General features: G+C 39.6%; 1 protein-coding gene across 1 annotated transcript; it reads right to left on the reverse strand.

Annotated features, from left to right (window-relative positions):
* Positions 1 to 31,848: 31,848 nt before the first annotated feature.
* On the reverse strand, positions 31,849 to 43,871 carry eva1b.L (eva-1 homolog B L homeolog). The gene is made up of 3 exons (XM_018246730.2): positions 43,600 to 43,871; positions 35,818 to 35,901; positions 31,849 to 34,635 (listed from the first exon to the last, which is right to left on the reverse strand). Exons 2-3 carry the CDS (start codon positions 35,882 to 35,884, stop codon positions 34,208 to 34,210), a joined length of 495 nt encoding a protein of 164 aa, XP_018102219.1. The 5' UTR covers positions 35,885 to 35,901; positions 43,600 to 43,871; the 3' UTR covers positions 31,849 to 34,207.
* Positions 43,872 to 72,089: the final 28,218 nt, after the last annotated feature.

Consider the following 72,089-nt stretch of genomic DNA (forward strand, 5'->3'; position numbering starts at 1 on the left):
GTACAAAACAGGAGGTGGAGCTGATGGAAAGCCTATTTAATCAAAATGAAAAAAGAAACAAATAATGATGATGAATTTAAGACACTGCAGTGCACACAGACTGTAGAAAACCATGATTCTGAATGCTGTGAACATTCCAATGCATGTTTATGAAACCTGGGAACACTGCAGTATCTTGCTTTGCTGGACTTGCTTGATTTTGGTGAGCACCAATTACTGCATTGCACCTATGAGAAATAAATAAGATATTACTGGAGGTTTGCTTACCCCTTCTCAAATGCTTTATTCGTTTAACCTCTTTATAACACAGGTTTTTTATGAACACATTTTGGCCACCATCTTGAAACAGCTGCTGTGCCTAAAATTTGCACTTAGAAGACCTCTGACCCAACACATATCACCATCCCATGTTGTACAGAGACTCCTTCGCTGACCGAATCACATGGTGGGAATGGTGGGCTTTACATGATTGTTGACCATTTATGAATAGCATGAATGCATGCAGCTAATGCGTAAGTTTTACTGCTACCGCTATTGCACCTGTGATTGTAAATGAGTTGTAAGGTGATGGAAAAAAATATATATAAGGAAATGAGAAATACATTGTTCAAAAAAGCTGCACGAAATATCTGAATGGCTTGATATTATTTAACAAGGTTCAAAGGAGTTGATAAGGAAAAATGAATATCCATTTTTGGATTTTTAGAAACTGAGTCCATGTTACTATAAGAACTAAATAAAAGACTGAAAATCAGAACATTTATATTAAATACAATATTAGTACATTTTTACTTTTTGATCTCAGATGGTATCTTGCCTAGGTTTTTTTCTTTTTCACTTCTTTCCTCTTCTCTCTTTTACTATTAAGTCATATTAATTAGTAGATTTATTGGTAGGGCCAAGTAAAAAGTTATTTTATATAAAGTTAGAGCTTTATATATTGAGAATGACTATATTGAATGTGCTAGATGAATTCATTTATGAATGTATAAGAGTTAGATCCTGACTAACAGACGCCACCATGTCATAAAGGATTTTTTGACAACAGAGGTAGCCTGATAACAAATGTTCATTAGCAACAAAGAGAAAGCCAGTACTCACATAGTGCCAAGGAATAAATATAAGGTAGTATCGTAATAGCAATATTCATGAGCAGAGCTAACTAACACCGCATTGGAGACATCCATCCTGTTCAGCAGGTGGAGGTCAAAGGGAAATGGTCAATCACTCCCTCCCACTATATCAAATCTTACAGCAAACAGTAGTAACCTCCTTGGGCCAAGAGGGGAAACTATCTCACCAAGGTAATCTACCTTACAGGGTCTTGGCAAATAGAGGGAAAATCAGATTGTAGGGAATGTCTCAGAGACAGTACAGGATTTAGAAGAGAACTAAAGTTTAACGAAGAAATATGGTAGAAGTGCTATACATTATGTTTTGGGGTTCTGTACCAGCTCAAGGTATCCCCAGCCCTTTAGCAGATCTGTGCCTTCAAATATTCACCTAGTAGCTACCCATCTTCTTTTCTGCTAATTCACTGTATATGCTCAGTGCTGCTGTCAGTTACCCAAGCTTAGGGCAGACTCACCATATACAGTATATATATATATATATATATATATATATATATATATATATATATATATATATACATACAGTATATATATATAAATCACAATACAAGGCAGATTTATTCAGATTCTCATTATATTATTATATGGCCGGTCACGCACCTTCACAATTTGCATCAGATTATCAGTAACATTAGCTTCTATGACATGTGAACCTAATTTTTTGGTTGATGATTTGTTGAGAAGCTTACCTTAGCTTCTCAACAACTGCTCAAAGTACACTGAGCATGTGACTGTTACTGACAAGGTAGTAACAGTTCACTATAACAAGAGAGTGAACACCAGTGAAAACTTTGAAGGCCTGGATTATCACTACCATAGATATGCTGAAGCTTCAGACTGGTGCATTAGGTTTAGTACAAGTATTGGATCTGTTATCCGGAATTACGGGAAGGCTCCCATACACTTCATTTTAATCTAATAAATTACATTTTTAAAAATGATTTCCTTTTTCCCTCCAACAATAAACCAGTACCTTGTACAAGATCCAAACTGAGATAAAATTAGGGATGCACCGAATCCAGGATTCGGTTCGTGATTCGGCCAGGATTCACCCTTTTTCACCAGGATTCGGCGAATCCTTCTGCCTGGCTGAACCGAATCCTAATTTGCACATGCAAATTAGAGGTGGGGAGGGAAATTGAGTGACTTTTTGTCACAAAACAAGGAAGTAAAAGATGTTTTCCCCTTCCCACCCCTAATTTGCATATGCAAATTAGGATTCCGGTTCGGTATTCGGCTGAATCTTTCACAAAGGATTCAGGGGTTTGGCCGAATCCAAAATAGTGGATTCGGTGCATCCCTAGAAAAAATTAATCCTTATTTTAGGCAAAAAGTTTTATTGAGTTTAACTAATGTTTAAATTCATTTTTTGGAAGACTTCAGAAAGGCTGTTTATCCAGAAAGCATTCTGCATAACAGGACTTATTCCTGTATATAAAATATGTGGAATTTAACCCTAGGGGTCCCTACACAAGGATGTGTAACCTGTAGGAACCTCCAACAGCAACATTTTATTCACAAAAAATTTGATTTTTAACTACACACTAAGGGGAAGATTTATCAAGTAAATAGTAAATTTGAATTCAAATTTGAATTTTCAAGTTTCAAAATTCCCACATTAGAATTTAAACCCCTATTCGAATGTAAATTTGAATGTGAGATTTATCACATCTCGAATATGGAAACAGTCCTAATTCCAATATTGGCCACCTAAAACCTGCTGATTTCATGTACAAGTCAATGGCAGAGGTCTGTTGAGCCATTTGGAGATATTAATAGCCTTCCTGGCATTCAAGTTGTTGTTTTTTCGGGAGAAAAACTTGATTCATACAAATGAAATACAATTAGATTTTTCGGTCAGAACCATTCGATCGAATATTAGACATTCAAATTTTTGCTTAAATCACCTCCCATTCGAATTATGAGTATATTCAAATAAAAAAAAAAATTCACATGAATATGAAATTAGACCTTTGAAAAATGGGCCTACCTGTGGATACTGACAAATTCATGTCTTAAAGCGGTTGTTCACTTTAAACCTACCGAGATTCAATGTTAGCCTATGGGAACCTTCCCCAGCACTTTTTTAAGGTTTTTGTGGTTGAATAAAAATTCTTCTATCGGTCGCTTAAAATCGTTCGAATCGTTCGATCGAACGATTTTTGTTTGATCATTCGATCTAAGTATTTGCGGTAAATCCTTCAAATTGGATATTCGAATTTGAAGGATTTTACTTCGAGGGTCGAATTCGAGGGTTTTTTAAACCTGGAAATTTGACCCTTGATAAATCTGCCCCTTAGTATGATGTAGAGAGTGAAATTCTGAGACAGTTTGCAATTTGTTTTCGTTTTTTATTATTGAAGGTTTTTGAGTCATTTAGCTTTTTATTCAGCAGCTCTCCAATTTGCATCTTAACCAATCGGGTAACTAGGGTCCAAATTACCCTAGCAACCATGCATTGATTTGACTTTTAGAAGGGAGTCAGCGATTTATAAGCTGCAAAGAATGTGAAGAAAAAGGCAAATAACTATAAAACTTGAAAAAATAAATAATTAAAACCAATTGAAAAGTTGCTTAGAAATGGCCATTCTATAACTGAATAAAAGTTACCTTAAAGATGAACCACCCCTTTAACCAGCAAAGGTGGATGACTAACTTTTCTGTTATATGCTGTTATAGCTACTTTTATGTTTTCTCTACATACAGAAAATCTAGATATTACTTTGAATATCATTCCTGTATTAACAATGGCACTAGACATTTACATTTGTGAATAAAAAAATGTAAATAAACTTTAGCCGGAGCTCGTAGAGTGTTTGTCGATTAGCAAACAGGAAAAAGCGGTTGTTCTCTATTATCTCTCCTTAACCGACCAAGTATTCACATGCTATGTGGAGCTGCCAGTTTATTCCCGTAACTTCATTGCCTGCCTCATGAATATTGATGTAACATCTGGATAAAAGAAAGGAGATATGCTGTAATTCTATCAGCTTGTCAGAAGACTCCCCTGGGGTCCCTGGCAGAATTTTCTGGCATCAATGTAAGTTGGTGTCAGAAGGCATCTTTTGTAAGGTACACTCCTGTAATACAATTATGCTTTCACTGGGAGAATTTGTGGCTTATGAATTATCATGCAGATGTAAGCGCTCAGCTGTTAGTGGATGACAAACGCATGTCTGTCAGCCATCCAACCTATTGTTAGAATAGAGATACTGTTCTGCACCAGGATAATTCCTTTGTACTGTAACAAGATAAATCGAGGGGGCAACATAATTCATACCACCTTGTCATATGCTTTTATACCTGCTCTCAAGTCATGTAACTTTCTCATTCTTGTGATTATAAAGCAACATTTACTGGGGGATGTCCAAGAATATATAGAGAGGGCCTGTGGGGCTAATGTCTAATATTCACAACCTTCTTCTCCAGCATTTAAGATTTTGCTGTGGAGCTTATAATAGAATGTTGGCATCTTGCCTAAAAATTAATATGGTTAAAAATGTCTTATTTTATATACTGAACTTATTGCACCAGCCTAAAGTTTCAGCTTGTCAATAGCAGCAATGATCCAGGACTTCAAACTTGTCACAGGTGGTCACCATTTTGGAAAGTGTCTGACACTCACATGTTCTGTGGGCTCTGAGCAGCTGTTGAGAAGCTAAGCTTAGGGGAAGTCACAAATGATCAAGCAGAAAATGAGGTTGGCCTGTAATATAAGCTGATGCTACAGGGCTGATTAAATTCTGATGCTAATTGCATTGGTTTCTGTGTTGCCATGTAGTAATTACCTGTATTAATTATTAATCAATCATATATTGTGACATTTATATCATATGGGGGTTATTTAACAAAGTCCGAATTATTCTCAATATTTCCGGCTAAAAACTACGATCAAATCCGCTCGGGTTTTTTACTCTTATTTATTATCACATTTTCCCGAAAATTTTCTTTGCAGGAAAAAAATCAGATTTTCAAGATTTTTTTCCGATTTTTTTAACCGATTTTTACGATTTTTCACCAGAAAACTCAGATTTTTGCATGAAAACTCTAAAAACTTCGGAGTATTGCACGAAATCCAAAGCACATCAAAAAATCATTGGGACTTCTCCCATTGAATTATATGCAAACTCGACAGGTCTGAGATGCCGGATTTTCTGATTCAGACTTTTCCATCATCAGGGTTTAATACATTTCAAAAAATTGGTGATTTTTTTAAGTCTGATTTTATTAAAAAAATCACAAATTTTTGTGATTTTTGCATTCAGAGTTTAATAAATAACCCCCTAAATGTACTGTATATTGTGAGTCGGTCCCTAAGCTCAGTAAGTGACAGCAGCACAGAGCATGTAGCATGCAGTTTGCTGATGTGCGCTCACGTCTCCACTCTCGGATCGCTCTCCTTTAAATCTTCATTGTTCGTGTATGGTCTGGCGTTGGGAGCGTTCGCTACAGGAGAGTGAGTACTCTGCCGTGTCTACAATATAACATTGTTTCAAAAGATTTTTGGTACATTGTACATTCTGCATTGACTGTTATACTGTGTATATAATGGAAAGTGGAACCGTTACTTTGAATGCGGGCAGGGATGAATTTTTGGGTGCTAGTGCTAGCAGTTTTAGCACACGGGAGAGACAAGCAGCAGATATTTTTTCAGATGTCGGCTATGATGATATATTCCCATTTTAAAATACTGACGATACTACAGATTTATGCCGACGTCTGGAATAAAATATAATCAAAGAGATGCAACTCTGGTGGGATATATCTACCCTTGAAAATTACCTCAAGGTGGGACGCATACCTAGAGGGCTACGCATCAGGAAGTTTCCAGCTTTCTCAGATATATCTAGGGACTTTGTAGAAGCTTGGAACAATACTCTCTCTGCCTGTTCCTCCAAATTAATGGAATTGATTATTGATTTCCATACTAAAAAACACAGTCTAATTCAATCTGATATAAAGGAGGTACAGCTGGAATTACTTAAGTATGAAGCTAAAGTCGATACTGCTGAACTTCTGAGTGAGATTAAACAACGTGTTAACAAATGTGAAACAGAGGTGAAACGTACTAAGAGGGAGAAATTTCTCAGAGATAAGAGGGACTATGAATTGAATCGTGTTTACGATTGGAACATCAAAAGTAGTTTTGCCCCTTATCGTTCCAAATCTTTTGTCCGCAAGCATAACAAGGGGGCGCCGGCACAGGAAAAGAAGGTACACTTCAGGAATGACGATGAGTACCTGTCAGAAGGAGCAGCGTCTTCATCTTCTTTTTTATACACCGAAGGGGAGTTCTCAATGAGCGATTCGGAAGAAGACAACAGACGTACCGACAGACGCGAATATGGGGGGATTCCCATAGACAGGGACAGGGTGAAAACAAGGAGCCAACCGGGTCCAATAGATCCAAGAGGTCTGGAACCATACAAAAAGAAGAGCCAATCGGGTCCAGCAGATCCAAGAGGACTGGAACTACACAAAAAGAATAATGGCAACAAACGCAACTAACCTCGGACTCAAACTTTAATATTTCCGAAAGTAATGTGATTAATTTGTCCAGTTATAGCCTTACTAGGGATGAAATTAAAGTTTTGAATTATGGCTTGAATTTCGTTCCAGATTATGATCAACAGATTTTTGATATGATTCTGGAAATTAATAATTTCATTCGTAAATTAACATTAATCAGACATTTCAATGTTGAGTCCGTCCCCCATGATGATCATATTGTGGATGTTTCGTCCTCTTCTGATAATGATAACAGCCTTTCCCATAATATTTCTGGTAGTGACAATAATATTAGTAATATCCAGGAGACACGCACATTCGAGGAAGTATGTACTTTGAATATTATGGAAGATCTTTTGCGTGAATCAGGGAATGTGCTACATGTAGATGGTTCCGTTATACATACTAGTCTTAGTAATAAATCCAAGTTTTATCCGATTCAGAGCAGAGGATTTTATATTGACACTTTTCAAAAATTGGTAACCAAGGATCTGTGTAAGCTCAAAGGTAGCTTTGAATCTGATAATTTGAGTAAAGGCGAAATTTTGGCCATTTCCAGACTTAAGCGAAATAAAACTATCGTAGTTAAAAACGCGGATAAGGGCGGCTCAGTAGTGGTTCTGGATGTGGAACACTACAAAATTGAGGCATGTAGACAACTTGGAGATAGGGATACCTATGAGCCTTTGGATGGGGATCCAACCAGAGAGTTTAAGACTATATTACATCATTTGTTGGAGGGAGCGAAGTACGATTGTATTTTGAGTGATAAAGAATTTGATTATCTTAATTGTGATTCCCCCCGTATAGCTATCTTTCACTGGTTGCCCAAGGTCCACAAGTCGTGAATGTACAGGGTAGACCCATTGTTTCTGGTATAGGTTCTTTGAATGAACACTTATCTGAATATGTTGACTGCCTTCTCTTACCTATGGTTCTTGGTTTACCGAGTTATCTCCGGGACAGTACAGACTGTATTAACAAAATTCAGCAGATACACTGGGACCCCTCTTATCTGTGGGTCACCATGGATGTCACCTCACTTTACTCCTCAATTGAACACACCCGTGGGTTATCGGCTATTCGGTTTTGGTTGTCGCATTTGAAACGGTACCCAGAGGTTCAGAATGATTTTTTGTTACGAGCATTACAATATCTTCTTACTTCAAATTACTTCATGTTTAATGGGGCATTTTTTCTTCAAAGGAGAGGAGCGGCTATGGGGGCGCGATTTGCTAATTTGTTTATGGGATTTTGGGAGCGATGTTTCATCTATGGAGAACAGAATCCATTCCGGTCCCATATAGTTTCTTTTTTCAGGTATATCGATGATTTGATTATGATATGGAGGGGAGACGAGACATCCGTAAGAGAATTCGTTAGGTATTTTAATGACTCAAACTGGGGCATTTCGTTCACCAGCGAGTGCAATTCCGCCACTATGTCTTATTTAGATATCAAGTTTTATGTTGAAGGCGATACAATACTTACTGATCTGTACCGCAAACCGATAACTCGCAATACTTTATTACATGCGGCCAGTTGTCACCCCAAAAGTGTATTACGCGGTGTCCCAGTAGGTCAGTTCCTGCGTTTACGTAGGATCTGTACCACTTGGGACTCTTTTAATGAACAAGCCATGCTCCTATGGGATAGGTTTATACAACGGGGTTATGACTTCTGGGATGTTAAATTGGCCTATGATAGGGCTATAGGCACGAGTCGGAGTGACCTATTGGCTTCTCAATCCAAGAAGAGTGTACAGGTTGGTTCTAACAAGAATTCTAAACGTCATGGTTGTAACCGTAATGCATGTCCTAGAATTATCACTTCATATTCCCGCAATAGTGCACGATTACGGGGCATTGTACAAAAATACTGGAATGTTTTGGGCCAGGATCCCAGATTAAGAGATTTTTTGCCATCACAACCTAATTTCGCCTTTAAAAGGGGCCCCTGTCTGGGGTCGATCCTGTCACCTAGCCTTTTCTCTGAGTCCGATTCATCTGGACCCACACATTGGTTAACAGTTAAAGGGTGTTACAGGTGTGGTGTCAGTCGCTGCGGCACATGCCGATATATGAAACCTTCGAAAACCTTTAGGGGTAGACTGGATCGGAGAATCTATAATATCAACTTTTACGCAAACTGTGGCACTTGCAACATTGTATACCTCATTACTTGTCACTGCGGACTACAGTACGTAGGTAAGACCATTCGTCCACTTAGGAAGCGTGTATCCGAACATCTGGGCAGTGTCACACGTGGTGATTGTAGTTCTGCGGTCTCTAAAGATTTGATCGAAAGACATGGTAGTAAAGCTTGCATTATAGTTCAGGTAATTGATAGAGTTGTAGCAGATATACGCAAGGGTGATATTGATAATTCCCTCTTAAGGAAAGAAGCCCACTGGATTCATAAGTTAAATACGGTGACCCCACACGGGCTGAATAGAGAATGGGAATTGACATGCTGCATTGATCGTTAATTTAGTTTATTATTCATTTATTATTCATTTCATTTCCATACACCTCTTTCCCTGCGTATATCATTTTTCAGCTGCCTGTTTACCCGCTGTGTTTTCCAATTATTATTTTTCCAATTATCTTATTTTTCCAATCATCTTTTGTTTAAAAATAATTTAGTAATTTTTAGATTTTTTGACTTTTTGGTTTTTCAACTTTATATGATGGGTGCTGCTAGTATACCCTCACTTAATATTCATATTATATTATAGAGATTTTTTCAGATTTTTGTTATATATATTTTTGTTATATATGTTTATTACTATCTAAACACAGAGAATACTCGTTACGTGACTTTTAACATATGTTTTCAATGTTCTTAATTGTGAATGTTATTTCAGTGAGGTTCCAGCAGGGGGCATTCATGCTTCTGATGAAGTGACCTTGTCGTCACGAAACGCGTCAAGCCTGTTTTTCCCCTGCCTGCTATTTTTAATACGTTCAATAAAGATGGATTTGTTTTATACTACTTCGGTTCGCACGTGTTGATGTCATTTGGAGGTGTCCGCAACCCCTATTTCCTTGGACATGTGCAGTGAATCAGCAGAAAAGAAGATGGGGAGCTAATAGGGCATCTTTGGAGATACAGGTCTTTACTGCTAAAGGGCTGTGGTTGCCTTGGGCTGGCACAGAAGCCTAAAACATAATGTGCATCATTTCTAGCTACTTCTTTAGTTAAGTGTAATTCTCCTTTAAGGACCTGTATTCTTCACTGAGAAAGAACAACAACAATTAAAGATGCAGTAGAAACAAAACATGAAAAGGTTTTATTTGCCTTTTAAATCAAATGCACTGTACCCTAACATTTTATTGACATTATGTTATATTTAGGGTGTTACTTACTAAAATCTGAAATTTATCTCATAATATTAATAAAAAAAAGCTTGACCAAACTCCCATGCCTGATTTTAGCTTATTTATTAATAAAAAAAAACTCGATTTAATCAGAACGTGAAAAAACTAGGAACCCATATAAATATTTCTGGCTTTTTTCTCAAATAGATTTTTTTGCGTTTTTGTCCAAAAGTTGGATTTTTTGGCTAAACCCAGCACAGACCACAATAACTTCAAATTGAGATGGGTGCCTCTCCCATTGACTTACAGGACCGGTCTGAGATAACGGATTTTCGGATTCACGTTTTTTGCAGCATCTGGGTATAATAAATCTCAATAAAAATTTTTAGTTTTTGGCAAAAAAAAGCTCAGTCAGAAAATGTTAGGTTTAGTAAATAACCCCATTTATGTTTGCTTTAAAAGTTCTACTTACATGTGTATAAATGTAGCAGTATCAGCAGCTATGTGGGGTCTTCTAGGACACCCTTTGTGGAATAGTAACATTAAAAAAAAGTATGAAAATATAATGTATTGTTGTCTTACACTGTTAAAACTGGTGTGTTTGCTTCAGAAACAGTACTATAGTTTAAATTAACAAGCTGCTGTGTAGCCATGGGGGGCAGCCATTCAAGCACAAGATACACAGTAGATAATAGGTATCTGATAATAATAGATAAGCTGATGAATCCCATTGTATATTACAGAGTTCATCTGTTATCTGCTATGTAACCTGTGCCTTTTCTACTTTTTCAAATTTGGCTGCCCCCATAGCTACTAGGGTTGCCACACTCTCCCATTTTGGCCACCTTTTATAAAAAATTTTACCGGCTGCTGGGGGCGGGGCCTCAAATGGGCAGGGCGTGACATCAAAAGGGGTGGGCGTGATGTCAAAAGGGCCCAGCCCCGGCCTTGGCAGGTATTTTACCGACTGGGTGGCAACCCTAATGGCTACACAGCATGACAGATAATCTATATACAGTATATTGTCAGTCCCTATGCTCAGGCAACTGACAACAGCCCAGAACATGTGCAGTGGATCAACAGAAAAAAATATAGGGAGATACTGGGGGCATATTTGGAGGTACAGATCTTTACTGCTAATGGGCTGCGGTTGCCCTGGGCTGGATTTCATAACATAATGTGTAGCATTCTACCCTACTTCTGTGCTAAGCTTTAGTTAGCTTTAAGAAACCTTTAAATGCACCTCCCATGTATTGATTATAAGAATAGCTGTGTGTTTATTACAGCATACCGCCCAACTGTCTTTCACAGGACAGTCCTGATTTTGACAACTCAGCCCGCAATCCTGGATTATCATTGAATAGTGATGAGCAAAATTTTTCATCAAGTGTTGCCTTAAAAATGATACCCATTGATTCTAATGGGTGAATTTGTCGCAAGTCAAAAATTTGTCGCACAATTTCTCATGTGTCAAAAAAAATTGTTGTCCCCCATAGACTTCAATGTATTTTGCAGAATTTCACAGTTTTGGCAAAGCAAAACAGGCCAGATTTGCCAATCACTATAACTGAAATTTCCAGAGTTTCTGCTGCACTGATGCCAGAAAAAGATACGTTTCTAAAACGTAATTAAATAAGAGGCTTTTTGGCAGAGAGCCCGGGAACACAGTGGCTGTACTTAGATACATTTGTAACAATTTAAGATAAGCAAAGATAGAAATGTAACTATTTCAGATAAGCAAGTCTCTTGGGAGAACTGAGACATACAGCTTAAAGGGCAATTCATCTTTATTAGCAAATCGGCATTACCACATAAAACATGTACCTAAAATCCCCAGAAATGTGTTCAAGGTTTCATAACCTGCCTCATTTTGTAAAATGTACATGGTATTTAGGGGGTGTTGTCCCAAAATGGGCGTGGTGAAAAATGTTCACAGCAGAACTTTTTGTCCCTCTTTCTGATTTTCAAATGTTGGGAGGTATGGTTACAGGGCCAGAAGAGGCATATGCCTAGGGCATGATGGAGGGCACTAGGCATGTACCTCTTCTGTACCCCAAGTCCATTTCTTTTAGCTTCCAACCTCCTGCACCTCAATTTACCACACCCCCACCAGCCATCAGTAGAAGATGCCAGCTAGGTTGTCTAGGGCTTGGCATGGTGCTCTTGTCTTGTGTGAGGGTCACATGGCAGGACAGTCTCTTCCTTGGGATACAATGCAGCCAATGTGCATCCATCTCCAATCACAGTAGTTCAGCTGCAGTGATTGCAATATTAGACCAGGGACTGAACTGAAGTAGAATATTTGGTCAGATAAGAACCTCTTCAGACTGTTTCAGAAAAGCAGTCAAGCTATCAGACCATTTATTTCAATGCACACAAACTATTAGACTATCTTTTCCAAATATGCCACATTGCACATATTTCACCTCTTCATGTGCCACCTTCTGTTACCCATAGCAACAGCAAAACACACTTCACGTGTATTCCACCACTAGTGCCATCAAGTTGACCCCCGCGTGAGTCAGTCCACTTAGTTTGGTGCAATCTCACTGTCTGTGTGGCCTTTTTATTGTGGTGTGGGGTGGAGAGGATCTGAGATGGGGCTTGGGGGCTGGACTGGGGTGGGCAGGGAGCAGGGGTCCCAGAAAATTTTGTTGTACAAGGCCTTGTGATTTCTGATGGTGGCCCTGGGTAAGAGAATTTGGCACATGTGAAGGAGAAATTAGTGTGACTTAGCGTGTTATGGTAAATCTTGACCAAACAAAGTGGACTGACTCAGGTGGTGGTCAACTTCATGGCACTCTTGATGGAATGCATGGGAAATGTGTTTTGCTGTTGCTATGGGGGACATCATTTGGCACATAATGAGGAGAAATATGTGTAATTTGCAATATTTGGCGAAGTGTTACGGTAAATTTCAACAGTGAAATGCACCAAACTAAGTGGACTAACTCAGGTGTGGGTCAACTTCATGGCACTAGTGGCAAAATGCACAGGAAATTTGTTTTGCTGTTGCTATAGGTAACAGAATATGGCACATGAGCAGGAGAAATTAGTGTGACTTGCAATATTTGGCGCTAGTGATGTGCAGATCGGCACAATACCTCCAACCTCCAGTTGCGGGTGATGGGCAGGTCTGGGTTTAGCTCTTCTTCCTGCTCACCCTGCCCGCCACCTTGCACTGCCGGCTTCCAATTTTTTCATAGACGCACGTCTTTTAGACCGTGCTTTTATGTGGAAGTCGCAGGTGGGCAAAGGTTGAGGGAGGGCAGGTTAGGGTCGGGTGCTAAACCGCACATCACTATTTGGCGCAGTGTTATGGTAAATTTCGAAAGTGAAATTGCACCAAACTAAGAGGACTGAGTCAGGTGGTTGACAAATTCATGGCACTAGTGGTGGAATACACGGGAAGTTGCTATTGGTAACAGAAGTAGGTACATGAAGAGGTAAAATACGTGAAATATGCGGCATATTTGGCTCAGTGTTATGGTAAATTTAGACTTAAAAAAAAGTGAAATTGCACTAAACTAAGTGGGTTGACTCAACTGGTGGTCAACTTGATTGCACTAGTGGTAGAATGCACAGGAAAAGGAAAGTCTGATTGTTTGACTTTGTGCATTAAAATAAATGGTCTGATAGCTTTACTCCAGTCAAAGTGCCCTCTGTGTAGGGTGCGGAAGGAGTGGGAGTCCTTGTAAGGGCTCTGAAGAAATTGCCACAAAGCAGCTCAGAGACCAACCAATTTGCATTATATGAAGTATGTAAGCAAGTTATTTAAAGGTACAGTGTCCTGCAAATCAACCTTTCCTCTTTGTGTGATTGTGGATCAGCATACCTCCCAACATTTGTAAAATGGAAAAAGGGACAAAGATATATGCTCTTATTTAATTACATTTTAGAAATATTTTATCTTTTTCTGGCATCAGTGCAGGAGATCAAACAGAAACTCAGGACATTTCAGTAAGAAATGGGACTGCAGGCTCAGCTGTCAAAATTGGGACTGACCCCACAGAAAACAGGACTGTTGGGAGATATGGATCAGAGATGTTCCCATGCAGGGGTATTACAACCTGGGTATGCCTATATATAGTGTACCTGCTCTCCCCTGTAGCAGAGACACAGGATGCCTGTAGCACCAAAAGTAGAGAAATCAGTGCAGGATTTCCTTTAGTAGCAGAACAGGGCTATATACTACTACAATATATTGTACTGCACAGTAAATATTGTATCATAAATATGCAATGATGACAATAAGGAAGCTTAAAAGGAGTGCACATACAACTTATCCTTTATTTTTTTTAACACCAAAAAGAGGGTCATTTAAATCAGGAGCCAATTACCCTTTACTGGAGTGTGGGAGAAGACCCAAGTAGAATATACAGATAGTGCCCTAGTAAAACTTATATCTGAGTCGCTTATATTAAAGCTGGAAACTCTTTGGCTTGTTACAAGTGTAATACAATTATCCTTTACTTATACATTACCAACATAGTGCTTTACAAAGGAAGCTTTATTCTTTACATTAGCAAAGCTTACACTCTAATTTCAATAACATTTGCACATAGAGGCAGCATGCACTAGGGTTCAGCAGTCACTATAAGCATATTAGTTTTGGAATGAAAAGAGATCCACAAATGCACAGGGAGAAGAGACTTACTCCACTCACAGAGTTCCCTGACCGGAATCAAAAGTAACCCGAGGTGCAAGGCAACCATTGTACCACACTGTATAAAAATGAATAGAATTATTTCAACAAAATAATATGATAACATACTTGCTACTTGCCAATGACCATCTATTGCCATTCCATTCATGTTTTCTGCTTCTCTGGTTATAAATATCAGCATTCCCTTTAAAGAAGGAAACTTGATAGCTGAGAGCAATAAGATCCACGTTTCTACTGGAAAATGCACCTACAGCACTACAATACATTTAAAGAAGACCATTTTTGTGATTTTATCTGGAAAAAAGTCAAAGCTAACATAACAGGTGCATCAATCCCTTTTATTATATACTCAATTTCTAGTTTGGTTTTCTTTTAAACTCGACCATATTTTCGATTACTCCAAAAGATAAACAGAGACACTTTCTAGCCTATCCTCCAGATTACCAAACGCTGATTGTCCTTAAGAAGCTTCATTTAATTTGCAAGCAGTACATGAATGACTGGAGTATAAACCAAAGCATTATGCTCTGAAACGTTAAAAGACATAATAAGCACAGTGTCAGCCATGCAGGGAGATGAGGCTGTTGTACTCCCAGAGAATAATTTCCTACTATTGCTTGGAAGAAGTACTATTAAATCAATTGCTTCTAAATCATCCTCTGCAGCACAATGTACCCACAATGCTTCAGGGTTTCACTGGCAGGCCAGTCAATGAGGTTTTGTAATGGAGGGGCATTGTGAGTTTTATTGCTGGTTTACAAAGACCCAAACTTAGCTGAAAAAAAGATAATGGTGTCATAAGAGCCATAACAAGCAGACGTGTGCCATCTGTTGAGACGGTGACTAGAATCCCTGCTTTGCTGTTTAACGTAGGAGAAAATTAAACTAATGACTGTGATACGTTTAATGGAATAAATCTTTCTAATTGTTGCATTGTTTAAAAATAATTACAAAGTTTACGTTTTAAATCATTCTTAATTTGTTTTGCGGATTTCAGTATTCACTGTAATGCTCTCTCAAATGAGTTTGAATTTACCAAAATGAGTTCATAAAGCAGCCTGGATGTCTGCAATTTTCCTTTCATAAAGAAAATAAAAACCTTCTACAGTACCTTTAAAGTAATGTTTTTTAGCTTCCACATTTTTTTTTCCAAATGTGTGGAAACCATAAGTTATTCATACACAGTTTAACTATAAATCCCAGAATCCTCCATCATAGGGAAAAGACCCTTAAAAGATAATACAGAATGGGAGCTTGGAATATGAAAGTATATTTGTAAATTGTGCAGTCAAGAATTAATTAGATATAAAACACTGAGAGCAGAGAATTAGGAGATCTCAATGAGGCTAATTTAATCCTGATCACTGTTCTGAGCTGAGCATCACAAAATGTGCATCCCTCATCAGGGGAACTGATATTCCATCACTTATCCAGTGAAAATGTCACCCAGAACCCCTTTCACGCGATGGCCATTTATTATAACTGAACAAAGTCAATAACATATAGCAACCAGAGAATACCTTTCAATATAATACCTCCAGTAGATTAATCAAGATGACAGGCTGTTGTCAAGGTGCTAAAGTGTTTACTGGAGATGTAGAATCTTCGTCTCTTTCTCATCAGCAGACTCAATATTAATGGAAGACTGTCCTACAAGACTTGTGTGGTGTTTATACAAATGGCCTGTGCACATGAGTTGTGCTGTTCATGCACAGTACTTTCTATACAGCTTGGGGTGTTAGAGTTGATGTTTAATAGCTGCATGAACATGCTAATAAAGCGCTGTTATACTCTACTCATCCTCGGCTATCAAAACACAACAACTTGGGCACTTACATGACTTTATCATAGACCAGTTGAGCCTCCAAAAAGGGGAAGAAGTAAGGGCAGTTTGAGCAACAGCTCCTGCTCACTATGCTTCTCTTGTTAATGCTCTCCACAAGCAACTGGTGCTGTTTCAGATCCCACCCCTGCTTAGCGGCCTATTTCTCCACCTAGAAGACACACTGCTTCACAATAGAAGTTTTCCTGTTCCAGGTCCAGTGACATCCCTCCACCCAAAAGTAACCAATCTTACTGCACTGACCTAGCTGACAATCAATCCAGCGGAACCAAGTTCCAGGGTCCACTAATCCACAATATGCCCAGTGCTATTTGTAAGTCTATGAAACTCCAGCCAGACTCCAACTGATTCCATCTTGCCCCACATCCACAAACCACAAGTCGTGAACTGGTGGTTCTAACTGCAGAGAGAGAGAGAGATAGAGAGAGAGAGGTAAAATACTCCCATCACATTAATTGAACCAACTATACAACAGCTACCTGGGTACAGTATGGAATTTTACACCATCAACAGTTAGAATCAATTCCAAAACATGGCACTTCCAAAAGCTGTATCCAATTCTGAAGCAGGCCTATCTGACCACATCAGAAGGCTTAGCACCCCCCTATACAATTTGCTTCTAAAGGAAGTCACTGGAACTTCAGTTCATAAAGCTGACGTCACATTCCATTTCAAAATAATGGGCAAGCCCAGTTGATACCTTCAGTTTATTTTTAACGCCACCTTTACAAGCAGTGTACTGGTTTCCACATCAATAACTTTACCACTCTAGGGTAACTCAGATGTGGATGTTCATTTCTCTGTTTCATCCATTACATTCAATACAGACTGATTTTAAAATACTGAAAAGAAAAGGTAAACAATTTTAGCGCTTCTGTTGATTGTCTCTTATTGGTCCACTCCTCATATACCCAGAATGGTAGTTACCTTTCCAGGCACAAAATTCAATTAATATTCTACTTACCTCCATACAGGTATGGGATCTGTTATCTAGAAACCCATTATCCATAAAGCTCCAAATTACAGAAAGGCCGTCTCCCATAGACTCCATTATATCCAAATAATCCAAATTTTTAAAGATGATTTTCTTTTTCTCAGAAATAATAAAACAGTACCTTGTATGTAATCCACCACACTAAGGTAAAATTAATCGTTAGTGAAAGCAAAACCAGCCTATTGGGTTCTATTTAATGTTTAAATGATTTGCGAGCAAACTTAAGGTTTGAAGATCCAAATTAAAGAAAGATTTGGAAAACCCCAGGTCCTGACATTCTGGATAAGAGGTCCCATATCAGTATCTAATAAGTTTACCACCCATAGCATATGGCACACAATCCTTTCATATAAGCACAGCCAGCAAAGCCATGTGACTAAGCCAGCCACTGAATAAGGTATAATGATGAGCAATTTTTTTTTGCCAGGCATGGATTTGTGGTGAAATTATGCACTTTGCTGTTTTCGTAAAACTGCTGCAAAAATCTGGCGCAAAAAATGTAGCCGCGACAAAAAATTTGTCATAAGAAAAAACGGCCTTCGACTTTGGATGCATTTGGAGGCGGAAAAGTCACTGAAACAAAAAAATCGCCACAAGAAAAACAGCCATCGACTTTAATGCATATGGAGTGAGAAAAAATTGTCACGCACGGAAAAATTGTCGCATGAAAAAAAACTTTTGAAGCCTATTAATTTTAGAGCTTAGAGAATTTTTCAACTTTTCACAATTTTTTTCACAAATCTTTTCACATATTCTTTCACAGATACACCACATTTTCGGCGAAGCGGGACTGATTCGTTCATCACTAATAAGATAAAATAAATCAAAAAGTGGTACTCCACCCAATTCAGGAGTTATGTCCTCCCTCATCTTCTTTTCTAACCCCCCCATCACCATCAAAACCCCAAAGGGTTGTATGCACATTGGACTGTGGTACAATGTATTAAAAATAAAAAGGTCAAGATTTTAAGGGTGTGCCGGTTTGAAGATGTTTGTACATAGGTTGTAACTGTGCACCCTGTGGTACATTATGAATATACACATGCATACATACATACAGGTATGGGATCCGTTATCCGGAAACCCGTTATCCAGAAAGCTCCAAATTACAGAAAGGCCATCTCCTATAAACTCCAAAATTTTAAAAATGATTTAATTATTTTTCTCTGTAGTAATAAAACAGTACATTTTACTTCATCCAAACTAAGATATAATTCATCCTTATTGGAAGCAAAATCAGCCTATTGGGTTTATTTAATGATTTCATAGTAGACTTAGGGTATGAAGATCCAAATTACAGAAAGATCCATTATCTGGAAAACCCCAGGTCCCAAGCATTCTGGATAACAGGTCCCAAAACTTTATAATAATTAAGTTTAATTAGGTGGTGTAATTTTTAAAATATACACTAGAGGGCAATATTCATCTATCAATCATACATTTATTTAATTTTATTCCAGGGATGTCACCCTGGACTGAATAATAAGGATTTGCATTTGGCTCCGTTGTTTCAACACTTCAAGTAACTCACAGACTTCCTACCAAGTCTGTTTATCACAACTTTGTACACTAGTCATGTATTAAATTGGACCATAGCAAAGGATGTTTTTAAACAACGACATTTTCCTAATGACAACCACTTCTAATTCATGCGATAATTCAGGCTTGTCATTGTGGAGTTTGAATGATTTTCTCTGGGTAGTCCAGTCTCAATCAGCTCAATGTGCTCATTAGCTCCCCAAATAATAATATAAATCGTAGATTATGCCGCTGCAATCATTTTTCTACATATAATCAATTAAAAAGTGTGACTTTTTAACAATATAATGGATACATTTTGCATACTGCACCAGCAACCATGCTGCTATCTTCTTTCTGTGCCCACATAAAAAGACCTCAGTGCTGTAGATTCTATTATTCTGTTGGTTCTTCGGCATATGCCATGTGCTAGTTTACATGGCAATGTGTAGTATGGATCAAAGTGAAAACTGTCAGCAAGGAAAGGGCTAATGGTTCAATGCATAAATAGAGAACAATGACTGGGGTATACACAACAGGTAGAACTTCCATTGGTAGATGCTCTTGCATTCATGGAGAGCTGGGGAACATATTTAAGTTAACTGTTAGTATGTTATAGAATGGCCAATTCTAAGAAACTTAGTTTTTGAATTATTTATCTACTTCTGACACTTTCTAGCTTTCAAATGGGGTCACTGCCCATCTAAAAAAACAGATGTGCTGTAAAGCTACAAATGTATTGTTATATGGCTACTTTTCATTATTCATTTTTCTACTCAGGTGCTCTTTTATTCATATTCCAGTCTTGTATTTGAATCACTGCATGGTTGGTAGGGTAATGTGGGTACTAGCAACCAGATTGCTGAAATTGCAAACTGGAGAGGTGCCAAATAAAAAGCTAAATAACTAAAAAAACACTAATAATGAAAAAATGCCCTGGCGATTTTTTTTATGTGTACAAATTGTAGCCACATTTTGCATATAGCTGCCATTCAGCCTTTAAAACAGGGAATTATTTATAGATGTACCTTAGAGTTCTCCTATGGTCCATTAGTGTATGTAATCTTGTCTGAGTCTTTAGATCCAGTAAAATAAAGTAATTAAAACAGAGTTGCTGTTATTCACAAAAGTTCACCAGCTAAGGTGCCTGGAAGGAGCGAACTTATTCATTTACCATTGACCTGTCATTCAACACTGGCTCATTTCCCATACATTCATTGCTGCTACTCTAAATAATCCTCTAGTACAATCAACTGTTTTTTTATCGTCTATTTTTCCCCTTTTCCCATTCTGAAACTAGAAAGCCTGATTCATTTCCTTCCCTCTGTTTCTGCTTTTCACTCACAGCGGCTCGCTGATACATACTGTACATAATAATGGTAAATGCATTGGCATAAATACCAGAGGTGGATCACACCCAGCCCCACAACCCCTTGGGGCCCGCCGGAGCCACAAAAAAAGCTTATTGTGCGTGACGGCGCAGGGGAAGTTTTTGGCACGGGCACAATTTAAGGGGGGGGGGGCACTGGGGGGGGCAGGAACATCCATCATCTGGGCCCTTTAGTTGATAATTATGCCATTGGGTAAATGGCACAGTGGGTTGCCTTTGTCCAGTTTTGTATTTTGTACTATAAATGATATCACTCAATGCAATAAAGGGCCCCTGGAGAAGCAAGACTGACAGAGGGAGCAACATGGGCATAACTAGGGGATGGGTTGCCAAACTTGCCACCTGTCTAGTTTTTACCTGGACAGCCCAGTTTTTGGTTTTATTTCCTCAGATCAGACAACAGAAAGGTGGATATAGTGCTGTTTAATGGTTTCTTAATGGTTCTTTCACTTCAATAAAGAACACAGGGAGACAAAGTCATCTAGAGCAAGTAAGTTTCTCACTGGCAATTCTTACACAAAAAGTGGAGCTCTGAAGAAAGGTTTCAGAATAGAGCTTTGATGGTGCTAGAGTACAACCTCCACCCTGCTTTAACCCTTTAAAATATTTTGAAGTATACTAAGAGTCCAAGAACATTTGGTTGAGAACAATCCATTGGCTTCGATCTGTTCAAATGGGAAGGGCCAGATCTTGGATTCTGTGCACCCCAGGTACAAAGAAATCAGGTCTCATTATTTATTTCATTTATTAATTAAAATGGCTCAATTGCACACATTTTAAATGCGTTCCTGAATGAGGATGAAAAGGTGGATGCCTAGAACTACATGTGTATCTGTAACTGGACTGTGATCATAACGTTGGGTTTCCGATGCATATATTCTATTGGCAAAAAAAGCATCCAGCAGATGGGAATGAGATCATGGAGCGAACAGAAAGGAAAACATGAATAAGCAGGGACATCTTTCATTAGCTATTCCCTTTTCTGTATAAGACTCATATTTCCACCTCCTCTGTCTAATACAAAACACGTATTGAAAAAAGGGTCCTATTCATTCCTATACACTAACTCCAGCCTATTCAGAGCTGTGCTCATTGTGCAGCATGTAGATACTGACCTCACAGACTCATGTTTTGGGCCTTTCTGAGTTGTCATGGAAACAAATGTAAACAAGTCTCATGATTATTTAAACTGGACTAACATCTTTGAATTTTCTGTTCGGGAGGAGGTGCCAGTAGCTCCCTATTTCTTAGCTCCTATTGTATAATACACACCAAACCTTGGTAATTTGTATGCATCCAGTGTGGAGTTCATTGTGTCTCTCTTTGAATTCAGTGTTGTGAGGCCTAGGAGAAATACAGGGGATAAGTTGCTGCTGTAGATACACAGTCCTGCCAAGTGTCATACATCACATATTTATCAACATTGGAGACAAACATTACCATTGATGTTGCCCATAGCAGCTAAGCAGACAACAAACTACAACATTTGGGTTTATTTGCTACCACTGAGCAAATTTGCACCCATGTAACCCATGGCAATCAGTAATTAAGTTTATTCAGCCAGCTGCAAGTAAAACAATGAAAGTAAAAATGTAATTCTTTTCCATCTGTAACAGTGCTGGTACAACAAATGTCTACCACATGTCATGCAAATTTGGGGGGTCACCTATTTGGCTTCTTGAAAGTTCTGTATACATTGGCAGGCCTGAAATGGGATGCAAAATAGGCCCTGGCATTTCAAATACATAGAGACCCAAACAGCCTCCATAGACCCAATAAATAGAAATTGTCTATGCAGGGGCGTAACTACAGAGGAAGCAGACCCTGCGGTTGCAGGGGGGCCCAGGAGTGTAGAGGGCCCAGTGAGTCCCTAATTGATATACAATTTCAATATGTCTTGGTAAAATAGGTCAACTTACCAATGGTTTGGGGCCCTAAATTAAATTTGCTGTGGGGCCCAGTAACATCTCATTACGCCACTGTGTCTATGTCAACTTAAAGCAGCTCCTATAGCATTTGCCGGAACCCATAGATTGCCAGTCTGGGCCTGTACATTGGTACAGTAAAAGTAGCCAGAGAAATTCAAATTGCTGCAAGATGGGCAACAATTTGATGAATCGCTTAAACAGATTTTCAATTAGTAAAATAAAGCATTAAACTTGTGGCCTGTGCTTGCACTTTGCAACTTAAATGAACCCTTTCACCTGCACTTCTGATGTCTGAATAAAATGTAATATCAGTAAGCAAGGACATATTGGCACCTTATGTTCAACAGCAGTGAACACCTAATTATGTTTTCATTAGCTTCAACATTTGCATATGTTCATTTCTTACATTAGTCACTTTCCAAGTGGAGCCAGTAAAGTTGTCTGAGTGAGGCTGGAAGCTTACAGAGACAACACACAAACTGCTACCACATGTTGCTGTGATTGAAATTGAGCTCAGAACCCTGGTGCTGCAAATGAGCTGTGTCAACCACTGAGTCAGTGGTCAGGGATACTGTCATTGGAAAAACATGTTTTTTTTCAAAATGCATCAGTTAATAGTGCTGCTCCAGTAGACTTCTGCACTGAAATCAGTTTCTCAAAAGAGCAAACAGATTTATTTTTTTATATTTAATTTTGAAATCTGACATGTGGCTAGAAATATTGTCAGTTTCCCAGCTTCCCCCAGTCACGTGACCTGTGCTTTCATAAACTTGAGTCACTCTTTACTGCTGTAATGCAAGTTGGAGTGATATAAACCCCTCCCCCCCCCAGCAGCCTACAGAACAATGGGAAGGTAACCAGATAACAGCTTCCTAACACAAGATAACAGCTGTCTGGTAGATGTTAAAACAGCACTCAATAGTAAAAATCCAGGAGAAACAACAGCCTGTCAGAAAGCAGTTCCATCCTAAAGTGCTGGCTTTTTCTGAAAGCACATGACCAGGCAAAATGACATGAGATGGCTGCCTACACAACAATATTATAAATTTAAAAGAAAATACACTTGCTGGTTCAGGAATGACATTTTATATTGTAGAGTGAATTATTTGCAGTGTAAAAAGTGTAATTTAGAAATAAAAACTACACCATAAAAATCATGACAGAATCCCTATAAATACATTCTGCTTGCATAAATAAAATCCACTTACCTTTGGATATACCCTATGCAGCCAATGTACCTGCATTTGTGTGTAAAAATAGAATATGATGGTCTCCCTATGTTTTCACCCAGAAAAGTGTGTATATTTTCAGATAACAATGTTCATAATACATCATTCATTCCCCATTCATTACCTTTTAATAGAATAGTAGAGTTACAGCAAATGTTCTCAGATATTTTTTGGTCAGATCCTCATTTGATGTCAGGACATAACTGTCACTCTGCTATACAGTAGTTCTTTATATCCAAGACCATAAACACATGTGCACCCTAAAATGTCACTTTACAACACCTTGAAGGGGTGGTCCACCTTTAGGCTTACTTTTACTATGTTATAAAATGGCTAATTCTAAGTAACTTTTCAACAGGACTTAATTTTTTCTTTATTGTAGATTTTTTAATTATTTGCCTTTTTCTTCTCCCTTTATTCAGCTTTCAAATGGGGGTCACTGACCGCACCTAAAAAAACAAATACTCTATAAGGCTACAAATGTATTGTTGTAGCTACTTTTTATTATATCTTTCTATTCAGGCCTCTCCTATTCATATTCCAGTTTTTTATTCAAATCAATGCATGGTTGCTAGGGAAACTTGGAACCTAGCAAACAGATTGCAACAGGGGGACAAGGGGACTATGACATGTCAGTAGTGGTACATGCTTGCCTCCCCACCATTACGACCTAGGCAGGTACCTCTTCTTTCTTCCTCTAGTTCCAGCCCTGCTAAGAAGTAAGTGCCAGAGTGCTAAAAGAGTGCAACATTCCGAGTAAAGTGCAGCTCTTTGTTTACCATTCTCTGAGCTAAAGCTATGCACCTACAATGTAAGAGCTCAACCAACAGGACAAAACAGTTTCAAAGTTAACACATTTCATAGCCAGCCCTGAAAGTCTCCCATTCTCTACTAATCACTATGCTTCTACAAAGCATCGTCCTGCTTTTGTCCTGCATCCTGTTTCAAAAGCCCCACAGAGATTGGTGAAGAAAAGATCTGGAAGACACTGGAACATACATACAGATTGTTTGTATCCTTTTTATCTGTTGCAGATAGAAGCTACTGCTGAAAGATGGCATTGGACGCAACTTATATTCAGTTGGGGGACTTCTGACCAAGCTGGCCATACACGGGCTCATAAAAGTTGCTGACAGACCTAGTCGGCAGCTTATCTGGCCAAAAGTCGGGCAGGGTCTGTTCGTTGATGTGTTCCTGCAATCCGACTGCCCTTAATGGCTGCATTATGATCCTATCGTTGGGCCCTAGAGTGGGCAAAACAGGGAGAGATCCGCTCGTTTAGCAAAATCTCCAAACGAGCAGATCTTTACGTGTATGGGCACCTTTAGTCCATTACCCCATTACTCTCAGCCATTCCCTCTTTTGGATATCCCTGCCCTTATCAGGGCCACACCTGGAACTCTCGCACTCTCTCACAAGCATAATTGGGAGATATTTGCACAATGTTACTTTGTTACCAATATCTCAGATCATTTTTGGAGGCAAAAGTGTTATTTTCCATGAAAGAGAGCTGATTTTGTCATCTGATAAACTAAAGTGGACATCACTTAACACTTCTTTTTTTTAGCAGGGTTTACTCTGCTATTGAAATGGTAATTGCATTTTCTCTTCACCACAGCCGTGGGTGCCAGGGAAGTGCGAGTTGTAGTTCAAATCAGCAGCTGGATTGCTGAAAATAATTAGCCGAAAAGTATCCCCTGCAAGATAAACAGTTAAATGTGCAGACAGGCAGAATGTCCTCTTGGCAGCTGCTAAGGTGTGATATACTATTGTGCTGCCAGGTAGTGACATATCCCAGAAGCCAATAATTTTTCCAAATACTTCAGACACTTCCCAGATGCCTCTTTTTAGACCTTCAGACAAGGTACTACTTAATAATTGAGCTCTTCTGTGCGTGGGTTAAATACCTTGTCCTCTTTGCAAAAACCCTCAGTAGCAATAACCTAAGAAAACAATGTAGTAATAAAACACAAGACTTGGCTACGTCCCAGTAATAAGGCCACTATTACACACCAAAATAAATCCTGAATAGTCTGGCTCTGCTCCCATGTACATATATCATGGTGGGGTATGCTACCTTTATTACTTCAGCCAGAAGTTATTTGGTTAAGTTTTGTTTTTACCTGAAATATATGGATTTATTGATTTATTCAAGGGGTATGAAACAGGTGTTGCTGTGCAAATATTACTGATTGTGATTTCCAGCACACTGCAACAAATTAAAGTCAGAGTTATAAAACAACAACATCAAGGATAAATTCATAAAGCAACATACAATACTCACTCTGCATGCCACTGCCCACGCTATAAGTCCTACCTATGATCTGATATAAATTCTACCTGCTCTGACTCTTTATTTTTTTTATTATAATTATAGTTATTAAACACATTTTTGTACTATTGAACACATAAACACACTAAAAGAGCCATATTGTTAGTATAGTAAAATATTCACAATTGATGTCCAGGAGCTGGACACCCTGTGTCAAAATGGCTACCAATACAGCCCATAACAAATAAAGGTTAGTTTAATTGTTACTTAATTATTATGGAATTCTGAGAAATTCAAGACCACCTTTAATAATAAAGCAGGTACATGTGTTTCAACCAGCTTTATAGGTACGATTTGGTATTGCTTTTAAAATTTTAATAGTAAAATAAAATGTACAAGATAGAGTCGAGTGGTAATGTACCTTTAAGTAATCCCCCTGGATCCTTGAGGGTAGGGGTTCCTATAAAGTTGCAAATTGTGAATGTTGGGGCACATTCACTAATATCGAATATCGTGGGTTAATTAACCCTCGATATTCGACCATCCAAGTAAAATCCTTCGACTTCGAATATCAAAGTCGATGGATTTACCACAAATACTTTGATCGAACGATCAAAGGAAAAATCATTCGATCGAACTATTAAATCCTTTGAATCAAACGATTCAAAGGATTTTAATCCATTGATCGAAGGACTTTCAAATCAAAAAAAGCTTATAAAGCTTATGGGGAAGGTCCCCATAGGCTAACATTGATGCTCGGTAGGTTTAAAGTGGCAAAGTAGGTAGTCGAAGTTTTTTTTAAAGAGACAGTACTTCGACTATCAAATGGTCGAATAGTCGAACGATTGTTAGTTCGAATCATTTGAGTTGAAGGTCGTAGTAGCCTATTCGATGGTCGAAGTACCCAAAAAAATACTTCAGAATTCTACGTTTTTTTTACTTCGAATCCTTCACTCGAGCTTAGTAAATGTGCCCCGTTGTGTCATTATCTGAGGAAGAAATTGGACATTGGGCAAATGTGTCAGTAGTTGTTTATTGCATTGAGCCAATGCTGACAGCTTTTCATGTATTGAAATAATGAAAATAAAAAAGGATTTCAATATGATCCTTGAGAGAACGTGTTGTAAATGAAGTCCTTTTTTGCAAGGGTTTACTTTTATTCCTTTTAGGGCACAGGGCTGCTGTTGAGGATCAATGCACATATCCTGACAACAGGTTTACTGGTAATTTTTTGCAGCTGCTGTTTCCACTTCCTGTGACTTGCAGTCCTATGCCATATTTGACAGACATCTGATTTTAACAGACCCAGAAAGGCTTCTTTTTCTTCTCCAGACAGTCAGTGATATGACAAGATCACAGACCAGCCTGTCTCCTATGCAGCCCACATTGTAGCTGAATGATATCCCATTATTATTTCAACATTGACAACAAGTCGCAAATACAGAAACTTCTTTTTTGTGCAATTAACTGCATAACATCTCAGCTGATGTTGACTTCATTCATTATATAATGCTTCTACACAGATAATCAATAAAAATTAATGGGGCATAAGACTGAAAGACATTTACAATTAAATAATTCGCTCAAATGTAAAAATGTGAGCTAGAAAAATAAAGATTTAAAACTTCCCCTTTTCAATGTATAGGGCAAATGATTAACGAGGGCCAATGTTAGGCCAATAGTTGTGCCTGGAGCTAAGACATACAATCATTTGATTATCTTGTGACTTCCAACATTCCTTATAAAGATTCAGGTTAAAGGCCACAGCAATCAGCAACACACCACTAGGCATATCCCCTACAGGCGTAATGTGACTTAGTGCAAGAAGGTAAAGATACATTTAAGGTCTCACATGAAAAGAAGTCAAACTGTGCCAAAATCACAGATAATGGAAGAACAGTATCAAATATACAGCCTGAACTATTTGGGTAAATAGTGCTACAGAGCAATGTGAAGCCTAAAGGTTTTTAAACCCTAAATTAATTAAATTCTAAATACAAAAACTAAGAAACAACTTTGCCAAAAAGGTGATTTTAAAGAGGCACCAGAGGTATTTTTAGGCGCTATGTAGGGAGCACAACCAAATGACTCTCTAACACTACCCTAAACCTAGTTTTCATACCCAAGACCTACTATAGTCTAGTTATAACTTATAGCCAGGACTGCAATAATGCAATATTGAAATATTTGCAAAAGAGAAGTTGGAGATTTATATAAACTGAGGCAATAGTAAATTAAGGGGCATATTTATCAAGGGTCGAATATCGAGATTATAAAAACTCCCATAAACTTCCATAAACTCGAAATTTGAAGAAAAAAAACGAACAATTGAAATTTATTTAAAAAATCTAATTTTTTAAATTGAGGTGAATAGGATCGACACGCATACTCGATTCAAAAATCGAATTTGATTCAACGTTTTTCCAAAAAGTACAAAGTTGCTACGTATCAGGTTGGGCCTCTATGGAGTCAATAAGTTCTTCCAATGTCTATAGAGTTTATGTTCATTATTTAATGTTAGCAACTTAAACACTACAGTTATTTAGTTGTTGTAAAACATCTGAATTGAATTGCATTGTAATTATTATTGGTTGATAAAAATAATGTCCATATTTTTAATTAAGTAAGATCCAGGAGCCTTAACAACAGAACAAGAAACGTGACAGCTTTGCTTTAGGGAAGACTAACACAGTCATTTACTGTACTCAAAAGGCTTCAGTAGCAATGTAATGGTCATGTGACCACAGTGCTCATTTGGCAGAGCTATAGAGGATCCATTTCCGAGCTTTACCATGACTACCTAAGGTGGGGTAAGGGGGCTTACTTAAGGTTTTCCATGACAGCTTGCATGCAACATATCATCCCTGATACTAAATCAACTGTGGGTTGAGCAGTAAACCTCCAAAAATTGCATATTTAAACATTATTCCCAAACATGGTTCAGCATATGAACTCTTTTGCATAGTGCATAATAATGGCAGCATGGACTCAAGGAAACCCTGGAATAATTAATTAGCGGTTACCTCCAGCGTCCCATTAAACTGTTGTGTGAGTCATAAATCTTAGTTTGCATGGTGTGCCTGGTGATTTGCACATGGGTTCATAAATGAGCTATCTGATATATCATAATTGCTTGTGTATGTTAGGCATTGCCATAGCAACAGAGATATTTATGAGTACATTTTCTACATGGCCCCAATGCTGAACCTCTTGTACCACCGCCATACTCTCAAAAAAAGTTTTTGTCTGTAAACCATTTTAAATCCTGCTGCTGGCAAGGTATAGGACATAGTAGAAATGAGTAGAGTTGGAGGAATAGGGGAAGATCAGTTGCATGGCTAAAAATGCAGCTTCCACCTCCAATAAAATGAACGATTTGATTTGTATCACATTAATGCTTTATAAAGCACAAACATAGAATAACAAGTTTTCATAGAAGTTTTAATAGAATTGTTTTGAAAGTTTTAATAGAATTTCAAATATATATATATATATATAAAAAAAACTATGGCATAAAATTCAGAATCAGTCCATACAAAATACTATTGTTTTTCATTGTTGTTGTTGAACATGGAATACTATTTACCCAACAATAAACTTTGTTACAATATACGGACAGAATAGGATATCTATTGCTTCATGTGAAACACATCCAGGGGGAAAAAATGAAGTGGGGTTAGTGAATGGTCTCTACTGCATTTGTGATGATTTGCAGCCGAATTCCCCTATGGGTAAGGCCTTCATTTAACAGCTGGATTTCGGTGCCTCCAGGTGTTTTCAGTTACTTACAGTCAATGTTATAAATTGTTTTTGTAGACTCTGATTGAGACTATCCATCTCGCCAATGGTAACCTGCAGTCCTCCAGATGTTCTCATGCCTAATCTATAATTTGTGACACTGCTTATAGCATATAGATGTAAATAATAAACAAGCACAAACTTTGCTTGAGTTCTAGTACAAAAGGCATTGCTGATATAAAATGTAGAACAACTAAAAATGCATTTGTTTTCTAATGCAAACATTTGTTCTGCTAACATTATTTCATATGATTTCCCAATAGTCTAACAGTTATTAAATCATGGATGTAAATCCCGAAGCACCTGGCAACCCCTTTACTACATGTGCTGCAAAGCATCAGAACAATCCTGTTAATGCAAAACAACAATACATACAACTCCGGCAACCGTACAGGCAGTAGAACATACAATGCTGTCACATCAACTCACATACATGTGCTTCGCATATGCAGACATCAGGTACACCCCCCTACCACATTACATTTTTCTCATCTCCTGCTGACATACACATCAGAACAATAGGTCTTGTAAAACTGTGATGTGCAACTGTTCTATTGTACAGGTATGGGATCTGTTATCCAGAATGCTCAGGACCTGGGGGTTTCCGGATAAGAGGTCTTTCCATAATTTGGATCTTCATGTCTTAAGTCTACTAAAAAATCATGTAAACATGATTTAGGCTGGGTTTGCTTCCAATAGGGATTAATTATATCTTAGTTTGCATCAAGTACAAAGTGCTATTTTATTATTACAGAGAAAAAGGAAATCATTTTAAACATTTTGGATTATTTGATTATAGTGGAGTCTATGACCTTTTCGTAATTCGGAGCTTTCTGGATAACAGGTTTCCGGATAACTGATCCCATACCTGTACCTCTCATTTGCCCATTACACTGACATCAGGCACATGGTTCTCATCAGGATATATACTATATACACTTGTATAGATTATCAGTCAGTTAATAAGCCACAATATGTTGTAATGGGTCTCCAAGGGGAAGGTCAGCAGTGTCACCAGACCCATTAAATAAGATGTACAAAATGGCAGGTGTGACATGGTGGAATTTTGATGGGAAATAAACTACAGTGTAGTGATGTGTGGACCAAACCGATACCCGCGGGACCCGTTGGTTTCCCCATGGGTCGGGCGGGTTCAGGCCGACCTCGCATGTTTCGTCGCGGGTGGTGGGAAGGTTAGGTTGAGCTTTTCTCCTGCTCTCCCCGCCCACCACCATCAAATGCCAGCTTCCGACTTCCGGATTCGTCTTTTATAGACGTTGCGCCCCGCCCCTTTTGTGACGTCATCGGCGGGGAGGGTCAGCGCGGGTAAAAGGAACCCGGATGTGCCGATGCGGGCCAAACGGAGGGCGGGTTAGGGTCGGGTGCACGTCTGGGAAGTCCCGACCTGCACATCAGTACTACATTGGGGTCCAGGTGCCATGGAAGATCCTTTTAGCCGGTCAGTCAAGAGCCTTAAAGGTAGGTTTCACCACTGCATAAAACTTTGCTTCCATCCCACTGCTTGCCCCCAACAACTTTTGAACTTCTGCAACTAGGGTGGAAAATTCTAGAGAGCCACAGACCGACTAACCTCCCCCCCCCCTCATTTTGATGACAGTGTTGGGGCCAAGTGGTGCCCTTGCCTGCCAGTCCAGCCCTGCCTAAAACTGTAAAACTGCCAACTACCAATGGGGGTGCATATACCCATACCTCCCAAAATTTTGGAAACAGAAAGAGGGACAAAAAGATTTGAAATTTTTGAACGCACCCATTTTTGTGACTACACTGTCTAACTTTCATGTCCATTTTATAAAATTTGGCAGGTTTTGAAACTTTCTGTGGTTTTTATGTGTTATTACAGTTTTGCTAATGAAGGTTAAATTGCTGCAAATAACAGTTTCCCCAAGAGACCTGCTTATCTTAATTTGTTACAATTGCTTCTTTGCTTATCTTAAATTGTTATCTATTGTTATCTTAATTGGTATCTATTCTGGGCTCTCTGCCAAAAGCCAATTAAGTTAGAAACCTTGTATCTATTTCTGGCTTTTCAGTGCAGGGGAGCAAAGAGAAAGTCGGGACATTTCAGTAACAAACCCAGGACTGCGGGTTGAGCTGTCAAAAACATATGTATACCCACCCCATCTCCTAACACAAAAGCATCAGGAAACATATATCTCAATTTCTTCTTACAAAAAAATTGAATGTCTAACTGATTTACAAAGCAATTATCTCTTCTTAATATACAGACACAACATCACTCACCTACTTTAATGAGAGAAAAAAAGAACCTCCTACAACTCTCTTTTATATACAAACATGATGGTAATTCCATCACACAAGCACAAACATTAGGACGCTTTAAGGGACATATTTATTATGCTATGTAAAAAACGGCGGAGTAATTTGCCACACATCGCCATGTAAAAAACGGCGGGAAAATTGTGTCTTTTTTTTATACAAAGGCCTGAAGCAGTGTAAAATAACGGCGGCAAATCAGGAATTCGCATGGGGTAAAATAAAACACACCTTGAAAAATTCGCCATTTATTTTACACATCTTTTTTCACAGTTTTTTCTGCAAATTGCCTTTTACACAACATAATAAATAGGCCCCTTAGCAATCACCTCACCTCCATTTAATGAACAGAAAATCACTTTCCAATGACCTCTTCTGAATACATTCTATTGCACAGAGGTGCATAATGGATAGGCACTCCAGGTAGCTGTGCCAGAGGCAGAAACATAGTACAAGCTGAATGTTTTCTATGTTTGCCATAGACACGCAGTGAACAAATATCCCATATACCCCCAAAAGCAGTGGAACACATATGTCTATAACATAGACTACATGGAAAGAAACCTCTTCCATTATGTTCATACCCATGCTAATAGTTTCCCCACACACACAGAAATAACAGAAGTTACACTTTTCTGACCTCACTGTTTGAACTATCCAAGCAATGCCCTATTTACAAAAACACACACTCCAGCAGTTTAAATTAAGTGAAAAAACTTCACTTCCTGCATTTTCTCGTGTGGCAGTGTTTAATGTTAATGTGGAATGTTCTCTCTATCCTCAGGGGAGATTCAGGAATGAAATTTAGAGCACCAGTATTCCCACACTGCGGGGGAACAGAAATAAAAACAGATGTTCTTAAATTATGGGGCCAGAAAGTCCTAAAACTCATATGTGTTAACCGGTTCAGAAAAGTTAGCCTTAGCACTCTGCTGCTTCTGGGATAAAACTTATAATGTGCCAAGAGAAAGGGGCTATCCTTATAAGGCACATATATTCTTATCAAACAGAATCCAGTATATTTTGAGAGTTAAATACCTACCCCCTCCCTTAACTCAATTCAAGTCTTGGTCCAGGCATCAAGAAAAAAATGATGCCTTGCTTCCTACACTGGACCATTCTAAAATGTGAGTATGGCAGATTGTATGATTTTGTTTTTCTAGCAAAGAGAATGCTGTACCATTCACACACCTACAGTACAGTAAGCGTATTCTGTATTTAGAAATGTATGTTATTTCAAACAGAATTAACTGGCCAAGGAAGATATTCTCTGGGCCTATCAGAAAAGGCATACAATCTAACCATTTTATGAGCCAGTAACACTAGAAAATATCTGGTATTCATTTACACATAGTTTTCTCTTAGTATGCATATTTGCAAATGTTATAACATTTTTACAATTGGTCAGTGTTTTTATTTAAAAACGGTTTTCTTTCTGTGGGACATCTAGACTAAAGTTATGGATACGCAATACCTAAATATTCATTGAGCACAACAGACTCTGGAATGCCAGATAGTAAAAACACCAGTAATTCTGCTGTAAAGAATTAATTTCTACATGTACAGGCTAGAGATCACGAGTAACAATTCAAATAAACAATTTAGAATTTTTGTTTTGTTGGTGTTACTGGTCCTAGTATGAAGCATAACTCAAAGCATCCTCCTCCTCCAGCTATCTGCTACTTCAAAGGTCAGCATCATTGTTTGTTAAACTTCCTGCTAGGTGCAGACAGGATAACTACAGGCCCATGAAGCTTCACAAGGTTTTACACTCACAGTTAGCAAAACAAATAATGGAGACACCAGCGAGAGTGCAAGCCCAGTTGGCCACTGATACAAATAAATTCCAGTGAGATGCACAAAAAGGTCTGACCTGAGTACCAATTCCAACCAAGTTACAAATCTAGTCTGACCAAATAGCGACTATCCCTGATGTTTCCCTGCTTATGAATACTTGGCCAAACCAGTTAAGTACAAGTCTGAACCTCTGTCTTCTCAACAAAGACACTTGATCAACGTAAGTCCTGTGCGAATGTGGTTGTTTCTCACACAGTCCATGAAGCCAGAATTGACAGCTCTTCAGTCAAAAAGGCAACTAGTTTGTCTAATTCATCTAGATTTACTAAAGCACCATCCAGGTAAGACAGCTGCACCACTTATGATTTTACTATTAGTAAAAACCAACTACTGGCTCACAGATTACCAGAAATGGTAATTGATGATGTATGTAGCTTATGCCATTTTAGTAAACCAGAGCATCATGCTATCTGGCACCACAGTTAACAAAATGTAGATAACGTTCCCCTTTGTCCATTAATAGTAATGTACACGGCCTATAGTGCCAGTTCCTGTGCCAAGTATATCAGGCTGCCCATTACGCCAGATCTCACGGATAATCCTTTCTCTTTCTTCCAACCTTTGGGCTCTCTCCAATTCTTCTGCCGATGTGAAAACATTCACTGTCAGAGTTCCATCGGCTGAAGACTGGTTGTTCAATGGTGCCACTGTTACAGGATTGAGGATGAAGGTTTCCTCATTGTCATCACTTTCTGGGTCCTCCTCATCTCCTACCACAGACAGAGGCTCCTTCACACAATCTTTAGGAGGTGACTTTTTTGGTTTGGGAGGAATGCTTGGGGTCCGAGGCTTACAGGAGATTCGGATAACAAGCAGACAAAGCGTTATAATCAGCCCAAAGCAGACGCCAAGGACAAAGTAGAGGCCAAAAGATGCAGGGTTAGCTGCAAGAAAAGACATCACTTTAGACAAAAAGCACTTTCTTTAATATAACTATTTAAAAGAAGTTGGTCCACTCTTTGCTGCTAAAACAGTATTTACCTTCTACAAATCTAGGAAGGGTTTCCTCTAGGTATGATGTTCCCAAACTTTGGAGTTGACCTCTCTTGTGGGAGGAGTGGTTGGAGAAGTGGCAGGTGGGTTCCTCCCAGTTAGGGTAAGAACTGGGGAGAATAGGAATTTGCTTTCCTAGATACTGAACAAAGCCAGCTTGAAGGCTAATTAAGCTAAGGGGGACCTGACTAAAGGTTAGGCCTTCAAGGAAGTCTTAGCCAAAGGTTGGGGTTTGAACTGAAAACGAACGCACTAGATGTTGGGACACAGTTAATAGAATTTGCTTCAATTCACATGTAAAAAGTTGGGCACTGATATTGGGTGATAACTTAGCTTGCACTAAGCTTTCCCATTCTTCCCACATGTGTACAATTGTGTGGAAATAATGGCTGTGCAGAACATTAAGGGAGTTCTTTACTAATATCTGAATTTAACTCATATTTATTTTAAAAAACCACAACCAAACTCCCATGCCCAAGTTTTGCTTATTTATTATTTAAAAAATTTGATTTAATTGGCTCACAGAAAAACTCAAATTGCTCTAATTTTTCTAGTTTTTGCCCAAAAACCAAAAAAAATTTAATTTTCGGGGCTAAACCACCAGCGCAGACCACGAAAATGTCTAATTGATATAGGTGCCTCTCCCAATGACTTATACAGGACCTCGACAGGTCTGAGATGGCGGATTTTCAGATTCTGCCTTTTTGCAGCATTGGAGTATAATAAATCTAAAAAAATTCGAGTTTTCTTGTGAAAATAACTCGAGTTTTTGGAGATTTTAACATTCGGATTTTAATAAATGACCCCTTAAACATCTTACACTTCCATCTCTACAAATCAATTCTGCATGTATCTTACTTTGTGCATGGGGACATTTTATTGCTGAAACATGAAAGCGCCTTTTCCAAACTATTGCCACATAGTCTGTCTGTGTGACGTATGAGAGGACGGGTCTGTTACAATTCCACCATGACTATATTCAATGTCACACATTTTCAGGCATTAACTGAACTGTTAACAGGTTATTTTTTTAACGTAACATACTATAAATCTCATTCTAAATAATTCCATACCTCGAATGTGAGCATATGCTGCAATGCTATTGCTTAGGATTTCCATCTCTCTTTTGTAAGTATCCATTGTCTCCGAAGGGAATTCTTGAAGAGAAGAAGAAGAAAAACAGATGTAGGATATCAGCTCAACATATAAAGAGAAATATATATGTAGTTCTTTAAAAAATATATATTGCAATGTATTGTATTAAAAGAAAAATCTCAAGGCACAAACAGTTTAGAAATGTATTTTCTGCATCTCTATAAGTTTCATTGTTGAGCCTGCTCTTTGGGCACCACAACACAGTCCAACATGAAGTCTTGAAAAATGATAGCCACTATATAAGTCTTAGAAATGTTTCAAGTATAATATTTTGGGATTATGTTTTCCACTTCCTCTGGTAGGGTTGCCACCTGCAATTTAAAGGTTGTGGAAAGAAGTAATGATGAAGAGATTGTGTTAGGAGACGACTGGTAAATATCATATCTTTCTATATTTAAAAATGGAAACCAGAAACATTTAGGCAGCTACCCAATGTCTCTTATTAGTCCTGTACCTTTCGGGGGCTGTGATTTAGAACTGTTTCATTTATATTGGGGTGTATGAAATCCAAGTGTAATCTAGGCCAGTCCAACTTGAATAAAGGATTTGGTACACAACGCTATCTTCATATTTTCATTTAAATACAAAAAATTTGAGCTGCTATTCATGTCGTCAGAATAAATATCTATATTTAATATCTATACAGGATAAAAAGCTGTACTGGTGCTTTTAGAAAGTCAGTTCTATTAAGCTACAGCACCAGTAAGCTACTTCTTAAAAGGGGATTCATATTTATTTACCAATTCTCTAATATAAATGAAAATGAATAAAGAAAATGAAACATGGAATAAAATGAAAGTTTGGAAGATTAATGGGTTGCATCCCAGTTGCGTGCAGTAAGCTTTGTTACAGATGATCTCAACTGTTTAAATTTGATAAATTAGTTGATAAATGTCCCAGCAGCTGCAGCCCCAACTGATCATGTTCTATGAGATTTAAAAATATCACAGAGCAACTATGACAGTTTGCCACATTAGTCAGCATTTCTCTGATGCTTCTGAGAAATGAATCAACAAATAAATCAAATGTTGACACTTTATAATGTCTACTGGCTTACTAAATGTATATAAGGGGGAGAAAGTGAAAATCATTTTTAAAAACTACATTTTAGAAGAGCAGTAAAATATAGAAAGTAAAAGGCAAATCAAAAAAAGTAATTTTTTTGTGATGCAAAAATCTGAAAAAAAGTTTTAGGAAGGTACACTTCCCCTTTAATAATTTACTGCCTGAAATACCATTAAGGTGGATCTAGTTTCCCTTTTCATTCAATGGTCGATAATTTTACTAAGCTGTAACATGTACAGTAAAAAGGTATTGGGGTGGCAGTTAATTTGCTCTTTTTCCCAACTAATAACCTATTTAAAAAAGACATATTGGATTAATGAAACCCCCACCCCTAATTTTGTAGGCAATAATGTATACTATATGGTGCTGGTTTTACTTTTGGCTGTAAATTAATATTATCTTCAAAAATAGCCCTTTTATTTGAGCTCCCCATAGATGGTCTCTAGTCGCTGTCTGTGTTTCAAATAAGGGGTGGGCGTGTTCTAACAGTACCTGCCAGAAGCAGAGTAGGAGGGGGACAGCCAATCACAGCCCTGCAGTCACACAAGCAAAGACAGGCTGCAGTTCCCTATCAGGTCAGCCTAGCTGCTGATTGATCCTACAGTGCCGTCGGCTCCCCTGCACAGCCAGACTATTCAGCGGGTAGGAAGTGGAACTGATGGGTGGGACTAATGGGGTTTTTGGATACATTTTCAATAAAGTGACCAGAAACACAACTTTTTAAAGCAAATTTTAATTAAATTAATTCATTTCATAGATACAAATCTGTGATGTAGCATCATGGGACTACTACTCTTATTACCAAGTAAGAAGTATTTATGAAGCACCAATATACTCCCCAGCTCTGTACAATGGAAGGGTATATACATCAAACATACTAATACTGATCAATTGAGCTAACAACATTAAATAAAAATAAGTTGTCCCACAGAAAAGTTATGTTACAAAATATAAAATAAAAATCCTATGAAGTGGCAGGAAGGACATTGCAACATGGCTATATGATATATAAATGACTGCTCAGCAGGAAGATGGTTTGTTGGATAGGAGTGGTTCTGTGCTCTGCTGGGTAAAGTTATATCTAAAATGTATTTTTGTTACTGTCCAACATCCCTGCCAGTGACCCAGTTTCCGCAGACATGTCCGAAAATACATCCTCCATGTAACTTCCTTCCAGGACATTCACAGACACTCCCATAAACAAACACATCTGTGCAGTAAATATTCCCCTGAAGCCATGTTAGCAGTCTCAGTCAAATTAGCCATGTCTGATATCTGAGGATACAGTCTGGTATTGGAAATTGTTAGTGACGTAGAAAAGCACTATGTACAGAAACCTTTAGGGGCCATCAATTGGCAACACATATTTTCAGGATAACTGAATGAGTCAACAGGTCAGTAAATTGGAATTTGTACAATTTAACAGAACACAGAGATGACCAGGTTGCAAAGGTGCAATTACCCCAGAGGTTATTCTCCTCCTGTCATGTCAAGATGGAAGGTCAGACGGGCCACCAGTTAACCAGTGGACCATCAAGTACCCCAATTTAGCCTGCTGTACTCTATTCCCTTCTGGAAACTGGAGACTGCACCAAACACTTCTATATCCCCTGCACCATCACAGCATCCCTTGTTCCAAAAGGAATATATATTAATTTAGATTGTATGCACTACAGGGCAGGGACCTCCATTCTCTTGTGTCTTTGACATAATGAGCCTTTTTAAAGAGGCGGTTAACCTTTTAGTTAACTTTTAGTATGTTATAGAATGGCCACTTCTAAGCAACTTTTCAATTGGTCTTCATTATTTGTTTCTGAATTATTTGCCTTCTTTTGACTTTCCAGCTATAAAATTGGGGTCACTGACCACATCTATTGTTATTGCCAGGAGCATCCACAAATAGGGTCAAGGGAGGGCACTTGTTCCCCTTTGGAGTCTCTGACCTGAACTGAAGAGTTGTTTCAAGCCTGCTGAAGGCAGATACAATCTCAGTGTCTAAGTTCTGGTACAGATGAATGTCGATTGGACAGGCTAGAGGGATTCACCCAGCAGTCTAGCCAATCACTGTGCAGCTGTACCAGGAATTAATGAAGATGAGGAAGATGAGCTGATTCTGCAGGCAACAGGCTTGGAATAAGATAATAGCACTAAAGTTTATTATCAATAAAAGCCTGTGTGTTTTACTTAGTAGATCTATGTCTGGATTTGTGTCTCTGGACCTGACCCAGATCTTCTTGCGTGCTATCTATAGCATAACTCCCAACTGTCCAGTTTTTCACGGGACAGTCCTGATTTTGACAGCCCGGGTTTGTTACTAAAATGTACTGACTTTCTCTTTGATCTCCTGCACTGAACAGCCAAAAAAAGATGCAAAGTTTCTAACTTAATTGGCTTTTGGCAGAGAGCCCAGAATAGATACTTAGATACTTTTGTAACAATCGGAGATAAGCAGGTCTCTTGGGAGAACTTAGACTCGCCGTTTAAAGGGCAATACACCTTCATAAGCAAAAGCGTATTAGCACATAAAAACCACAGAAATGTGTTCAAACTTTCATAACCTACCAAATTTTGTAAAATAGACATGGTAATAAGGGGTGTGGCCATAATTTTTGTTCCTCTTTCATTTTCCAAAATGATGGGTGTTATGCTATAGAATTTTGTATTGTGTACTTGCTAGGCATTGTCACAATTTCTCTACCTGTGGAAATGTGCCTGTTACATCTGCTTTTGTTGAAGTGCCTTCATAAGCCTATATGTGTGTATAAGAGTGTGTTTGTGTACCCTGACTGAGCCAGCCCATGCACACTGCCAGCAGGATCTGCACTCTAATTATTCTCCCCTGTGATCTGAGCCAGCAGCATTAGAACTGGCACTGTATCTATCCAGCCATGGCTTCTAGGGACATTATTAATGGAGCTGGCACCACTGTTATTGGGACTGTTGTGTTTTCTTGGGTATTATAAAAGGGAATGGCATATTATTATTATTATTATTAATATCCCCTGTGTTCCGGGGAATTCTTTATTGAATTAGGACCATGTTTACATTGTATTCAAGCATCATCATTTAAAGTGTATTCTTTAAGAAAATGTAAATGCTTGATATTGCATTTTCTGCACCATTACATAGTTTACATTTGTACACATAGCCAAATGTATGTCTGCACTGTCCAACAACTTACTGGTGCTCTCTTTGCTGCAGCATTTACCCTATACTTTTCTAAGAATATTTTCAACGTTGACACATTGTTGGTGGAATTTGATTCCCTTCATACGTTGAAGGTTGGTCACTGTTTTTGGACTCAGGCCTGGCTCTCAGTTGGCATCCAATTTACAGATGTTAGTTGGGTTGAGACCAGGTCTGTGTGCAGGAAACAGGAATGAGCCTTCCCTGTTACAACAACAGTGGGAAGCACAGAATGGTGAAAAACAATTAATTATGCAGTGGCACCTGCGTCAGCAATGAATATTTAAGCTTAAATAGGCACTTTCAATAATTAGAAGGGGTCTCCTGTCAACATATTTTTGCCCATATATTGTGCCTATTGCCTTAAATTGATCTTGGGATGTCGGAGCTTCTGAAATGTTTTTGTGTGAGTAAAAACAGACAAGAAAAAATGAGAATATCGGAGAAATTATTTCTTCCTAAATATAGAGCTACAGCGAACTCTTGATAAATCAGCCCTTATATGTTGATGTAAATATAATATGTCCTCATTTTCACTATAGCTCAACCTCCCTGCTTCAAAGCTTATTTTGGCACACTACTTTTCCTGTGTTTTCCTACCTCTTCTCTCCCTCCCCCTAGTCTTTCACTTGCTAACCCTCTCTATATCATCTGTCCTGGACATCTTTTTTTTTCTCCTGTCATATCTTCAAGCTTAGCTTTCTTGCTGGTTATATAAACATCCCGCAAGTCTTAGAACACGCTCAGATTTACTATGGATATTGAAGAGATCAAGGGTGACATTCCAATAAGGTAGAATTGTTTCGTTTCGAGAGTCTGGTGCACAAACCTTGCCAAGTTTGCAAATGCTCACTTATGAACTCATTCAATTTTGTTTTGCTCAAGGGAAATATGACCATATTAATTTGAAATAATTATATTTAGTTTACAAACATGATTTGCTAATGTCTTTCTCATGAGTGTCTCTATTCAGATAGCATAACATGCATGCCTCCACTGAATAGTTCTTCACAACAATTGCAAATCACACATAGGTTTGATGCATTCCCCTCGCAATAAGGGCTTCTAAGGAGTAAAGCACAGAAGTAGCCTACGCACTGTTTTTAAGGGACAATATTAAGTGCAACACCAAAAGGGATCCTGGGGTCTGCAGTTCGGTTATAGTTGTAAGGTCACAGGCTAGATATCCTGCAGGAGACATCTGATAGTATGCCCCAGGAGTGAAGCCAATCCAACACAGAAGCAGGAAAAAACATGTGTGCTAAAACTTGTGCACTAATTTGTTTTCCAGGAGCAACATATTTATGTCCTGGGATGAGAGAAAGGAGATTCCAAATTCAAGAAAGACATTTATAGCTAGTATGTGGTAGAAAAGACAGATGCTTTAACTATGTCACAGAACCACACTCCTCATTGTGGTTTTGCCCAGGCACCCTTAAGATTCCATGTCTTGGAATCAGAGGTGCACACAGAAGTAGAGTTCACATTGAGAGGACACGTGTATGGGTTTGGGTGCGGGTCCTACAATGGCAACATTTTGCAGGTTATGGACAGGTTTTTGTTAATGTTTTACGTGTCGGTTGAGTTTTTCGCGACCCGCACATCGCTATTGGCCAGCTGTATCGCCCCTGACAGCAGTCCTCTTTTACAGCTGTGATACAGTGCAGAAAATGGCAGTTTTTTGTTCCACAGTCACTTTTAAAATCTCTAGTACTAGTAGAAGCATGTGTTTGGCTGTGCTCCATACGGCCACACACAATAATGTACTGTACTGCCACACAACACTCCTGGTTGTACACTGGCTTTAATAACAGGTTCTTTTCACCATGTGCCTTCAGGAACTCAGTGCACTTTGTTGCATGCAGCACTCTCAAGAAGTGTAAGTGCAGCCCATTAAAAGTCTTCTGTGAGTATCATTCCAACTGTGCCTGGATTGTTTAAGACAAACTTCTGCCCTTCTCAGATTCCAGTGTTAGCCAGGTGCATAGTAAGTGAAACCATAAGGCATATACAAGGAGAAACACTGCAGCACAGCACCAAATATCACCCTTTTAGCACTCTGACACCTTACCCAAACGGTAATTTACAACTGAAAGAATGCAACAAAACTATAGAGTTCTATTCCATGAAGCCAAATTTAAAATAAAATCATAATGATACATGGCAGGGATTTCCAACTGGTTGATTTGTGTTGGATTACATACAACACCCCTTACACATCTCATACAAGCATTAGGAAATGTGGCATCCTTTGATGATTTGACCTCCCGAGGGGAGCAACCACTTCAAAACTATTTGTGAATGAGTTGATCAGCTGATGAAATGGGTGTGAAGTGCTTCCTTGTGTGACAATAGTGTCTTTTCACCCCCTGCAGCTGTTTGGAAATCCTGGGTGGATGTATGCTGGGATGTATGCCCTGACAGCTGGGCGTCACCCTTTTCCTTTCCTGGCATAGTACAGCTGCTATCTGTCACGAACCAAGTGCTGGAAAACCATAACACTGCAATGACTGAGAGGGGACAAAAACAACCCCTACAGCCTCACACTTAGATGGGGTTTTTTTCAACCTAAATTACTATGTTAGAGAGAGAGAGAGAGAGAGAGAGAGAGAGAGAGAGAGAGAGAGAGAGAGAGAGAGAGAGAGAGAGAGAGAGTTTATAAACATACACAACTGTATAGAATTAAGATAATTCCATAGTTGATGAATCACTGTATCACTGCTGCAGTTCCAGAACCACTAAAATAGTGCTAGGTATGCTATGGGGATGTTTAATTGTATCGTGAACTACCATCTCAATGGTGTGAACTGCCAGCTTGATGAAAATGGAACCTATAACGCTTATTTGTTCTTGAATAGTAGTCAATGTAAAGGAGTCCCTATCTACTAGGTAATTGTTAGCTGCACCTATCCACTAAAAGATTTCATTATACTAAATGTGGCAGGTCACACTATCACTAACATACTTCATATGATTCACATTTCTTCTGGTTGCAATAAAGTTGAGGCTACAAAGTCACATGTTTAAGAATGGTTCGAGGTCCTTCAGAAAGGAATACATAACCATACATACATCCAAACACAAATATAACATTGTACCAATTGATTTGGATACTGGGATTAGACATGTGCACAACTTTTTCCGCCATTCAGAATACTTCTGTTTCTCATTCATCCTGTTGCCTTATGAATGACAGATACAGTGCCAGATTTGCTATATGTAATGTTGGTTCCAGTTGATTCCATTTCATGCACAGAAATAGTGTCAGCAAGACAAACTTCTAATCCCTGAACAAAAACTGGAAAAAATGCTTCTTTAAAATAAAGGTTTCTTCTCAATTTTATGTTTTTAATTAGAATATTGTAAAAAATTAGCTTACAGAACTATTGATATAGGTTTGTGTGCAGGATAGCTCCACCTCTCTATACATATGCAGTAGTAGTACTCACCCAGCGAAAGTGAACTGCAGGGTGTATCTGTGAAGTTATCACTGCAAAGCTGCAAATCCCATTTAGTTTTCCTCTGTACAGATCTTGCCTCTCTTCATGGTGGGCTATCTCTTTGTGTAGCAGTGTTTGCAGGGCAATGCAGCAGCCATGGACTCTTCCAGTCCGAGATGAGTGTGTAACAAGCAGTGTGTGTTCCAAGTGCTCTGAGCGCAACTCTGAGAGTACTGAAAGCACAGCCCTCCCTCTGCCTCTATCTCACCCCCCTCCTCTCCAGATGTATTTGGGCCATAAACTCCTGGCTGCAGGAACTGAGCTAGTAGAAGCCAGCTAACTGGGCTTTCCAAACCGCACAGCCGCCCCCTCCTCTCATTTACCTTTTCCCATCAACAGTGCCACACAAACATCCCAAATGAATGCCCCCCAACTTCCTAAGTACAACAGTATGCACAATAGCATCCATATTCACTCTTAACCAGTCTCACTTGTTTGTTAGTGATTGTTGCCTTGATACTCTACTAATATGCCATTAGTTGTGTCACAGACAGAGTGTACATAAGTGATTATGGGCATTCAAGAAGTACATTTTGCCAAGAGCACCAAACAAAAGAATGAATTCCACTGATTCCAATGAGGGATATACAACACCAATCAATGATAGGTGGTTTAGATGAAATGTGGAGATATAACATGCACACAAAGCTGTTCTGCTCAATTAAAAATGTATATTGTACCTGATATTTGTTGTATAGACAATAAGCTGTGTAACAAAACATTAAATTTATATAATTTTGTAAATATATGATCCCTGGATTGCTTCCAGTTACACCAAGGGTATTGTGCCATGTGGCCCTAAAATGACACTGTCTCATTTCACTTGTCAATTCAAGTTAAATCTTCTAATTGTGACGGACTGCATAAATAGTTCTTCAATTCTTTTTATTTGGACTGGGGGATGCTATCTAGGGAATCCATTGCATAATTTATTACTTTTGTATTTATGTTTTAATTGCACAGGTTATTGTTTCTTGACTATAATACGCTGCCAAGGAATGTCCACAAATCTGCTGCTAAATATTGTTTTGGCTAAATACTCCTTGTTTTTCACTGGAACATACACAGACAAGGAAATTGAGCACAAAATGTCTTATGGTTGCCAAACAAAACCCACATAACATGCATTCAAATCAATGCACCAGGGGTCCAAACTTTATCAAATCACAATTTATACAGTCTGCTCAAAGAACAGCAAAAGGTGGTTGGCTGTTCAAAAATGCAACAATATAAACCAATTACCTGCCTAGCATTTCTCTTCTCTACACAGTCCATCATGGGCCCCTCCATATGGTCAAGCAGGCTCCACAAGCTTGATTATATGATCACAGCCTGTTACCCCTGTGCTCTGGCACTTCCTTGTCCTGCCAATCCACAACAAAAGATATGACCCATCGCTACACTTTGCCAGGCGCAAATACACTACTACAGACTACACTAATTGACTAAAATGTGGAGTTTTGTCATGGGCAGCGAACGCTGGCGACTTTTCGGTAGCGTTACTTTGGCAATGCGAGCATTTGATAGTGAACATGCGCTAGCGTTCATTTCTGCCTAGTGAAACTTCACTAGGGATCTAGCGCTAAGGTCAATTTGCATAGGGTGGGAAATTTAAAGTTTTATGGACGTCTTTATGTTAAATGTTGGCATATACTTACAAATTACCCTTTTTAAAACACCTTAATAAAGACAATAGAGTTATTCTAATGCCCTACACATGTGCCCACTGTAAAATTAATATTCCATTAGTGAATTTGCAGAGTAACGACCGTTCGCCAGAGCGAAAAGTCGCCTGGCAATAGAGTGTGAATGACCTCTAGCGCCTGTGCCCATTAGTTAATCAGCGATGTCCCTGCGGGCGGTAATGCTAGTGAATTGCCCTTTAGTAAATCTGCCCCTTGGAATTGTCTTCAACTCGCTTGTTTTCTTCCAAGCAAAAACGTTGCTGTGATCCTTACCTTGGTTTATATCTCCTTTTCAATGCTGCCCTGTAAAGTTGGATTAAAGATATCTAACCCATTGAGGCGAAGGTGTACCCTGTTGTGCCTACATAAGCTTGAGCAATTGTACATTTGTTCTGAATGGTCACTGATCCACTGCGGGAGACAATGTAGTTGGCAATGGCCTAGTTAACTTCAATGGTTACTTCACGATAGACAGATGTTTCCACATTTGTTTTGAAATGATCTGGGATGCAGAGGATCCACATCTGTGAACATAAAAATGCCTGTTACACTACACCAGTCCTTATGTCAAATATTAGGGGAAATGCACTCTGGTCCTACTACATGCATAAGGTCAGGGGAACCACATCTAGTAACAGCCTGATCCAGTAGGACAAGCATTTCACCCTCTCATACCAATGCAATGCAAACTCACTCTTGTTGCAATAGACCTGATGATTGTCATAGTCTATTGGGAAAATTTACAATTAATTTGCAACTCTGGCACAGAGAGCAACAATCCCGGTGGCGGGGGGCACAAGTGCTGTTAAAGGAAAACTATACCCCCAAAATGAATACTTAAGCAACAGATAGTTTATATCAAATTGAATGACATATTAAAGAATCTTACCAAACTGGAATATATATTTACATAAATATTGCCCTTTTACATCTCTTGCCTTGAACCACCATTTCGTGACTCTATCTGTGCTGCCTCAGAGATCACCTGACCAGAAATACTACAACTCTAACTGTAACAGGAAGAAGCGAGGAAGCAAAAGGCAGAACTCTGTCTGTTAATTGGCTCATGTGACCTTACATGTGGTTTGTATGTGTGCACAGTGAATCTTACGATCTCAGGGGGCGGCCCTTATTTTTTAAAATGGCAATTTTCTATTTATGATTACCCAATGGCACATACTACTAAAAAAGTATATTATTATGATAATGGTTCATTTACATGAAGCAGGGTTTTACACATGAGCTGTTTTACTCAGTATCTTTTAATAGAGACCTACATTGTTTGGGGGGTATAGTTTTCCTTTAAATGAGCACTAAGGGATGCCCACTATTTCATTGTGCCCCCCCCTCCCCTGGGTTGTTGCTCTCTTCACGGAGCACTGGATAGAAAATTATCATATCAGCCTAATTTGGCCAAACACATAGGGGTGTATTTATCAAAGAGTTTAGTTATAGATCGCCACAGTCCTTTAGAGTGAAATTCCGCCACTCTCCATTCATTTCTATGGGATGTTGAAAGGTGTTTTTATCAAAGGGTGAACTTTCACTTTCGCCCATTGATAAAAACTCCTAAATCAGGCATTGCTGAAGGGTTGCTTTCAGTGGCTGTGGGCTGGAGCTAAAATACTCTCTGTGGAACCCATGTTTTATTATCCATCTTTCAGCTCTCCAGCTGTTAATGAGCTACAACTTGTAGCATCTCCTTGCCTATGGATGTTCATGTATTCTGGGAGATGTATTTGAAAAACAGCTGGATGTGGGGTGAGACGGAGGCCCTTTGCATTTTCATTACCAACAACTGTTGCTGTGTAGCACCCCAGTTTCCTTAGCTTGCACCTGCAGTGATTCCAAACCAGTGGCCTGCTGTAAGCAACATGTTGCTTAGCATTTGATGTTAATCCCAGTGGCCTAAAAACATGTGCTGCTAAAGGCTTAAAGACTTAAGTTTGGTTCACATGGGCTACCAAAATAGCCAATCCCAATCTCTAATTTTTCAGCTCCCCAGGAAATGTTTCCATGCTTTTGTGGCTCCCTAATACTTGAATGTGGCTTACAGGCAGTGGCGTAACTATATATTACTGGGCCCCACAGCAAATTATTTTTCAGGCCCCCAAAATGTTTAGTGTTTGGCTTGTTTTAACAATATTTATTGAAACTGTATATGAATTATGCCCTCATGAGGCCCCTATAACTCCTGAGCCCCCCTGCTTACATGGGATCCATGCTCTAAAGGGAGATTTGCATAATACAATTAAATTGAATCAATACTTACAGCAGAGGTGCCTTTTGTTCCTATGTACACAGTGGACTTGCAATAACATGCATTTCCTATGAGTTTTATGACTCTTTTCCTGTGTCTTGAAAACATCTTACACACAATAAATAGGTAAACATAAATTACATGGTAGGGGGTGAGCTATCTTCTCCTATTCAGACTCTAGCAAAAATCTCTGATCCCTTCACAGCTTTCTGTTCCTTAGGGTCGGGGCACATGGGCAGATTCGGACAGATTAAAATGAAAATTGCCTGGGGGCAGCCACTCATATTGCTTCATTTTCCGAAGTCGCCCCGAAGTTTTCTCGTGAGGCAATTTCTCATTATAGCCAGCGGAAAGGTAGGGGAAGGCAGATCGGGAAGAAGAGGCGATTTGTCGCCTGGGTGACTAAACCCCCCGAATCTGACCATGTGCCCTTACCCTTAAGATGGCCATAGACGCAAAGATCTCATCGTACGAATCGAGGATTCGTACAATTTCGGAACGTGTGTGGAAAGTCCCGACATTTTTCGCCTGGCGGAGATCAGTGGTTTGGTCGATCCGACAGGTTAGATAATATTAGGTAATATCTCTGCGTGTATTGCCGATCGTACTATTTTCAGTGGGAGACTGTCACTAGCTTTGTCTATCGTACGATTGCTGAAAGGAGCAGAACATCGGCTGATCTATTTTTTAACTACTTTATTTGGTCGGAATGGTAAGAATTGGCTGGTCGGGAGATGGGAAAGTCCGATCATACATTGATTTGTACGATCGGATCTTTGCGTCTGTGGCCAGCTTTACTCTGTAAGAAATGTTGGAAGGAATACACCTGAACAGATGTAATCTTGAGTGGGAGCCCAGAATGCCTGAACATTCATGGCCTACTAAAAACTCTTCCAGAGCTGTCGAACCGCCTACTGTGTTCTACAGAACTTAAAGCATTCTTTAACAATTTTTTATGTGGGTTCTCTTTAAATGACAGGTGTGCATGTGCACTAAGTAGTCAGGACTGCATTTAGGGGGCACATTTACTAAGCTCGAGTGAAGGATTCGAATGAAAAAAACGTTGAATTTCAAAGTATTTTTTTGGGTACTTCGACCATCGAATAGGCTACTACGACCTTCGACTACGACTTTGATTCGAACTATTCAAAGTAAATATCGTTCGATTATTTGACTATTCAACCATTTGATAGTCGAAGTACTGTCTCTTTAAAAAAAACTTTGACTACATACTTCAGCAGTTTAAACCTACCGAGGTACAAAGTTAGCCTATGGAGACCTTCGCCATCACTTTTCTAAGGTTTTTTTGATGGAAGGAAAATCCTTTGATCGATCGATTAAAATGTAGAATGGCTAGAATGTAAATTGCCAGCAGGATGGCACTCAAAGCACTTCGTTTTCTGATGTCGTCCAGAGTTTCCTCGTGTCATCCCACCGGCGATTTACATTCTAGCCAGCAGGAAGGCAGGGGAAGGTAGTTCGGGGAGATCATGGAAACCAGCAGGTAGTATTGGTAGGCAAAGTATAGGTGACATCTGGTCATATGGCCAGGTTGCTTTCTTATGAGATACCCGTATGGCAGTGCTGTCCAACTTCTGTGGTGCAGAGAGCCGGAATTTTTCTGGCCTACATGGTGGAGGGCCGATAATGGAAGCCAGTGTTTACCACTCCCTGTTTTTAAACCACACCCATTTTAACCACACCTATGTTTCCACAAGACCATGTCCACATTAATTGTCGTAGCACACTAAAAACCCAAATGGTTGGTGCTCACCTTAGAGGGCCCTATCAACAAATGCTAACAACCCCCAGAACAAACCTCTACCAGGCTTCTGTTCCACACGCAGAGCAGGGCACACACAGGCAGAGTAGGGCAGGCAAAGGATGCACACACAGGGAGCATAGCGCAGGCAGAGTATGGCACACCCAGGGAGCATAGGACAGGCAGAGTATGGCACACACAGGGAGCATAGGGCAGGTAGGTTATGGCACACACAGGGAGCATAGGGCAGGCAGAATATGGCACACACAGGGAGCATAGGGTAAGCAAAATATTTCACACACAGGAAGCATAGGGCAGGCAGAATATGGCACACACAAGGAGCATAGAGCAGGCAGAGCATGGCACACTAAGGGAGCATAGGGCAGGCAGAGCATGGTACACACTGAGAGCATAGGGCAGGCAGAATATGGCACACACAGGGAGCATAGAGCAGGCAGAATATGGCACACACAAGGAGCATAGAGCAGGCAGAGCATGGCACACAAAGGGAGCATAGGGCAGGCAGAGTATGGCACAAAGAGGGAGCATAAGGCAGGTAGAATATGGCACACACATTGAGCATAGGGCAGGCAGAGTATGGCACACCCAGGGAGCATGGGGCAGGCAGAGTATGACACACACAGGCAGAGTAGGGCAGGCAAAGTATGGTACATACAGGTAGCATAGGGCAGGCAGAGTACGGCACACAAAAGGAGCATAGCGCAGGCAGATTATGACATAACCAGGGAGCATAGGGCAGGTAGGGTATGGCACACACAGGGAGCAAAGGGCAGGCAGAGTATGGCACACACAGGGAGCATAGGGCAGGCAGAGTATGGCACACACAGAGAGCATAGGGCAGGCAGAATATGGCACACATAGGGAGCATAGGGCAGGCAGAATATGGCACACACAAGGAGCATAGGGCAGACAGATCAAGGCACACAGAGAGCATAGGGCAGGTAGGGTATGTTACACACAGGGAGCAAAGGGCAGGCAGAGTATGGCACACACAGGGAGCATAGGGCAGGCAGAGTATGGCACACACAGAGAGCATAGGGCAGGCAGAATATGGCACACACAGGAAGCAAAGGGCAGGCAGAGTATGGCACACACAGGGAGCATAGGGCAGGCAGAGTATGGCACACACAGAGAGCATAGGGCAGGCAGAATATGGCACACACAGGGAGCATAGGGCAGGCAGATTATGACATAACCAGGGAGCACAACCAGGGAGCATAGGGCAGGTAGGGTATGGCACACACAGGGAGCAAAGGGCAGGCAGAGTATGGCACACACAGGGAGCATAGGGCAGGCAGAGTATGGCACACACAGAGAGCATAGGGCAGGCAGAATATGGCACACACAGGGAGCATAGGGCAGGCAGAATATGGCACACACAAGGAGCATAGGGCAGACAGATCAAGGCACACAAAGAGAGCATAGGGCAGGTAGGGTATGGTACACACAGGGAGCAAAGGGCAGGCAGAGTATGGCACACACAGGGAGCATAGGGCAGGCAGAATATGGCACACACAGAGAGCATAGGGCAGGCAGAACATGGCACACACAGGAAGCAAAGGGCAGGCAGAGTATGGCACACACAGGGAGCATAGGGCAGGCAGAGTATGGCACACACAGAGAGCATAGGGCAGGCAGAATATGGCACACACAGGGAGCATAGGGCAGGCAGAATATGGCAGACACAAGGAGCATAGGGCAGACAGATCAAGGCACACAAAGGGAGCATAGTGCAGGCAGAGCATGGCACAAAGAGGGAGCATAGAGCAGGCAGAGTATACATACACATGGTGCATAGGGCAGGCAGAGTATGGCACACACAGGGAGCATAGGGAGGCAGAGTATGGTACACACAGGGAGCATAGGGAAGGTAAAACAGAGCAGGAGACAGGGAAACCTATCAGGACCACTTTAAGAAGTACCAAAGAAGATAGTTCACAGACTCACCACGTGTATGAGGAGGCACAGGTGTTCTGCCTTGAGCCTTCAGCTTAAGGGAGCAGATATCACCATGTTGTTGGACAGCACTTCTGTATGGCATCATGATATTAACATAACCCAGTCCTGAAAGCTATGGAAATTCAGAAAATCACCTTCTGCTTAAATAAAATTGGACACCATTGCTGTAGCCAAACAGAAATCCAATCAACTAAATATTTTTTATACTAAAAATGCCACCTACTTAGCATTTTTGTATACAAAACACATTTGTTCCCAAAATGAATACAGCACAAAATAGTGTGTTCAGTAGTTCTTTAAATACTTAAAATGCATACTGATGTGTTGTAAAGAAAAAAAACTTTAATGTTTCTATTAATAGGTGTATTATATGGAAATTAAAAACAATGAAGATTTTCAAGCATAAATCCATTGAGTGAATGAGTGGTTAACATTTTGCATGATGAGATGGTAATGATACAACAAGCATTATTATACCAGTGGTGCGTTAAGGTGTGCAGCAGCCTAGCCCATCCCCATTGCACATAATCAAAATCTATTGTTAATGCAAGCCTTATAAACATATCATGTCAACACATGCCACCAGAAAAATAATGCTATGTTTTTTTTTCTTAGCAATCAGACATCAGCTTTGGACTGTAGAATGGAAAATAAATGATATGTTTATGCAAAGTGTGAACGTTCTGCCGTCCACAGCCAATTAGATTGATTCTCCTAAAATTACCCTAGAGGGGCAACATTCACTTCATAAAATAAACTGATTACGGTTAACAAGAATTTGCAGGCATGAAATTGATTTCTGCCCAATTAAATGGCTCTGTATGCAACTTTGTGACATTTCTTTATGTATATTCAATTCCTTTTTTGCCACAAAGAAATATTAGATATTTAAAGGTCAGATACTGAGAATTATAGTAATTTTACATTGCAGAAAGTATGCATTTATATTAATATGCAAAAACGTTTTCTGGAATACACATCCATAGCTAAATCTATGGGTATAATGGCTCTAATTCACACATTACAATGGCTATAATTCATACATTAAATGTTTTTAATTATGTCGCTAACTAATCTTGTTAGAATGAAAAACATTAAGACATCATGGTTTTATTAAACTACTAAACACTAAACTGCTGTAACTTTTGGAGGAAATCATTGGCTTAATCACATATTGAAGAGAATTCTGTAACATAAAAATGTCCATGAAATTCTTGCCAATGCCATTGTTAGGATTAAAACAATTGTTCTGCCACAGATTATTGGTTCAAAGACAATGTCAAGTTTAAGAACAGTTCCATCGAGAGTCAAAATTGAATATAACTGTACATGACTACCAGCAGTGTGTTTATTACCGATACATTAAACTAATTAGTAGAATCAAAGGACAACTAAAACTTAAATTAAGGCAATAAATACAGCCCCAATGAACTGCAGCATTATCACAGTAAAATACAGTTAGGTCAATAAATATTTGGACAGAGACAATTTTTTTCATTTTTGGTTCTGTACATTACCACAATGAATTTTAAATGAAACAACTCAGATGCAGTTGAACTGCAAACTTTCAGCTTTAATTCAGTTGGTTGAACAAAAAGATTGCATAAAAATGTGAGGAGAACCAAACTGTATATTTTGCCACTCTTACGGATGGCTTATTTCACCTGCATGTATAGCCTTTGAGTCATTTGTCTAATTACTTTTGAGCCACTGAAATGAAGTGATTGTGTTAAAAAAAGTCTTTAGTTCCTCACATTTTTATGCAATCCTTTTGTTCAACCCACTGAATTAAAGCTGAAAGTTTGCAGTTCAACTGCATCTGAGTTGTTTCATTTAAAATTCATTGTGGTAATGTATAGAACCAAAATTAGAAAAAAAAAGTTGTCCAAATATTTATGGACCTAACTTGTATATTGCTTCTGGAAAAATAACCCTGTAGATGGAAAAATCTATGTGGTGGATACACAAAAGTGTTGGTAAGTACACAGTTCTTAAAGTGCTAGTCGCTAAATATTAAAAATGTCGTAAGCATAGCAAATTCACATAAGGCATCTTATAGCTTTATGGATTTGTAGTAATGCTACCAAATTATAAAAAGTGTACATAGTAAAAAAAAACTGTCATCATTGGGCTGTGAAAATAGTGTTTGTGCATCAAAAAAATTCTCTATACAGACTTAAGCTAAATTAACTTATCATCATTTTTCCCCGACATTTTCATTAGGGCGGAGACATTTTGGCGATAATATGTCTGTAAAAATGTTTTGGGTATAATTTATTCACAAAAAGATCATACAGAAAAATAGCCACACTCACTTTTTAATGACATTTTTTGAAAATTACCGGTAGAGGCGGAAACATGATGGAAAATAGGTCTGTGAATAAGTAGGCACACATACAGGTATGGGAACTGTAATCCAGAATGCTCTGTTTTTCCGCATAAGGAATCTTTCCGTAATTTGTATCTTTATACCTTACTAAAGCTGGCCATCGATGTTGAGATTTTCAAAAGATCCGATCATCATTGTGAGACCACGATTATCTCGGAACGATCATATGATCGTACAAATTGTCCATTAACTAAAAAGACCAATTTGCCAGGAAAACAAAGGGGAGCTGCCTGCTTGGCCCTGCAAACATATATAGATTGCACTGGGACTGACAAAGATTTTTTAACCTGCCCGATCAATTTCCTGACAGATGTCGGTCAAAAAATCGTAAAAGATGTTCGATCATTCGAATCCCACTAACCGCACGATAATTTCGAAGGATTGGTCGGACTTCACTAAAATCAGTCATTCGGCAAGAGAAATCTTTGCGTCTATGGGGACCATAAGTCTACTAGCAAATCATGTAAACATTAAATAAACCCAATAGGCTGGATTTGCTTCCAATAAGGATTAATTATATCTTAGTTTGGAACAAGTACAAGCTACTGTTTTATTATTACAGAGAGAAAGGAAATCATTTTCAAAAATTTGGATTATTTGCATAACATGGAGTCTATGGGAGACAGCCTTTCCGTAATTCTGAGCTTTCTGGATAACGGGTTTCCAAATAATGGATCCCATACATGTACAACATTTTTACAACGTTTTCCTTTACTGACATTTTTGAATTCCCCCCTTTGTTTTAGAAAAATTAATGCCACTGGGTTTTCCAACAACGATAAAGCTCATTCTATTTTCTGCATTTACATGTTTTAGTTTGTGTGTATTTAGTGCAGTTGTGTGTTCTGTAGCAGTAGTTGACATTATAATCATGAACAAATGATCTCTGAAGACAAATTAATTATGTAACAGCCACAAATTATTTCTCATCCGTGGATAGTTATTTTAACTCTGAGTTAACAGAGGATTCCTCTGAACCTTACAGCTGAACAAACTTTGATCCCCAAAAACGTTCTCTTAAGCCTTTTTTCAACCCTTAGGCACTAATCCAAGATTTTAATGAAGGCTGCAGATTCTTTGGGTTAACCTTTTAAAACCGGATAGATACATTTCTACCTATCAAAAGGTACTCCCCTAACAATGACGTTTTTCAATGTACTCTTTTTTACAGTTTATGTGAAGGGGAGGAAATGGAATGAATGTATTTTCTTCCTTAATTTCAGAAAAGCAGTAAAAAATAGAAAATCATTTGTTCCAAATTAATATGTTTAGTAAAGCTGAACTGCCCCTTTAAAAATGCAGCTCATTAAATATAATTCAGATTTTAGTTTTTTCACAAATATCCAGTTTACCGCAGTTTTGATCAACCTGTTCATCACCAGCTAGAGAAAATGTCACTCATAACAATGTATAATGTTACTTCTAGATCTTCCTCTCTTGATGGTAATTTCAAGAGTAGTTGCTGTTAGGAAGTTATTATTATTATTATCATGTATTTTTAGAGCGCCAACATATTGTGCATCGCTGAACTGTATATGGAGCCTACTAAGCGGAGAGTGAAATCACTCACAGCAAGGAGGCTTATCTCAAGTGGAAGCATTTTGAGTTACTGTATTGGGAAAATATGAAAGATCCGGTTGTTAGCCTATGTTCAGTGTCTATGCTGTATTCCTCCTTTAGCACAGTAACTAACAATTTACAATTGGTAACTATATTTAGAGTTCAGTGAGTTGCAACGCTAACATTTGCAAAAAAAAGTGTTGGTCCCATCCCCCCAAAAAGTTAAGAAAGCCCAGATTAAAGGGTAGTCTTTTATATTTATAGAAGGGTCACCAGGCCATGTAGAAGGGACTTCAGTCTTAGAAGAGAACAAACATTATGTTTGTTATCCAAACGGATGTCTATTCAGTGACTTTGCAGATTCTAGATACTGTACATATAAATAAGCAAAGCAATCAGTATACAGACAGAGAATGGAATGTTTCTACAGATAGATCCAGCTGCTATGGGCACAAATCCTTTTAAGCAATAGTTTATACCATTCCTAAACTTTGTTCAAATACAGGCTATGCACAAGCCTCTCAGCCAGCTAATCCCCTTCGTACCCATGCATAACCAAGTAGATTAGAATTTATTAACCTTGAACTAATCTAAACTGCTAGAATTTTTCAGCAATGATATACATTCTCCACGCTACCTTGATTTCATGGAGTTACAAAACAGGCAAATAAAGATGTCTGGATAGAACAACCTAGGTCGATATGCTTAAAAATTATTTACACAATAAAATGAATGTATTCCACAGCTATAATGTTTTGTTTTTTTCTTTAAAAGTATACTGATAAAATTTTTTTGCAGAGCTGTTGCCATATACTGTATGCTGGAGATCCTACTTTTTTGAATATAGATCAAGTATTTATTCGGGGCTATTACTAAAAGTATTAACCAGATGGCCTAAGGACAAGTACACAGAGGCCCAAACAGTCCTCAACAGCACAATAAAGACAGATGGCCAGGAGCACGTTAGGGAGTAGGGCTGCCACATACTGCCACAGAGAAGAATAGACACCAGCAATCCACAACTGCTCGGTCACTGCAGAATATCCCTGAAAATACAGGTATGGGATCCGTAATCCGGAAATCCTTTATCCAGAAAGCTCTAATTTACAGAAAGGCTGTCTCCCATAGACTCCACTTTAGCCAAATAATCCAAATTTTTAAAAATGAATTCCTTTTTCTCTGCAATAATAAAACAGCACCTTGTACCTGATCCAAATTAAGATATATTGGGGGAATGTAATATGCTTCGTTAGGGCAAAAAACGTTCACAAAGACACTTGTGAATGTTAGCGACCATGTTTGCGCCATTTTTGACTGATTAATACCTCAACGACTACCTCGCAAAGTTTGCGTCGAAACTGCTTTTGCAAACTTTTGCAACATAATATTTAAAGAAACTCCAAAGCAGGCGTTAAAGGTTCACGATGCGCAATATAAAGGTCTTACAAAGAATATTACATTGTGACAGGCAAATTTTTATTCGCAAAGTTTTGCTGTTTGTGAATTTTATTACATTTCCCCCAATGAATCCTTATTGGAAGCAAAACCAGCCTATTGGGTTTATTTAATGTTTAAATTAATTTCTAGTAGAAATGCATTATTTGGAAAATGCAAGGTCCACAGCATTCTGGATAACAGGTCCCATATTTGTATAGGGATTTTTTCTGGAAAAAGTACACCCTGAAGATTTCAAGTCCAGGGATTAGCACTGTAATTTTTTTAATGCATCCATTCATATGATGAATATTTTTCCCAAAACCTGTGGTTTAAAATACTCTCTACAAAGTCCCTGCAAAGAGGACAGTTAATGAGCGGGTTGCAGGTGGTTAAATGCAGATGCAGGAATGAGCACGGGTCTGCAGGTCACAAATTAGGCTTCTCCATCTCCCTTTATGCCTCCTCCCAGTCTCAGATGACTTCTGGTTTATGATGGTTTTATAGTGGGGAGTGGGTAACAGGTCAGGCCTGGAGATAAAGTTGTTGCAGGTCAGGTTGGATAGTGGGACTTTGCAGATAAAAATGTGGGAGCCAGTCTATAGTGTAGTTAAACCTGGTTAGACTTACCCAGGGGACTTTAGATTGTAAGCTCTATATAAATGTTATAAAGTAATAATAGAGTATGGTAAAAAGTTTTCTGCTGATAAATAATGGTAGCAGCTTGAGCTCAAGAGTTTGTCAAACAACCCAGTTTTATGTATCATTCTTTATTTCTGTCACAAATGCAGCATTTTACGAGGATACATATAAAACAAGTCTACACGAAAATAACTTAGAGGGTTAACGCCTTCTCCTCCCACGCCGATCCTTCCTCCCCAGATTATCCACATCCTGTCAGCAAAGTAACCTTTTAATCACCAGGCAGGGAGAGATCCTAAAAATAACGAAGGACAGCATGGAATGCCCAGTTTGTCTGTACAGAATTGGACATGGATAAACAGAATAGAGGGTCACTCATCCTGAGGGTCAGCAAAGGCTGACAGCGTGAAATACACTGTATATTACTACAGAGGCAGATAGATTGTGACACAAGAGAAAGCAACTAAAAGAAATGTGATAGAGGGCACACAGAACATGTAGGGTACTACAAAGCAAGGAGCAATAATAGTTTCTTCTTTAGATATTATGAGACACATTTACAAAGGGCAACGTGCAGCTGGGGTTTTACTCAGCAGAGCTGGGCTATAAGGTAAGGGTGCCCAAGGCAAGCCCCCTCAGTGCCTTGGTATGAGCCTAGGGTCCTCTTCTGTCTATCTGTCTACCCCTAGTTCCTCCCTGGTACTATGTACCACTATGTACCACAAAATCAGGACCCTTAGAGGCACAGATCACTTATACCTTGCCCTTCAGGGATGCAATATTTTATCTCCTTTCTGCATTGGATTAAAAAATCTATCATAATGTGCAGAGCACAGCGCTAACAGGCACAAATGAGACTATCACAAGCAACTGGTGCATACAGTACATTGCTCCATAGTGCCTTGCATGTCATGGCATTCCTGGCTTCTGGATGACGTGCAAGCTAGCGGTAAGGGGACACTATATATGCTCACTCTGTCTACAGAGTGAGAGGGTTGCTTCTTTGTACTCCATTCTAGAAAACTTTGAACCCCTGGGTGCATCAGCAAAATCCAATGGGGTAGGATGCAAAATGCTGGAACTGGAAGCTGACTTGTGATCATGGCCCAGTGCACATGATCCCAGTCAACGAATCACGATCACTGCTTTGCAACCCTGGAAAGCAAGTGATGTGGCTAAACATTATGTCCTCCATTACCACTTGGTTTTGCAGTTCTTTGAAAAACACTTGTTGTTTAATAAAGCTACACATTAATGTTAAAACCTTTATATAGTCATTTTTGTTTTTTTCACATCGTTTCTGTTGTTTATCTATCCCCTGTTCCAGATTCAGTCTCCCTTCTTTCTCTATCTTCCGTGGGCCCTAAATTTTGATTAGATCAAAGTGGTGTTCCTAGGGAGAGCAGGAAGGGAGTACAGAAGGATAGATCAGAGAGATAATTGAAATAGAGCATAGCAAAGTTACAGACAGGCTTGAGCAACAGCTCAGGACAGAAAGCATGGCAAGAAAACAAGGCAGAACAAAGTGCAAGAACTGGGAAGGTAAGAGTATACGTGTTATGAATACAAATGAAAAGCAAAGCGGGCAGAATGACTAAAGAGGAGAGATAACAATCTGCATAGAAAAAGAGGGGTAAACTGAACGATCAGTGAACTGGAACAATGAGGGACAGAAAAGGTGTGAAGAAAAGAGGAGATTTTAAAGGGGCATACAATATTTATTCTTTTTCCTGCTTTGCCTGAGACACATATAGCTATTTCTTAAATTCGAGAAATTATTTTATTTGACTAATAATTTTTGCTCTGGAAGGGTTTAAAGTTCCCTTGTCAGAGAAATCAGTATATATATATATAAATAAACATAAATGTAGCGATAAATAAGGCTTCCTGTACAGAATAACATAAGCAAGCATGCTTTATTGTGTAGCACGGACAGCTGTCTCCACTGTGACTGTCTGCTAAAAACAAGTGGCCAACAAGATTCATGTTTCACCAAAAGGGGAAAGTGAAAGAACAGCCCTGTTTTTCTTTTTTTCCAGTACAATAACCAAACTAGTGTTAGCCACAGGTTTAGCAAATGACTCAGAGGCTACAAAATGCCAAAACTGTGCACATTTTTAAACTTCGCATGTGATGTATCTTATCTCTTTTATTTACCGTGAATCTTCAACCCACAGTGAAGCGAGTGCCTTGCAATGTGATAAGATGTAAAAGAAATGCTGGTTTGTGAAATTACACAAAAACACACAGGTTTGGAGGCCAATGAACACATACAATTGTGGTGAGTGGAGAGAATTATAGATGGAAACTCACAGTTTACTATTTATTTGGACCCACTCCCTCTCAGCACATACAGAGATCATGAAAGATTGTTTTTTCATGTATGAACACCATTGGCCACGTGTTCTTTCCTTTCCTTTTTCACTTAAGGTGGCCATACTGGGCAGATAATGCTGCCGATATCGGTCGTTTAGACCAATTTGACAGCTAATCTGCCTGTGTATGGAGGCTTCCGACGGGCCTTTCTGATCGATATCTGGAAAGGATATCAATCGGGAAGGTTTGATTTTTCTCGGCCATAGGGCCGAACGTTCAGATTACCCCCGATATAGCCCTGCCGTTAGTGGCATATAGGGGAAAAGATCCGCTCGTTTGCCGATGTCGCCAAACGAGCGGATCTTATAGTGTATGGCCAACTTTAGGCAGAAAGCTGTGGGAAGAGTATAGACTATTGTGAACATTTACCAGTGGCTTATATGCAAGTGCAAGTGTGCTAAGGGACATAAATTTATTTACATACTTATGTACTTGTAGGCACAAGGCAGCCCTGTCCTTACAGCCTATTATGGAACATGTGTTAAGTATTGGGCTCCTTTGCAACATGCTCCCAATGGCTCCCCTTAACTTGCATATCTCAATGGCACAAAAGTAAGGGGAGGGAGAGGGGATGCCTACTCATGCAGCGCTGTATTTATCAAGTGCAGGTTCTTGTGCACTAGTCTAGACCTACATCCACAGATGTTGATTGTTGAGTGAGTGCAAAAACATGATGGCTTGCACACTAAAAGTTCTGTATGCTTAATTTCAAGAAGGTTAATCTGTGCCATCTTCTGCATCTGCATTCAAGAGTGACCTCTACTTTCTTTTCGGCAGAATCGCACCAAAGCTGCCCTCGCTAGTCAGCTTCTCAAATGCTTTTTTTTTTTTAATCTTGGCACAAAACACTGTCCTCATTAAGTAATTTGGTCAACTTCAGGCTGATGCTAGGCAAACCCCAAAAAAAGTTCTGTATGGGGAAAAAATAGCCAAGTTGATGCAAAGGTAAGGGCAAGATGCCAGATGGGGAAGCCCTGGCCTCAAGTAGAAGTACATGCCGGCGTAGCTTAGAAGGACAACCCCAGCTGGAAAAAGGGGCAGCCAAATGGAAGGCGGATGATGGACTTCTGGCACTTGCCCTTCCATCACTTTCGAGAGTTGGTTAAAGCACAGCGGATCAGAGCTGCTCTGGAGTTGGGTTTTTGGCAGAGGTGGGAATCGAACCCACAACCTTTTGGACCAGGTTATCGACCAGAGCCGTGCGCTCTACCAACTGAGCTATTCAGGCAGGCTCTTTTAGGGAGAGGCCTCAGGTTGGTATTGGCATTATTAGGCAGAAGATGGACTTCCAGCCTTGCCGGTCAATGCAGAGGCACAAGGGGACAATGGGTTATTACAGTAATCCAGAACCTTTACCGAAAGGTTGAGTTTCCTGTAGTGTAATGGTTGAAGCGCCTGTTTCTGCCCATGGGGTCCTGAGTTCAAATCCTGGTTGGGTGACTTTTCAGGTTTCTTTATGCCTGTACAGAACCCTTTATTGTGTGCAGGCTCGCCGATGGCATTTTTTTCATGCTGCATTCAAGAGCGACTGCTACTTTGGAGACAGTTAAATCAGCACCCCCACATGGCTGTTCTATGGCGCATGCAGCAAATCACCTGGTTTCTTTACCCAAAGGGCCCAGCGTGCAAGTGCCAGGGGTGCATTTCAGGGAAAGGTGCCTTTTCTTCAGGCTACATTAATGAGTAAACAATATTTCACATTTGTTACAGCACCAAAACTTCCTTCGCTAATCAGCTTCTCAAATGCTTAATTTCAAGAAGGTTCATCTGTGCCATCTTCTGCATCTGCATTCAAGAGCGACCTCTACTTTCTTTTCGGCAGAATCGCACCAAAGCTGCCCTCGCTAGTCAGCTTCTCAAATGATTTTTTGGTTTGTTTTTAAGCTTGGCACAGAACACTGTCCTCATTAAGCAATTTGCCAAGGTCAACTTCATGCTGATGCTAGGCAAACCCCAAAAAAAGTTCTGTATGGGGAAAAAATAGCCAAGTTGATGCAAAGGTAAGGGCAAGGTGCCAGATAGGGAAGCCCTGGCCTGAAGTAGAAGTACATACCGGCGTAGCTTAGAAGGACAACCCGAGTTTGGAAAAGCGGCAGGCAAATGGAAGGCGGATGATGGACTTCTGGCACTTGCCCTTCCATCACTCTCGAGAGTTGGTTAAAGCACAGCGGATCAGAGCTGCTCTGGAGTTGAGTTTTTGGCAGAGGTGGGATTCGAACCCTCAACCTTTTGGACCAGGTTATCTACCAGAGCCGTGCACTCTACCGACTGAGCTATTCAGGCAGACTCTTTTAGAGAGAGGCCTCAGGTTGGTATTGACTTTATTAGGCAGAAGATGGACTTCCGGCCCTGCCGGTCAATGCAGAGGCACATGGGGACAATTGGTTATTACAGTCATCCGGAACCTTTACCAACAGGTCGAGTTTCCTGTAGTGTAATGGTTAAAGCGCCTGTTTCTGCCTATGGGGTCCTGAGTTCAAATCCTGGTTGGGTGCCTTTTCATGTTTCTTTATGCCTGTACAGAACCCTTTATTGTGTGCAGGCTCGCCGATGGCATTTTCTTCATGCTGCATTCAAGAGCGACTGCTACTTTGGAGACAGTTAAACGTGTGTATTATGTTTGCACTACAGTTGTGTTTTTCTTCCTGTATATTATACTAAATTATGAATAGTTGCCTGGCACCTTGAATTTGGCCTCAGAATGTGGAAACCCTAAAATCAGTTTGAAGTATTTGGGAAACACTGTGCTAGGACATAATGATTGTACTGTGTATAGTGACAAATACTGATAATGCGTTTTCCATATGCTTCCTTGGATAAAAGTTTTGGCACTGATGGTTGTATTTATAAAATCACTTCCCCAAATTCTGTAAGCTAGCTACAGCCATTTCCCCAAGCACTGTAAGTTAGCTTGTGATTGTGTAATTGAGGAGGAATTTTGTAAATCTGTGTACTTTCTCCAAAATCATGCTGTCTGTTCTGTACAACTGATTTGAAATCTGCCGCCTCTAGCCTGGGGCTTAAATATACTCACAGCAGAGGACCCAGTGCTTCTGCTTGAACTATACCTTCCATTATTCTCAGTTAGCAGTTCAGCCAAGGTAGCCTGCTTATAAGCAAGCAGCATGATATGGAATGTTGTACTGACTTTTTTTTTGCCATGTATCCAGGCCTGGATTTGTGGAAAGGCCACCTAGGCCCGGGCCTAGGGCAGCAGGATTTTATGGGGGCGGCATGCTGCCCAACCACACCCATATTGATTCAAAAACACTTGGGATGCGATGGAGATATAATCAATCCCCATTGATGACGAAAATTTGCACGATAAAGGGGAAGGGGCAGAGGCGACGAACGGCAGTGGGCCTAGGGGCGCCCACTATGTAAATCCGGCCCTGCATGTAGCCCCTGTCTGACAGGGTACATCAATGTCAAATAGACAGTTATTGTTGTAACACATGGAGAAATGTATTGCTGAAACCCATATAATCATGATGAGTGATTATTTTTATATAAATATATATTATATATTTATTTTATTTTTTTTGCATAATATACAAACCCAGATTGTGATAGTTTTTTACCATTTGCTTTATATATTTGTCACTTGCCATCCAGGTTACAGACATTTCTGACACACACCCAGGCTTGGGCACCCCTAAGCTACTGGGTCCTAGCGCCCATTGGCCTTGGAGTGCACCTCCCCCCCAAGTGCTCAAACTTTTGCATGTGCAGGAGTGCTGGGGATTACATGTATAAGATTATGCGTCCCCAGTGCTCCTTAGATTGCTGTTGGGAGGCATGCCATCCCTAAGATCTTGCCATCTTAGGCCCGGGGCTTTATGGCCTCGCCACCAATCTGCACCTGAGTGCACCTATAATCCAAGGTTTTCTTTCTGTCAGTGCCCAACCTTTTTATTTAGACAGACAAAAACAGATTGATAATTGACATCTCTGTTTCCCAAAATGTTCTCTAGCATTAACTTGCTTTACAAGTCCGGATCCTGTGCTTTACAAGTGTCCTATCCCGACTAAGCCAACACAATAAAATCACATAAAATGTTGCCAAGTCCAGCCTGGGTCTGCAAGGAAAGACAGATGGGCAGAGAGTTTAGAAAGGAGACAAGAACATAATGACAAGTTTGACAGTGCCAGCGGATGTTGACAATAAAGAAGAGCGACAGGTGACAGGCCCAGACAAAAGGGACAATGACAGAACTATGATGGGATGGCAGGCAGGTGCCAGAGACACAAAGAGGTAGTCAGAACTTTGAGGTACAAACAGTATAATTGTTAGTGGCACAGTTTGCAGCTCTGCCCATTTATTAAAACACAGTGTGCAGACTAGAAATAATCTCATGCTTGGTTTATCATACGTTTCAGGCTTATATCATGCAGTGAAACTAGTTGCTAATACTTGTAGTGATGAATAGGTTTCTTTACCTCCTAATAGCTTAATACATGTTTTCAGAATGACAATGCTGTAAGCAATATGTAATATTTCAGCTTATTTTTTTAGTAAAATAGTTTTGTTAATATTGGCAACAGTATCCCTTTAATGGGCTCATGGGTTGCTCTGAAAAAAAGAAACTGATTTGGCATACCAGCACGCCCTTTCCAAAACTCACCCCTACGTATGTGCTGAGCAGAGACGGTTTCTCTTTAAAGGCAATGTCAACCCAAATAAAATAAAAAGAAAAGAAAAGAAAACATAATTCTAAGCAACTTTGCAATATACATTTGTTACAAATTTTCTATGTTTTTTTAAGTCATTTGGATATGTATTGCTATTGAAAGCAATGTTTGTCTGTCCCTTTTATTTCTCTTACCTGATGATGGCTCAGAATTTTGAAATAATGTTAGGGCTCTTACACACATGTGTTTCTGCACTCCCCTGAGTTGCGCTTTCTTCCATTCAGCCGCAGGGGAGCGAAGGAGTAGACGCACTGAATTATTGTCAATGGGGCTGTACTCAGACAGACGCATGTATGCGCCAAACGCAGGTAAAATGCAACATGCTGCGTCTCAACCTGTGTTTGTCGCTTACATGTGTCTGTGTGAGTACAGCTCAATTGACAATAATTCAGTGTGTCTACTCCTGCATTCACCTGCGGCTGAACGGAAGAAAGCGCAACGCAGGGGAGCGCACAAACAAACGCCCGTGTGTAAGAGCCCTTAGACAAGACAGCTGATTAACAGACTGACTGTTATATTACCTGGTAGCTGCACACACAAGTTCACTTAAGGTAACATAACAAGGACATTATGTAGACATGATTAAAACTATAGTTGTTCCAACACTGAAGTGACATAATTTTTGCAGTCATGTGTTAAGGTGGCCATACACGGGCCGATAAAAGCTGCCGACAGACCGTGTCGGCAGCTTATTGGCCCGTGTATGGGGGCCCCCGACGGGCTTCCCCGATCGAGATCTGGCCGAAAGTCGGCCAGATCTCGATCGGATGGGATTAAAATCCCGTCGGATCGCGGCCGCATCTGTTCGTTGATGCGGTCCCGCGATCCGACCGCCCGTTTGGCGAACGCTAGGATCCGATCGTTGGGCCCTAGGGCCCACGATCGGATCAGCCCGATATTGCCCACCTCAAGGTGGGCATATCGGAGGGAGATCTGCTCGTTTGGCGACATCGCCAAACGAGCGGATCTATCCGTGTATGGCCACCTTTACTGTGTCCCAGTGGCTTCCCTACTGATGCACAAGGCAGTCACAGAGCCAATGTTTATTATAATAAATAATTAATTTACTTTGTAACATACCAGCCTCTGTTCCCATAGCCCACAAAACAAATCTACAAAGGATGTTAATTTCTCAGGAATGCCTTTTCTCTTAAACGTTTGTGTCAACTCCTGTCTGTTCCCTATTAGGAGCAATTTGTCCCATTTGGACTGAATTTCTGCAGACTTGAAACCACCTCAGAAAGTTATTTCTATCCACCTAGTAAAGAAGACTGCTACAATCCACTGTGTCAGGGGGGATTTTATTACCTCTGTTAAATGTATTGCTGGATTTTAGCTGAAAAATTCATAGTATTTCAAAGTGGCCACACATAGACCCTAAAAGCTACAGACTCAGATGAAGTCTATAGGGAAGGTTTGAAATTCCTGTTGATGCATTTCTCTTCTGACAGTCAGATCAGCCAGACAATCAGATCAGCTTGATTTAACCCAAGATAACTGTGGCTAAATTTAGCAAAATCCATTTACTTGACAACCAAGCAAGAGGATCTTTATCAACAAAAGTCAGTGATCAGGTGTAGTGATGCCTGGGTCAGGAAAAAGTCAACCCACACCCGTCCCTAAGAAACAAAACCTTAATCCACACCCGACCTTAACCCTCAAAATGTTGCCATTGTAGGATCTGCTCCCAACCCATACCCTGTGTGAGCCTCTGATTCCAAGACAAGGAATCCTCAGGAGTATTGCAGAAGTGTACTTCACCAGTCTGACCCACACCCAACCCTAACCTACAATGTTTGGCCAATGTTCAACCTGAACCTGTTCCACCAGTGGGTCAACCCTCACATTACTAATCAGGTGGTTTACCAAAAAAGAGACAGAGTTAGAACAGGAATATATCTTTGTAGTGTATGTATGAGCTAAGATTATATCAAACTTTGCAATTCAAAGGGAGAAATTAAAGTCAAACATTTAGAACGCAACTAACTTAGAATTCAGTTATTCAGTAATGCATATTAAACTACGCTCAGCCCAAGTCAATATGTTGTCTTATAATTAGAGGTCTTCCTATCTTTGTTCTATAATATTTATTAACATTTACATCAAGGTTAGGAAAAACTCTAGCTTATGTACTTCCATCAGATTTTTACCTCATTTTCTAACTTTTAGTAGACCGATCAAATTGAATCTTTGATTGCTAGTAACTGATATTCCCCATCACTTCTTCCCTCCCTGTTGTAATCTTAGCCAAGAGCTAGGAGTGAGCAGGAGGAGACTCAGGCAGGAAGTTATGTCACACCAAGCTGATATGACAGTTGCTATCCTAAACTAACAGAGAGAGCTTCTAGAGCTCTTTACTCATAGCATTCTACAGAAAAAATATAGTGTTCTAGCTTGCACTATTGTGGCTAATCTATTGGCAATAAACTGCCTTCGTAGCTTTCCTTCTCCTTTAAATCATATTAACCATATAAATGTTAAGTTCAAGGTTGATTTTATGATACAATAGACACATTTCCAATTTATAGTAGAGATGTCCAACTGTTGTTGGACAGCATCTCACATCACCCAACCACAGCTGAAGAATGTCAGGAGTTGCAGAGGCGTGCAGATTGCAGGGCCAGATTTACATAGTGGGCACTCCTAGGCCCGCTGTCATTCGTCGACCCCTGTTCCCTCCCTTTTATTCACCCAAATTGTCATCATCAGGAGCGGAGAAATGGGGATTGCCGCGAAGGAAGTTTAAAAAACTATCGTATATCCTGTGCATCCCCAATGTTTCTGAACCAATGTGGGTGTGGTTGGGCAGCATACCGCCCCCTTAAATCCTGCCACCCTAGGCCCGGTCCTTGGTGGCCTCTCCACAAATCCAGGCCTGACAGATTGGACATTACCAATTTACAACATTTTCTGACAGAAGCATTCCTGCATTATCAACATCTTCATAATAATATCTTCAACCCTGATGAAAACATTGGTCATCATTTTTATAACTTTATTACAGCATCTGGAAGTCAGGGGTTAACTCTGCCAGCATGCTGAGCTTTGGCTGCTAATGTGTCACAGCTCCAGACCTATTTCCTGCACTCCTAATGCTAAACAGACTTCTCATTCTTCAGCCAAAGGCAGAAAAACTTTGCTAGATGTCTAAATCTAAAACCAGTGAAAGAAGTGTATAGAAGCGAATGTTGCATTGAGGAGTTACAACAGTTGCAGTGAGAAGTGTATGTATGTAGAAAGGAAGGGGGAGTACGGTAAGTTAGAAAGAGAATGAGAGTAAATTCTCAGTTTAGGAATGATTAACATCATCATCATCATCAACATTGTATGCATGTATTTAGTTATTTACATAGCAACACAAATGTAAGCAGAGCTTTACATGACATAACCACAAACAGGCGTATAGCATATATATATATATATATATATATATATATATATAAAACATTTATAATTTATAAATCTGTGTTTAAGTGCTGTCCCTGTCCCACAGAGCTTACAATCTATGTTAGGAAGAGAAGACAAAAACAAGGAGGGACAGGGAACAAGTGCATAGGTCAATAGAAGCAGGGTCTTTAAATAGAAGTCTGTAGCTTCCAGCGCTGTCCAGCTGTTATAGAGTTAGAGGCAAATACAGAGACCTGTTGTAGGCTGTGCCCACTAGAGATGTCGCGAACTGTTCGCCGGCGAACTTGTTCGCGCGAACATCGGGTGTTCGCGCTCGCCGGAAGTTCGCGAACGTCGCGCGACGTTCGCCATTTTGGGTTCGCCATTGTTGGCGCTTTTTTTTGCCCTCTCACCCCAGACCAGCAGGTACATGGCAGCCAATCAGGAAGCTCTCCCCTGGACCACTCCCCTTCCCTATAAAAACCGAAGCCCTGCAGCGTTTTTTCACTCTGCCTGTGTGTGCTGAAGAGATAGTGTAGGGAGAGAGCTGCTGCCTGTTAGTGATTTCAGGGACAGTTGAAAGTTTGCTGGCTAGTAATCGTTTTGATACTGCTCTGTTATTGGAGGGACAGAAGTCTGCAGGGGTTTGAGGGACATTTAAGCTTAGGTAGCTTTGCTGGCTAGTAATCTACCTTCTACTGCAGTGCTCTGTATGTAGCTGCAGTGGGCAGCTGTCCTGCTTCTGATCTCATCTGCTGACTGCTGCAATAACAGTAGTCCTTGTAAGGACTGCTTTTATTTATTTTTTTGTTGTTTTACTACTACTACTACTACTACTACTATAAGAGCCCAGTGCTATTAGTCTAGCAGTGTTGGGAAGTGGGACTGGTGTGCTAATCTGCTGCTCCTAGTAGTTCAGCAGCACCAACTTTAATTTTTTTTTGGCCTTGTAGGCATTATTTGCACACTGTTTTCTTCAACCCGCCATCGAGCTGTGTGACCTTGTTCACATTCTGTCTAAATATCCATAATATTACCGTCTCCAGAAAAAACACCGGAGTCACTTTTTTCAAGCAGCCATAATATATTTTACGTAATCCGTATCCACCGCTGTAGTAGTGTATACGTTGGCCTTGTAGGCATTGTTTGCCCAGTTTTTTTGGCCACAGCCACTGAAGCACAGAGGCCAGAAAAAATATGCCATATAAATGCTGAAAATAGTCATTTTTTGCCATACGTTGACTCAACGTATATGGCAAAAAATGACTATTTTCAGCATTTATGTGGCATATTTTTCTGGCAACTGTGCTTCAGTGGCTGCAACCAAAAAAACTGGGCAAACAATGTCTACAAGGTCAACGTATGGCGAAAAATTACTATTTTCAGCATTTATATGGCATATTTTTTCTGGCAACTGTGCTTCAGTGGCTGCGTCCAAAAAAACTGGGGCAAACAATGTCTACAAGGTCAACGTATGGCGAAAAATGACTATTTTCAGCATTTATATGGCATATTTTTTCTGGCAACTGTGCTTCAGTGGCTGCGTCCAAAAAAACTGGGCAAACAATGCCTACAAGGTCAACGTATGGCAGTTGTTTAAAGAGAACAGTAGATTACTAGCCAGCAAAGCTACCTAAGCTAAAATGTCCCTCAAATCCCTGCAGACTTCTGTCCCTCCAATACAGAGCAGTATCAAGCAGATTACTAGCCAGCAAACTTACTATCATCTGTCCCTGAAATCACTAACAGCTCTCCCCCTACACTATCTCTTCCAAGCACACACAGGCAGATTTTTCAGATACATTTTTGCCCTTGATCCCCCTCTGGCATGCCACTGTCCAGGTCGTTGCACCCTTTAAACAACTTTAAAATCATTTTTCTGGCCAGAAATGTCTTTTCTAGATGTTAAAGTTCGCCTTCCCATTGAAGTCTATGGGGTTCGCGAACCGTTCGCGAACCGCTCGCATTTTTGCGCAAGTTCGCGAATATGTTCGCGAACTTTTTTTCCGACGTTCGCTACATCCCTAGTGCCCACAATGACCACTTTCTAACATGCACATCTAAATTATGTGCAAGTTAGGGGGCAGGAGGCCATGTATATGTACCCCCCCCCCCTTGTCTCTCACTAATACAGCACTGCCAAAAGCAAGCAGCACTGTATTTGGGGGTGGCCATAGTAGCTCTGTGACAGCCTTTAAGCACTCCTGTAAGTAAAAAAAATAGCACAGATCAGAATACATTTCAGAAAGTTTTCCAGTGACAATGAGATATAGTTGGAAAAGTACATCCAAATTTGTAGCTGAAAGCTATAAAGGCCTATTCTCCAAAAGATTTATTTAAGTAAGTTAAAGGGGATATTAAGCCATTTTTTATAAGTGTATGTATAGATTCTTAGCATTAAATAAAACAACTTTGTATTATATGCCTGTATATTGTACCTTTTGTACCTGCTTTGAGATCAGGTGATCATTTCTGCAGCTTTCTCTCCTCTCCCTTGATTGTGAACCCTCTTGAAGTTCAGCGGCCACCGATCATTCTACTCCCTGGTGCTCTAAGGGGCAGCAGTTCCTCAACAAGTTTGTATATATGTGTCAGTTAGGCCACTACTGACCCCTTTCAGTAGTTATAAGCATGGGTTTGCAGCCCATAAATCACTTAAGAGCCAGACAGACACCCACGGCTGAATCTTACACTGAAATCAATAAAAAAAATGTGATTGGCTGTTAGCAGCTCCACCCACTTTTTCTAACTTTGAATATGTAGCTACCCAATACTATGAGAATGGGAATGTTTTAAATGTAAAAGAATGAAATCCAATGGATGAAATCTGATTGGCTGTCAACTGGTCCACTTTTACTAATCTTGACCTGCAGTCCACCAGTAACCAACTGTGAGGTGGTTGGGGACCCTGGCGTTAATACTGTGAGAATGGCAGCAAATTTAATTCCTCCATTGAAACTTAATAAGTGAAATCTGATTGGCTGTCTGTAGCTCCACCCACTTTTGGCATCCAACAAATATCAACTTTTCATTCAGGTTGACCTTGTGACTATGTGATTCAAGTTGGTGAGTGTAGCTTCGAAGCTGTAAGAATGGCAGCAGTTTGAAAGTCTTCCCTGTTAAAGTCAATGGAAAAATTGGGGTGTCCGGAGTGGTGCCACAAAAAGATGGATGGTAGGATCACTTAGAAAAGTACAAGCAACCTGCTCTGCTATAGGACAAAGCGTTATGGAGAGTTTGGGTGTTACCCTTAAATGGGCTGTTCACCTTTGACTTAACTTTTGGTATGATGTAGAGAGTGATATTCTCAGACAATTCTTTATTATTTGTGTTTTTTGAGTTATTTATCTTTTTATTCAGCAGCTCTCCAGCTTGCAATTTCAGGAATCTAGTTGCTAGGGTCTAAATTCCCCTAGCAACCATTCAATGATTTGATTAAGAGACTGGAATATGAATAGTAGAGGGCCTGAGTAGACAGATGAGTAACAATATGAGTAGCAATAAAAATAAATTTGTAGCATTACAGAGCGTTTGTTTTTTAGATGAGGTCAGTGACCCCATTTGAAAGCTGGAAAGAGTCAGAAGAAGAAAGCAAATAATTCAAAAACTATAAAAGAATAAATAATGAAAACCAGTTGGAAAGTTGCTTATTTGTTATTCTATAACACGTTAAAATGTAACTTAAAGGTGAACCACCCCTTTAAAACAGTAGCTCTAAGAATAAGAAGTGGAAGAATAAGCTGAAGTCAAAGAACAGTGTGTTGGGTTTTTCAAACCAGCATAATTACAGCAACTACCTACACCTGCCATTGCTCTAAGACTGAGAATCATACAGTATGAAGCCGGTCAGCTCCAATCCATTTCACAACATTTTGGTGTAGATTAGATCTTTTCATTTCTTAGAGAATTGTGTTAATGTGTACATTTTAATTATTCTTAAATCAAACTACTGTTGGATACTGCACAGTGGAAAACTGGATTGGAATGCCTTTCCCTGCCTGCCGTCTGGAGCCACATGAAATAAATGACAATGTAGCCAAAAATTTTATAAACATGAACTGAATCTTGGATGTGCTGAAAACCTACAACCACATGTTTCCCGAGCACCCTGAAACGTACATAACACTTGATAGAGTGGGATCAGAGAAAGGCCATGTGTGGAAGATGATGAATTATTCTAAGTGAAGAAGTGTAGGTGAAGAGTAGGTGAAGGATGGTTATAAAGTGTTGAGGGTAGAACTTATCTAGAATAGGTACACGCTGCCTGGATAT

This window comes from Xenopus laevis, chromosome 2L (genome assembly GCF_017654675.1).
Source record: "Xenopus laevis strain J_2021 chromosome 2L, Xenopus_laevis_v10.1, whole genome shotgun sequence".
Taxonomy (NCBI): domain Eukaryota; kingdom Metazoa; phylum Chordata; class Amphibia; order Anura; family Pipidae; genus Xenopus; species Xenopus laevis.

What these genes read in the sequence shown, in the direction of transcription:
- eva1b.L (XM_018246730.2), bottom strand. Translation starts at nt 35,884, where the DNA reads ATGGATACTTACAAAAGAGAGATGGAAATCCTAAGCAATAGCATTGCA. An exon ending in AGCATATGCTCACATTCGAG is followed by an intron (nt 34,636 to 35,817) that starts GTATGGAATTAT and finishes CTTTTCTTGCAG; the next exon opens with CTAACCCTGCATCTTTTGGC.